This window comes from Lissotriton vulgaris, chromosome 7 (assembly GCF_964263255.1).
Source record: "Lissotriton vulgaris chromosome 7, aLisVul1.2, whole genome shotgun sequence".
Classification (NCBI taxonomy): domain Eukaryota; kingdom Metazoa; phylum Chordata; class Amphibia; order Caudata; family Salamandridae; genus Lissotriton; species Lissotriton vulgaris.
This window is the reverse complement of record NC_141695.1, coordinates 973,871,689-973,943,777: the sequence shown is the minus strand read 5'-3', so window position 1 is coordinate 973,943,777 and position 72,089 is coordinate 973,871,689.

Genomic DNA, 72,089 nt, shown 5'->3' with positions numbered 1-72,089 from the left:
GACTGAAAGCAGTCGCTAACGTCGCTATCGCCTATTAGCAAGGCGGGCGTAGCGATGGAAATATTCCCGCTATCGCCAAAAACTAACGCCTGCTCAGACCAGTTCTTAGCTATGTTATCCAATGGGAGGTGGATAATATGGCTAAGAGCATTTTGTCACTAATGCATGAATATCGCTGTATTCTCAGCGATATTCCCGCTATCGCCGGAAAAATTATCGCTTTGGAGATAAACGTTGCTAATAGCACGTTATCTCAGCGATCATTTCCGGTGATGCTTAGCGATAAAAAAATCGTTGCTAAGCCTAGATAGCGATAAATATCGCTACTCGATGGTAATATGCCCCATAGTGTGCGTGTGAGTGGGCCTTTCTGTGTGTGTGAGAGAAAGAGAGTTGCTAAGTCAGAGAGAGTGAGAGGCAATGAGTAGGACTGAACCTCAGTAAGTGAGTCAGAGTTAGTGAGAATGAGTGAGTACGAGTGACTGAAAGTGAGTGAGAGTGGATGAATGAGACAGAATGAGTAAGGGTGAGTGTGAGGGAGTGTTACAGAGTGAGCAACAATGAGTGTGTGCAACTGTGAGTGGGAATGAGTGAGAGAAACAATGATTGCAAGTTATTGCAAGTAAGTGAGTGAACAGAAGAGTGAATGTGAGTGAGTTTGAACAAATGATGGAGAATATATTTATGAAAGTGAGAGTGAGAATGAAGTAGTTAGAGTATGAGCAAGTGTGAGTGAGTGAGTGAGTGAGTGAGAAAGTATGAGTTGGATATAGGTACCACACATAGTGCATAGATATCATTAATGGCAAAATTCTGGCATGAGCTTTCAGTATGTTATTTTTAGTATATTGGGCACCCATGGCATATGAGAGGCACCCTTTGCAAAAAGCTGGCTCTGACATATTTGAGGATATTTTTGACACATAAGAGCACCAAGAGCACATTTTGTAAAAAACTGGGATCAACTCCTGAGGAGCACCGGGTTTTATTGGCTTGCCACACCATGAACAAGCTTGAATATTTAATGAGATTCCTTTCAAAGCCTGTGTTTTTTTAAAGCAAATTTATGTGAAGATTTTGCTTTTCTAAATTTCCATATAAGAACCTTATTGACCCCTCCTGGAAGAGGTCTGAGCTCACTCACCTCTCTCATTCACTACAAATCAGGGTAAGTATTACTCTCCACCACTTTCAAAGATCATGCAAGTATATTTGACTGTGTTGGGATTTTAAATTAATCATGCAGATATTATGGAACTTCAACAATATCAACTATCATGGTGTCATCGGGGATAATATAATGTGACATCACGTTTTGCGAAGAGTCTGGGTCATAGGTCTCTTGATATCACTTCCTGTGATGTCAATAGGTCAAAGGGTGTCATATGCCACTTCTACTGCGGCTGGCATTTTGATGAATCGACGTTTATCATCAGAGCCTTCATATTTTCAAGGTGGTACTCAATTTTGTTGCCCTTATGGTGTCATTGGTCGCCAATGCCATAATGTGAGCTCTGCTCCCAGCGACACACCGTAAATGATAAGTTGCTGCACATTTTGTTTGAGGATTGAAACATTAAATTTTTTCTGTCAAATACAAAACTGAGTGTGAACGATTGTTTTCAGCTAGAGCAATACATCTAAAACCAAGAATGTGGATTTTCTGACACTATCAATGACATCAGCTACTCTTGTTGATTTGATAGTGGTTTTGCCTTACACAGCATATATAGGAATAGGATATTCCAAGGTCATTTGGCGGCCATCAAGTGAAGGACTTTATGGCTTTAAGATTGTTCAATTACTGCCTATTGGTAATGGTATGTCCTGCACACTTATGCTTCTGGGAAGTCTTTCTTCATCAATTACAAATGAATGTATCTGAACAGGGCTAAAGAAGCATAGTGTTTCCAAATGGGTGAATGGACAATTTATTACAAATCATTTTCCCCTGCTCGCGGAACTATCGTAGACCATCACCATCAGCGTCTACTATAAGAGATGGTTGTGAGCATCTGCCATTCTGCTCATCATGGCATTCCTATCTTCATTTAAAAGCTCTTCAGCTATCAAATCTATATAGTGTCTTTTCAGTGCTCTTTAAAAAGGACTCTTGTGTCATGGAGAATGGGCCAGAGCAACACTATCTCATGTTCCTGTTGTGCGAGGACTTGGGCGCAACACTTGTGTTAAGAATATTGTGTTCATTATAGGTACTACAGTTCATAATATGCAGTCACTGCTCATACTCTATCCAAAGGATCCGTTAGGTTACCACAGGGGAGTGTTTTTTCGTAGTTCTTCTGATGGTTCGTTATGCCAGCCTTGGATTAACACTGAGTACCATTAAAAAAAACATCTTCTCTCGACCTCTTCGTCCTCTAAACAGAAGGCCTGGGTTCAATAGCAGTGAAATAAACTTCCTAAACTATGGTGAGAAAACAAAAAGAGATTGCAATAAAAGTACATGGGTAAATCTACTGGTTGTGAATGAAGTGATACGAAGGTTTTTTCGAGGGCGGTGTCTGGGTCGGAACTAGCAAGAAAACATGGCCGGATATTGATCTAGGTCAATATGAAGGACAAGCTTTAATTGCTGACTAATATGAGGGTGCACCCTCTCTGGAAGGTATTAATGTTTTCTCTATACTCTGTATGGATTGGCGGCCTGTCACGAATACCGCAATCCATTCCTGATCAGTGATATAGATAATTCCAAAGATTCAGGGCCGCTTGATTTATCAGTGTGAGAAGTTAGCCTGGCATATGCTGTCCACTATTCCAGTGGGCACCTTGCACCAGTCCAAAAACCCCTTTTGATGTTAGATTAAAGACAACCTTTATAGAAAGCTATCCTAGTGGTAGCTGTGGAGAGCAGCCTTCAGGTTAAGTCTTGGAGGAATGTAAAGCAGCTTGTTTTACCAGTCTATAATCTCGTGAATGACCAAATGAAAGGAGAACCACACCAGGTATATATATAAGATATATGTATTTATTCTAAACACATCCCCTAGTCTCTTTATGAGGCTAGAGGCAAAAGTACATTCAGTAAACTTAATAACACACAGTAAATTAGCACAATATACTTTGAGCCCTAGGGGCGTACCAAACCATATATTAAGAATAAGAACCACGACTTGCATAGATTCAAGGCCTAGGGCCTTTAGAACTGCTGTGGCCACCAGCAACCACCCAAGGTAGTAACATAGGGGACCCAGGGGGGACACGTGCAGTGTTTAAACATAGTCACGAATCACCATTAACTTCTATGGGGAAAGTTGCGGTTGGAATTGTAAAGATAAACAACACTTAGAAGAGGACTTAGAGCAAACCCCTTTTGGAATTAGGAGGTTCTAAAGTCAACACCCACAGGAGCACCTGAGTACTCGAGTTACCTCACCCAGGGATGCCGGGTGCATAGGTGTCTTTTGGTGTCGGGCTTCGTCGTCGTTTTCAATGGCAATCTGCTGCAAAGTGCGGCTGGTGTCCAAGTGGAAAGGGTTTGGTGTGATCCAAGCCTGGATCGAAGATGAGAAGAACCTGAAAGCAGAGGGGACAGAGTCTGGGTCACTTGCCAGTGACCAGGGGAATGATAGTCGAATGCCCAAGATGTTGGGTGATTTCAGGTGAAGAAGTGAAGCTTGACTCTTCAGCCACGAGAACCAGGAGGCGTCGACCACAACCAGGTTCTGAATTCAAGCTATCACACAAAGGATGTCCAGTGCTGCAGTGTCGGTTTCTGGATTGGACCCAACAAGCCTTGGCAACAGCAACCCATGTAGAAAGCCGAGATAGGCTTTGGTGCAGACCAGCAAGTTTGAGGGACTCACCACTTAGTAGGAAGTCAGGGCACATCTGGAGCAACCAGGGAAGCCCAAGATAAAGGGAGAGTTACCTTCCAGGGCACCCACCAGTCAACGTACCAGGGATCACGAAGGAGTCTCAAGCAGAAATGCAAGAAGCTGGCTCACGGAACACTCGTGGAGTGTAGGCCCGCAATCTTTGGTGCAGATGGTGCTCGGGGATTGGGCTACAAGTTACCTAAAGCACAACTTCAAGAAAGCTCAGGAAGTTAATGCACTTAGTGAATGTTTACATTGTCCAGGGGTTCCGGTTTCATGTCACTCGTGAAGGCTGCGGGTCTCAGCTTTGCTGGGGACTCGGGTTGGACTTGGAGAAGTCTGGAAATCCTCTTCCTGGGCTGCAAATACTTTGGTGTCCGGTGGAAGCTTCGGAGATGCAGACCGGCAAATGCTTCATTGGTGCCTGCTTGAGCAGGGGAGTCCCTCCTTGACCCCAAGGGAGATTCTTCCGTCCTCTAGTCTTTAGTAGAGCATCAAAGTTCCAGGATTCAGTTTCAGAGTTTCATCCAGGTGTAATCTAAAGTCCTGTTGCCAGGGTTCCCTTACTTATACTAAGAAAAGGGGTTGGACATACTAAGGGGACCCACCAATGTGACGGTTTGGAAAGAGGGGTGGCTACACACATTTCCATTGTCCAGTTTTGCGCCAGAGCAGGGGCTGGCAGCAACCAGTTTGGACTGGACTATGCACAGGGACACCAAATGTGCCCCCAGTGCAGACTTCAAAGCACTCTCAGAGTGCGCCCACCCAGCCCCAATACACTAAAGCCTTCTGGGAAGTGGTTACACCTCCCTGTGACAGGAAACCTATTGTCCAGGCCTTCCCTGCTGGACTCTCAGTCAGCGGCAGGAGGCCAGACTCGTGTCTGTGGCTGCAGCATCAATTTTATGATGCCCGGGCTCTTTCAAACTATTAACAGTAAGACCAGGGTGTGCATGTCTTTCCCTCTAGAAGGGTGGAATTCTACCCCTGCTGGTGGGGGGGGGGTAGGATTCCAAAGTGTTTGACACCAAACACAACATGTTTCCATGCAGCCATTCAAAAGTTAGCATTTACCGCAAGGTTATAATGCACTTTAGAGTATGTGGTCTGGCTGCATCCCAGAACAGCCTCAGAGAATAGGCTCCAAAAGCTGTAGAGGGGCTCTGCTCATGCATGGGCATCCTCTCACACAAAACCAAGCACTCTGCCTTCAGGATTGACAAGGCCTGTTATTGCATTGACAGATAGGTTTATATGTGTTAGTGATTAAAAGTAGGTATAGGTAACCTATATCTTAGTAGGTGGAAGCCATTTTGAAAGGCTTCCTAGGGGTGGCATAATACATGCTTCAGCCCCTGGTAGGCCTCTGGTGTACCTATGCCCTTAGTACCTAGTGTACCATATACTAGGGACTCACAAGGGTGCCTCAGTAACCAAACTTTAGTGTACCTAAAGTACAGGCAATCATTTTAGAGAGGCAGCAGGTAGGCTGGAGTCCTGGATAGCAGGGCCCCAGCCAGACTAAAGTAAAAAAAACTGTGAAACACCAGCAAAAAGTGGGGGTACCATATTAAGCTGATCCTACTCTCCTAAAATCAGCCTCTGTCCTTAAGTGAAATATTTCTTTCTGTTATACTCTGTTAAAAGTTCTGTTATGCTACCTGCTATCAAGAGGAGCTTCTCTTACTTCTTAGTCAATTAGTTGCATTCATCTAAGTACACAATAATGAGTCACAAAATAAGGCTAAAACCAACAGGCTTATTGCCATGTTGGGTATCAAGGGTAAAGTTTATTCCAAATTCCTATTAAACCCCTCTCGAAACTCGCTTTAGAAAGAACAAATCCTTCATCAGGGATAGGTAGAATTTCGAGTATATCATAGTATTTTTGACTGTCTTGTGACTTTCAATATGATTGTCGTTTTAGAGGTGAATGAATGATAAGACACTGTTGTTGCAAAGTCATCCGGTGCCCTGGGCACCTCCCAACTTTTTGCTGACTGCTACCGGTGGTAACTGATCTTGACTGACCCTGGGCTCTGCCTAACCAGGCCCATGGCCTTTGCTTAGCTGAAAGAGACACATTTGGATACAGTTAAAACACCTAACATACAATAGGGTACACTATGGTATGGTCGGGTACCCCTGTAATTGGCATGACCTACCCCATATGCCCCTAGTATATAATAGGGCAGGGGATTAAAACTCCCTAGAAGTCCCCAGTACCCTGGGGCATGGCAGTTTAGAGGCCAGCAGCTTTTTCTGTACTTGCATGTGTGCACTGCTGAAGCCTGAGGTCAGTTTAAAAGCAGCACTGGGTGTCAGGACTGCTTTTAAAAAGTACATTGTGCCCAGACTCGACTTTGGTGGTAGGGGCACTTAAAAATTGGTAGCCTACAATGTTTTGGCATATTATGGACCACCACGGTCTCCCCTAGATATCCGGGGGGTCAGGTATTTATAAGGGACACCCCTATAAAATTAGTTTTTACATGCCTGGGTTAAGTGAAATTTCACAGTTCCTTCCCCACATTGTGTTACGTGCTACTCAAATTCGACTATGATGCTAGAATCACTGTGAAAGGAGGATCTGCAAGAATTCTTTAGATTCAGAATCCCTAAAGTCACCCCTAGTTGCACAGGGGTTGGGGTCTTGTAGAAATTAGGGAAAGACTTATAAAGTATGTTTTTATAAGCCCTGGTGCTATAAAACTGTCCGAAGTCATTTTCCCCATTGCCAATCCCATGCCCTATAGGTTAAATTTGCAGAAAGTTATTAAATACTAACTTCTGAAAGGAAGGAGATGGAGCTACCGTTCAAAGACTTCTCAGAATAGTATTACTAAATCCAACAGTATCCTCTTGATGAACTTCTCCTAAAGTATACATACAAGAAGTTATAAGACTCTTATGTGTAAGTCCAAATTCAGCCTTCCAATCATCTGACCTGATTGGTCAGAGTTAAGCGGATTAGCCAGGCTGCTTTGAAAAGGTGATAAAGAGCCCCTGGGGTTATTAGCTCTGCTGGGAGGGCCGTGTGCCGTTCCATAGGAATGACAGGCCAGGGGGTGGAGTCATAAACCATGCTCTTCAAAGGCAGAGGGGAGGCCTGGGTGTCAGTTACACTTTTACACTTTTGACCAAGAGTCAGGGCTAGGCTAAAGGAAGGTATGTGCAGATGATAGTGGAAGAGTTGAGGTAAATAAGCCATTCCTGGGGGTGTGTTTAGCCAGGTCTCGACTCTCTGCCCGAAAATCACTCTGGGACAAAATAATGCCACACTCTAGAGGATGTGGTCATCACCTTGATGAGTTACCCTGCTCACATTGGTCAGGAGTGACCTGCTGCTTGACCCAGAGAATTTTGAGTAAGTATCTGAGAGGGGCAGCGCCCTCCAGATCTGATGCTTGAAACTTACTGAAGAAAGCAGTACCCTGCTGAGAAGTTTTGCTGTGCAAACATTACTAAGGCCTGACCTACAGGTTAACAGAGCTCACCTGGACATCCCACAAGAATTCCCAGCGTGGAGTGCCAGTGGATTTTAAGAGTTGTATTTAAATGGATTGCGGAATTGAAGTTTCACACCTTCAAGGACCCTCTTGGAGATTCCAGAACCTTGGATTGTGTGTTGGATACTTTGGGACCCGCAAATAGAACTTCAGGAAGGAGTGCTAACTGGATCCCGCCTGCTGGAAAAGGCTGCACAACACATTTGGTGAGATTCTCCAGAAGAATTTTTAAAGGTGTCCCTGTCAGAGAAAATGAAATGACTAAAAGGGGCACTGTTGGTTTCTAAGCACTAGAAAGCAACTAATCTTTAAAAATTCATATCTCTGATTCCATACATTGTCTTTTTTCATTTTGGCGTCATTTAAAATATAAAAAAATTATCTATTTTTATAAATTGGTTTTGAGATTTTGTGTTGTGTCTTAATTATTCACTGAAATGGTGTTTTTAAATGCTTTACATACCTGTCTTTAAAGTTAAGCCTGTCTGCTCGTGCCACGTTACCAAGGGTTGAGCATAGGAATAATTTTCTAAGACCTATCCTGGGTTCTATCATGTGTTAGTGGCCTAATTGCCAGTGGCAGACCTACATTTGCCCCTACCAATAACCCACATGCCAACAACTGATTACTGTTGTTTTATTGATTTCAGCAATGCATTAGGAAGAGTTACCAGAAAGAGATCGATGGTCAAGATGCAAGTCCTACTGATTGATCCAATGTTATTGTACTTTATTCGAACATTTCATGAACATTTCTGGTAATGGATTGCGGCTCACCTGCCAGCTTCACACTGAGTTAGAATTTAAACAGGGTTTCATCTTGGAGCCGTCTAGATTAAATATCTACCTGTTAGATCGATTTTCTCAACTTGATAAGATCCATTGATGTCCCCCCAAACTGGGATTTGAAAATCCTTATAATGGCATACACTGATTACTTATTTGTGCTAGATAAGATTCCTATAGGGCCACAACGTTCATTGACTTCTGTGTCTTTGTATTGCAGGGAAATGGGAGGTGTTTAATAAATAGACTCAGTTTCTGAGCCTATCAGCACTCTGAAGATAGTGATGAATAATGGAGGTTTAGGATTATGTTTTTGGGAGTTAATGTTTTTTGACTTTCAATCGAGCCATACTCCTCTAGTCGTAGTTCTATTTATATCATCATAACTATAAGTGATGGTTAAGTAAGGGGAGGGAGTAACTTGCTCAATTCTGTGCAGTGTAATCCCATGGAATTATCCAATAATCACAAGATTATGCAGAATTGCACAAGAAGACTAATTCTGCATGTAGGACACGAGGACGCAGTAAGAATTAGAACTAAATGAAACAGAAATACGAATAGTGATTGTGAGCAGCGACTCAAACTCATAAATGTGCTCTTGTGGTAGGATTCCACCCCCCTTCCCCTCAAATGAATGCAGATGTAATCTCATTATTATTGGTAATTCCAATGTTAGTTAATAAACTATGTCTTATTAAGGCACCAGACTCTTTGGCAGCGGCAGCCAGCACTGATCGGAGGGAGGGGGTGGGAAGGGTGGAGGATGCAGGAGGAAAGGAGGAGGGGGCGGGAGGGGGTAAGATGCATGGGAAGCAGGAATTTAAAAAAAGAAGAAAAACTCACCTTCTCACTGCTACCTCATCTCTGTAGTCCTCCCTCGCTCTGCCCTACCAGAAGCCCAACCAGGTGACCAGTCAGCCAATCAAAACACTGCCTTAGCAGCACTGTGATTGGTCTGAGCGCCGTGTGACTGAGAGCCTTGGCATGTTCTTCATGTAGCCTGTAATGCAGCCTGCATGAAGAACATGCAAAGTGAGCAAGACTGTTTTGGGCGACCCAAGAGGGCTGGCCAAGCAGTCATTGCGCACTTTAGGAGAGTGCTACCACTCCTCCCCTGCCCCACCCCCGAATGCAAAGCGGGCGGCAGTAGTAGAAAATACAATGATAATAAAACAAGTTATTATCATTTTATGTTCCCTTTGTATCACTGCAAAATAGCAGTGGGGCAACACTCCTCACCCTAGCAGAGGAGACGACATTGCTCTTTGGAGCAAAAAGTTCAACAAACTTAGAATGAGCAGTGGGACAATGCATTCACTTCTTTCACGATTCAGTAGAAGGTCTGTGTTGCAGTTGTGTCATGTTGTTACAACATGAAAGATTCCAGAGGAATCAGTGCAGTAGCTATAGTCTGTTACAAGTATGTGTGGCAGATGTCTTTGCTTAACCCCTTCCATGCTGATGACGGCCCCCAGTCGTCATGCACTACGGTACTTGTGTGCTGAAGACGGCTGGGTGGCGTCATAAACCCGCCCACTCGTGATTCTGCCGCACAGGCGCAGAATCGCGTCTGCATGGAAGGGGTTAAGAATCCACTGTGGTTGAAGAATAAGTGGGATGCATGGAGTGATAAGTAGGAAGTGAACGGAATTGGTGGAGCTTCATTCTGTGGAATTCCACTGAATTTGGTGGCGTGCTGCAATGTGCAGTGCATACCCCTCACTGTCCTTACAAGTATATCAGGGCACCGAGGTGTATCCACTCAATAGCATACCCCATAGTGCCCTTATATGCTTATGTAGGGGCACTGAGGGTATGCAGTGCACTCCATCTTCTCTTGTATTGCTTCACCTGAAGCCATGTTGTACATGATAGAATTGGGGGGTTCTTGTTGCCAGCAGCTTGCACCCTGTCCAGATAGGGACCCTTCCTTATATTCAGGATAAGGGAATTGTACACTCTAGATAACCCCAGGCTTATCCCAAAGACAATTTGTAAAGTATTTGCCCCCAAAAACATAGTATCACAGTGAAAACACCACAAATGAACACTGCACCAGTTTAGAAAAATAAAGTATTGTTACCTAAATTAAAACATGATCAAAACGATAAAAGTCCAACATGCATATATCAAAATATCACTTTAAAAAGGTTTCAAGCAATTCTTTCAGTGAAATCTATGGATGTGTGATTTTACACAATGCACCTTCAGATGCAGTAATTCTTTCACATGGCCAAACAGTCGCAGAGAAGTGAAGCACCAAAAAACACAGCGATGCATCGGTTCCTGGGTCCCCTGGGAAGTGATGCTTCAGTTCTACTTTACGCAAGAGAAGTGTTGGTTGGAACCCGGATAGTAAGGGAAAGCGATGAGTTGATTTCAAGATGAGTCATGGTCTATGGGTCGTCAAACGTGCTGCAGAGGTGCGATTCATTGAAATATGGATGTGCTGGAGGTCAATGCGCACTGTGTCATTTTGTTAAGGCCGCAGTCCCATGATGCGTCAATTCTTTTAGCCTCACATCAGGGTCTGCTGAGGAGTCGGTGTGGTAATCTTGGGCTTCAGAGGTCGGTGCACTGGACTCGGCATGACAGGTGCTGCGTCGGTTCTTTGGCTGCACGGCGGAGGTGCGTGAAAATACTTCCCGCATGGTGGATCTGCGTTGGAAAAACAGGCACAGGAAGGGCAATGCATCGATTTTCAGATTTCTTTAGTTCTTTGCAGTTCTTTGTAATAGGAATACCCTCCAAGGGCCCTGGCCTTGAGTTGGCACCACAAGGCAGGTCATAACTCCCAGCAATGGGGTTCAAGAATGCTGCAGGTGAAGTATTTGTGTCCCAGAGACTTCAGAACAGGGGGCAAGCTCTACATCAAATAATTGTTTATCTTCTTGAAGCAGGATACCACAGGAGAGCAAAAGTTTCAGTCCTTTCTTCTTCCCGCAAACAGAAGCATCAACTGCAAGCCAACACAACAAAGCAACACACAGTAAAGGGGCTGTACTCCTCCTGGCAGCTCTTCAGCTCTTCCTCTTGGCAAGGTCCTCTTAGTTCCAGAAGTGATCTAAAGTTCTGGGTTTTTAGGTCCAATACTTATACCCCATTTTCTATTTGTAGTCTTTGTTTCCAGAGTCTCTGAGCTTAGTAAAAAACAGTTCTGTCCTCCCTTGTCCAGCTTCACAACAGGAGGTGGAGACAGCAGTGTGCAGATCAGATATAGCCATGTGCTAGTGAAAACTCCTGCAACCACTCTGAATGCAGAAAGGTCTATTCAGCCTGGCTATGAGTCACACAGGAAAGGCAGGACACATCTTAACCCTCTTATGACTGTCTATAATAAATGCACATCCCCAGCTCCTGTCACTCCAAAACCAGACTGTAAATACACAAACAGGCAGAGGTACAGAGGATGGTTAACCAAGAAAATGTCCACTTACTAAAAGCGGCGTTTTCAAGCAAACAGTTTAAACACCACAGGGGCTTATTATCAAGACAGGCGATAAAGTCATCGCCGCTTTAGCAACAGAACGGCGATAATGGGCTTGATAATATTCTCTATGGAATTCCAATTGAAGCCCATGTTAGATGTCCTTCACATCTAACATGGACTTCAATTGGAATGCCATAGAGCATATTATCAAGCCCATTATTGCCGTTTTAGTGGCAGTTTTTCGCCTGTCTTGATAATATGCCTCACCATTTCTAAAAGGTGGGTTATTAAATTCTGAGTTCAAAGAGCCTGAACTCCAAATCTCTAGTTGTTCCCAAATGAAAGGTACACATGTAAAATGTTACATGACAGCTCTGATAATAGAGCTAGTCCACGCAATAGAGAAAAAAGAAATGCACAGTATTTTACTATCCAGACATGTAACAGACACCAGTACATGTCCTACCTTTCACATACAATGCACAATGTCTATGGGGGTACCATGAGCCTACCTTAAAGGTGACTAACATGTTGTAAAAGGGAAAGGTTAGGCCTGGCAAGTGGATGCACTTGCCAGGTCGACATGGCAGTTAAAACTGAAGTGGCATGTCTGAGTCACATTTGAAAAAGGCTACTTGTGTGATAGGCACAACCAGTGCTGCAGACCCACTAGTAGCATTTGAGGTACGGGCCCTGGCACCCTCGGTGCACTTTATTAGGGACTTAACAGTAAATCAAATGTGCCAATCATGGATAACCAATCATAATTACAATTTACACCGGGAGCACTTGCACTTTGAAACTGATCAGCAGTGGCAAAGTGCCCAAAGCCTCTAAGCCAGCATAAATGAAATCCAAAACACACAATTAAAAATTCAGGAGGTAGAGGCAAAACATCAGGGGAAACCACGCAAAGGATGCCAAGTCTAACAGTAACCAACACATTTTTTTCAAAAAAGCAATAAATGGTTCACGGAACACTAGAAGCTCTCCTTACACCTAAGGGATCCCGAGAAATGATGTGAAAAGGGTGGGCACTTTCTAAATGGAAGATGACAATGACTTCAACCAATCAGTCGTCTTTCGTGTCTTAGCAAAAGGTCCTGCATTAGTCCTGTAGTACTCCTATTCTACTCTTGTGGGACAGTAGAAAGAAAACAATTTTAAAAAATGATCCTCATAAACTAACCAAATTAGAAAACGTCTATGCTCAAACTTAAATAAAAAGAACTATTTTATACTAAACACAACCCTACAAATGCAATGGAAAAAGACAAAGGTAAAATTGATGTTATATTTAGGCGATAATGTCAATCATAGCGTCAGTTCTAATCCCGAAAAAACACTGAAATTCCCCAGTTAAGTTTCCTGCTATAAGTTGTGCCCCCACCACGCACTGTTGTGACCTCACATGCTACATCACTCATGATAGGTTCAATGACAATATTGAGGACATTATTATCAAAGGCCAGACCAAACCAGTTCTGTGTGTCCCTTTTCCCTCCTTGCTTCATCAAAACAAATCCCAAAATAATGTCTGTCCTAAGTTCTCCCTGCCAGTACTGATGCACCTGACACACACGTACGGTTTTCATCTCAGTTTCCGATCAAGTGGGCAGCCAAGGGCTGGTCGCATTCAGCTGTTGCCACAATACTTGGCCATCCACAGAGAAATGTTCACATTCTGTACATGAAAGGACAAAACAAACTATCACACTAACAGCTAGTTGCAAGCCAAAGGGAACTCATATCTTTTCAGTGAACTTTTCCGACGGGTTTATTTTTTTAAATTTACGGCAACTTTTTAGAAACAGGAAATTGCCATCTCTCCAAGGGATCAATCTGCTCTTTGCTCCAGTACTTGACAAGCAGGCACTGCAGCAATAATTGAGATCAACATGATAGGGGAAGAATTTCATTTCTTTCTGAACAGCAAAACAACACAAAGGGTCACTGGCTTGGTATAGTTCAAAGACCCATAATTTATATCTCGCCCTGACATACTCTATGCAAGCTTAAGAGGCAGGAAGATGTGTTTCTAGCCTCCAGTGAACGCGTGTCACTCAGACAGCCAGAAATATAATGATTTCAGTGTGAGCAAATATGACAAGCCTGCTGCCTGTCCTGGGTGTTGTTAGTTTCCAAGTAGACTATAACATATCTGTTAAGCCCGGTGCGTGTGATGTAGCCCGTCCTTGGAGGGGAATAGTTTGTTTTGGTCACAAAAGATGAAGTTAATGATAATTTAGTCCCATAATATCCTTAACCGAAATGTTTTACAATAGAGCAATAGTCGCATATAGCATTCTAGGCCTTCGTCACGAGGCATCCATCATTTCCCAGGTATTACTGATATCGGGGGCATGTGAGTTTGGTTGTGGTATTGTGTGCGAATTACACGTAAATCCCCTTTAAGACCCTACGCGATGGGGCATAACATCCGGGAACCAATTTGTATAAGCGGACGCGTAATACTGGGCTTAACCGAGAGGATTTTTGTCCCCTGAAAATTAATGCAGAATTACTGGATGCGGTCACACAGCAGGCCGTTATATTCGATTGTTATGAGGAAACCGGTTTCCATACAAAACAGCATTAAGAGAGCATCATAATGAGGGCCTTCGTCTGACAGATAAGGGATTAGCAGAACCCCCATTTCAGGGTAGGTGGTGAGAGAAATGTATTTATGCTTTTTGTAAGAGGAACAAATACAGACAAATGTACACAGGGATGCAAAATAATTTAAATGTATGCATGCCTCGCAAACACAGGCAAAGGCACATGTAATGTTGACAGACCTGGGAGACACTATGAGCCCGATGTAGGTAGCCAAATACCGGTCAGTAACGGCCGAAATTCAGTAATTTCGGCCCTTACCGACCGGAATAAGATTTTCGAGATGTATGTGGAAAAAAAGTGTCCGAATCGGTAAAAACCAGTTGGTAAAATACCGATTCGGTATTTCATGAATCAGAATATACCGAATTCATATTTACTGAGTCGGTAAATAAGAAATGGGTATTTTCCGAATCGGAATATACTGAATCCTTATTTACCGAATCGGTAAATCAGAAATGGTAAAAATGGCATATCGAGATGTAGGAAACCCATAAAATACCGAATACCATGAAAATCGGTATTTAAGAGTCTATAATTGCCACGGAATGAAAGCAGGTGGAAACCAGGTGCAGGATATAAAAGAAGCCCCCAAAATGCAACAGTGCAACCACGATGGCCCTTGTGTGTGTTGCGTGGTAGCCTGTTAGCAGGAGGAATTGTGTCCGTGGTGAGTGCTTGGAGGGTGCTGGATTCATCGTGCAGTCTGATGAAGCGGCCATTTTGGGTTGCAGGCGTTTGGGCGCAGTTTGCGGTCCAGGTGCAGTCTGTCCAGCCTTTGCCATGGAGGTGGTGCAACGGAGGCATGAACAAGCTGCGTCCCGCCGTAACAAAGGATGGATGGACGGAGGAGGATTTTGGACGCGTGTGTGTGGCACAATCTGGGCATTAGGGGTTGCAGGGTCACTGGGAATGCAGCATCAGAAATGGGTGAACACTTGATGGCAGAAGGTGTGACACATCCTGGAAAAGTGGCACACATACAGAAGGATAGTTGCACAGCAACATGTGTGATGTAAAGAGAAAGGCTGGAGTGTCTGGTCACTCATGGTGCAATTCTAGTAAATGGGTGATGCATCGCCAAATATGGCAGTCACAGGCTCATGCACCAATAAGCCAAACGGGGCACAGGATAGACAGCGTCAGCATGTGTTGCATTACTGTTGTGGGTAGCAAACCAATATAAGTACATACACAACCATGTATGCCACATTCATAATGGACCTTGAGCCATCACAACCACCATGGATGTTGACACTGGACAAAAATGTATCCTATTAACATTATTTCTGATGAGGTGTTATTTTTGAGTGATTATATGGGATGCTCGACTTGCTCCAAGAATGATCTGGAGTTTATTCACTCTATACTAACTTTAGAAGTATAGTTGGTGAATAGCAATAGTCTTATGTTTTTGTGGACTGGTGTTTGTAGCATTTACTTCTAAATTCCTGCATTTTCAGCAGCCATTTGAAGACACTCTAGCTACTTGTTAGTAAAAGCACATAAGTAAGCTTCGCTTAGATACAGAAATGTCGTGTGGTGCAATTATTAATAATCACAAAACATGTTGGTTAACTGTTATTTCGAGAGGATTGAGTCCAAGCAAGTTTCTTTACGTACGAAACCTTGCTCCATCACCATCACAGCTACTGACATTCATTTTGGAAAGACAGGGCCCGGTATGTTTGAAAAAATGAAGGCTTTAGTCCTAGATGCATGCAATGACCCCTGGAGAGTCTGTAATCTGAAGCAACTGCTTTGGGCTCCATCTTCTCAGAATCCACCATTCAGAATTCAGAAGTGGAAGCATCACAGTTGCCAAGTAACAGTGTCAAAGCACCAAGGCCATAAAACATAGAATATCACACCTTCTCTTTCTTTACTGTAGTATGAGATTTCCAGTAGTGAAGGCACGTCCAGCAGTAAAAAGGAGAAAGGCAATCCTGGGTTTTAAAAGTATTGAAGTATTTATTTTTAAGTACAAATAGATGGAGCCCACAGCAGCAGGTCTTGCAGCAAGAAGATCCACAGTCAACTGACTCAGCTGTGAGTCTGAACAGTATCAATAAAGCTCAGTGAGATTTGAAAGACAACATGCATCCACATGCATAAAAAATCTGTCTGCATGCTGATGCCAGTTTTGAAGATAAACAGAATGTCATAGTCATGGAATGCTTAAAATGTCTCAATAATGATTAAGAACCACAGTACAACACATTCCCCTTATAAAACAAACAAAAGAAAGAGAAGTAACAATTGGGTATCTTACGTATCATACAGCTAGCCAAAACAACTTTTTATTAATTTGGCAGGCATACCTACATTGCATGCACACCTTTGAGAAAAAGTCGAGGAGGATGCCTCTCCTCAAATGTCATTCTGAGAAGAGACTGAAGTGGACACACCAGAAACCGACATTGGCCTCCATAGTGGATGAATCAGAATTGTCTGAAGAAGGTTCACCAAAGGCAGATGATGTAAAGTCTAAAAAATAAGAATCGTCCTTCTTACTTATGGGGGATATTTTGTATGCCTGCTCTTTATTAACATGTACTAAATCTCGGTAAACAACCTTTACAACGCAACTTTTACATCGCACTACCATTACAACGCAACCATTACATCGCATGACACTACAACGCATAATATTACAACGCATGTCATTACAACGCAGTCATTACAATGCATACCATTACAACGCATACCATTACAATGCATAGTACCCTTACACTATCCAACACTACTGTTGCACCCCCTGGAGTTAGAATAGTAATTTTTACCCCTACACTATCCAACACTTACCCTACTGTTGCACCCCCTGGAGTTAGAATAGTAATTTTTACCCCTAGACTATCCAATACTTACCATGAATGCAATGTAATGGTATGCATTGTAATGGTATGCGTTGTAAAGGTAGTATGCAATGCAATGGAATGAGTTGTAAAGGTAGATTCTTAAAATGCATGTCGTGTCATGCAATGTGGTTGGAATGCGTTGTAAAGGATGTTGTGATGTGAAAAATGCATTGTAAAGGCATAGGTTGTAAAAGTATGCCTTGTAACATCATACAACCCTAAATCTCTCTTACTCCACCAACCTTTTCTATTCAATAAAGCCAATCATTTTGAATTTTTTTCAATTTCCACAGGGAGAGACCATTTCGACTCTCCCTTTCTTACCTTCTTAGGAACTTTAACTTAACCCCTCCCACGCTTTTGACGGAACCGTTCTGTCACGCCCCTAGGGTGGGCTGTGCTGGTGATGGAGCGGTTCCGTCATGGCCCGCTCGCTGCCCCTGCACGGCATTGATTTCATGCCTGCGCGGCATGTTCTATTGAGCAGGCGGGGCCGTGACGGAACCGTTCCGTCACAAGCACAGCTCACCCGAGGGGCGTGACGGAGGGGTTCCGTCACCAGCTCGGGAGCGCTGCGCGCCCCCGCCCCTTAGCACTGCGGCGGAATAGCCGCCGCAGTGAAAGGGTTAAACAACATCTCCCACTTTCAATTTGCTTTCACGAACTCTATGCTTGTGATCAAAAGCTGATTTACTTTGCTGTTGCTTCCTTTCAACTCTTTCAGCTACAGCTTCCAACCAATGACTTTAACCTTCTTTATTCATGTTTCTTACCCAATCTGATCAAAATGAACACCATGGCAACCTTTTCCTTAATAAAAGAAACGGTGACACACCAGTTGTGCTGTGAGGTGTGAGTAAATATGACCAGACCATTTTTACTAAAACGTCTTTCACATTCCACCCAATTGTCAAAGCTGTCTGAGCTCCTTCTTTCAGAAAGCGATTCATTCTTCCCATGAGTCCATTTACAGAAGGTGCATAGAAAGCAGAGGTTAGATATCTAATGGAATGCTCATCTAAAAATGCACACATTTTCCTAGACACAAAGTGTGTGCCATTATAAGAAACGAATTCCTTTGGAACACCTTCAATAAAAAATATACTCTTCAAAAAGTTTATGACTGAATCAGTATTGGGTTGTGATGTGAATTTGAAGTAAACCCAATAACTAAAATAATCTACAACTACCATAAGATAGCGTTGACCTAAAGGCAATAATTCAAATGGCCCTGCCAAAATCAAATGCAATTTTAAACCATGCTTATTCGGGCAAAGGAATAGGCATGAGGGTTCTTTCATGCCTTTTCCAATATTTGTCTGACACCAAACAATAAGACAACCCTCAACAGATACTCGTGACTCCTGAGGCGGAAGCTGGGAGCCCAGGGCTATATTTTAAAATTTGCTAGAACTGTAATTTCTTGTGCCTTTTTTAACTCTGTTTATTTACCACGAACGCTGTGTGAGTTGGACACACTTTATTAAAATTACCTAGTTCTTACGGCCAACTTCCTCGTGACTCCTCCGAGGTCTCATGCTCCACTGGTGGCCGATTTAGGGTCTCCAGGACCGCGGGACTAGGCAGGCAAAACAGCGCTTTCGCGGGCGCCATTTTGGGAAGGTTCGGTCGGCGCTCTAGTGTTGTGGGCGATTTAGGCCCTCGTACTAAATGCTCCCTCCCTGTCGGAGGCGCAGCGGACGAGCGCAGCGGGCACGCCGTTGGTGCGCCGGAGGTGCGGCAGAGGTAAGCCCGTCTGCGGCCGTCTGTGCCAGGACGGGCCGATGGCCAGGCACCATGGAGTCCTCCCCCCAGATAAGGCTATCCTACTCCAGAGAATCTCTGTTCCAAATAAACCAGCCCCTACAGCCTTTATGCACCCATTCCATTAGAGGTGAGAGCTCTCGCACTCATTGTCTTCCCTGCCCATTCAAACTTATCCCCATCAAGGCTAGTCACGCCTCCCAGACGATCATTAACAGGGCCTTGATAAATTGTAGATCCCTGCCTCAACACGCCCAAGAAATCCAAATGCTACTAGAAGAGTATCAACTAGAGATTCTGTTTCTCACGGAAACATGGCTCGCTCCAGATTCCGACTCAGACATTGTACAAGCGCTGCCTCATGACTTCCTTGTGCAACATTTGGACTGAGTCAAGGAAAGGGGAGGAGGGATAGCTATCATTTATAAAGACCATCTTGCGTGCAGATTTCACGACAGCCCCCTTTTGGACTGTGAAAATGTGCACTTTACCATTCAAATGTCCCCATGTAACTCCCTTTCAGGAGACCTTATCTATCGCCCACCAGGGGCCCTGGGACAGTTTGGCAGCTCCCTCCTGGAATTCTCCACGGCCATGACCAGCTCCTTGCCCAATTTGCTAATCTTAGGGGATCTCAATATCCACTTTGACAATAGTAATGATACCATCACCTCTGAACTGCTTCTAGACCTGGCAACTCATCCCCTCCACCTACAGAACGACCAACCTACGTATACTCTCAGGCATTTACTTGATCCCATTCTATGCAACATCTCTGATCTTAAAGTAAGAGCACCGATTCCACTGCCCTGGTCCGACCACCTGCTCATCCCCTTTAGCTGGGGGATCCCGACCACTTCCCATCCCAACCAAGCTCCTGGCAGACTGGCTCGCCCCTGGGCCAAACTGGATATCGGCAACTGGAAGCAGGTCCTGGAGCTCTCCAGGCTAAACTATGAAACTGATCCCGCAACAGCGGATGCCGAGTTTTCTTCTTGGGTCGAAAACTCTCTCAACACTGTCCTCCCCAAAAAACCGTACCTGAAACCCCGGAAAAAACCTACCTCCCCATGGTTCACCCACGAGGTCCGCCTTCTGAAAAAGCTCTGTAAGAGGCCAGAAAGAGTGTGGCGGAAAGATTTTGACCCTAACAGCAAGAGGGATTATAGACTGGCTATCCTTAACTTTCAAAAAGCCCTGAAAACTGCGCAAACAGCCTTTTCCATGAAAAAATCAGTGCTGCATCCTGCTCGTCTAGAGAGACCTTTCAAACTGTAAAAAACTCCTAAAAATCCCGGAGCCTATATGCATGAATGACCTCTCGGACAATCACTGCAATGAGTTGGCCACTTACTTCGACCAAAAGATTAAAAATATCCTCCAGCAACTTCCCCCGCTCACCTTCACGGAGCTCTTATCTCTGTCCCCAATTCAGGCCCAGAACCTCAATACGGGACTTGACATGTACACCCCTATCAGTGAGGACACTCTGTCCCCTATCCTCCAATCACTCAAGAGTTGCTCCCCGTGTGACCCTGCCCCAGTTAAAATCTTAAAACAGGTAGCACCTAGCATCCTTGCTCCGATGGTAAATCTGATCAATGCCTCTCTCGCAGACGGAACGGTACCCCCTAGCTGGAAGAAGGCGATGGTCAGGCCCCTACTTAAAAAACCCAACCTGGACCCCCTAAATCTAACTAATTTCAGGCCTATCTCTCTCCTTCCTTGCATCAGCAAGATGACTGAAAAATGTATTAACGGCCAGCTGTCCAACTACCTGGAATCCAATGTACTACTTAAACATTCTCAGACAGGCTTTCGCCCGGGCCAGGGTACCGAAACAGCGATGGTGACGGTTGTCGAAGAGGTCAGGAAGATCATCGATGCAAGAGGATCAGTGGCAATGATCCTCCTGGATCTAAGTGCGGCCTTCGGCACGGTCAACCACCAGATCCTGGCTCAACGGCTCAGAGATCTTGGTATCACAGGTACCGCCTTGTCTTGGTTAAAATCTTTTCTTCGTTGTCGTTCCTTCCAGGTGATGGAGGGTAGCTACATCTCCAAAGAGACCCCCATATGCTGCGGAGTGCCACAGGGCTCATCATTGAGCCCCACGCTCTTCAACGTATTCATGTCCCCTCTCGAAAAGATTGTCACCCCATATGGAATCAAACTTCTGACATATGCGGATGACACCCAGCTGGTTGTCTCTCTCAGTCAGCAGGAAAATCCTACCATCGATCTGTACTCCTGTCTGAGAGATATAGTCAGCTTGATGGATAGGTCCCATTTGAAACTTAACAGTGACAAAACTGAGATACTGGTGATGGGTAATCAGTCTCACTTCCGTCCAGACTCTCTATGGCCCCCGTGTATGGGCCTGCCTCCAACCCCCAAATCCGCGATTAAAAGCCTCGGGTTGTGGCTAGACCAAAACCTCAACATGTACACCCAAGCAAGGAAAACGGCTGGAGTCTGCTATGGTCTCCTGCGCACTGTCCGTAAGATCCTCCCGCTGCTCCCTTTTCAGTCGAGAAAACTCCTTGGCCAGGGCCTTATCTTGTCCAGGCTGGACTACGGGAACACCTTGTATCTCGGCGCACCGAGGAAAGTGACAACTAAACTCCAGGTAGTGCAAAATGCCGCCGCCCGGATTCTTACCAACACCAAGAATCGCTGCTCGGCCAAACCGGCCATCAGAGCATTGCATTGGTTGCCCGTCTTGGAAAGAGTGCAGATTAAGGCGCTCTGCCTAACTCACAAAATTCTCAATGGGAAAACTCCCCCTATCCTCAAAGGCCTTATCGTTCCTTACACCACCTCCTGAGCCCTCCGATCCTCTAATGCCCACCTAACCCTGCCACCCACGATCAAGAAGGCACGATCAGGAGGCCGGCGTTTTTCCTATAACGCTTCCAAACTATGGAACTCAAACCCCTCTGATCTCCGTGCCCAACCCAATCTTTTGTCATTCCAAAAATCTCTAAAGACCTGGCTGTTCCCGTAATCTCTTTTCTCATGTTCTCGCCAGTACTTCTGTCAGCGCCGGGACGCTTACGGGCAGCCATGCGCTTTAGAAATCTTTTAACTTTTAACTTTAACTTTAACTAACAAACTTCTCTACTTGCAATTCTAAAGATGGCCACCCAAAAAAGCTTCAATGCCTTACATGTGCTTGAAATACCTAAGTGACCAGCATGAGCTTCTTTGATAAGAGACATTCTTAGAGAAACAGGTCGGACACAACGATCTCCCCTCACTAATACTCGTTACACCATTGCTAGTTCCTGAGCGACCAGAAAAAAGGGTGCAAAGAGGGTTCCACACTTTCTCTATAAAATCCGCCACCATAACTAAAGCAGGGTCCAAAGCAAAAGCCTTTAACCAATCCTCCTGTGAAAGAGAGGAAGAATTATAAATGACTTAATCAACCACTGCACAACACGTTCATCTGCCTTAACATCCTCCAAAATGGGTTACCTGGAAAGGCAGTCAGCTCTTACGTTTTTTCCACCTGGTATATATTTGAATGTAAAGTTATGTTCTTGTAACTTCAACAAAATCCTTACTAAACGAGAAGAAGCATTACCTGACCCATTCCCATTCAATAAGTGTAACAATGCACTGTGATCATAGTAAAGTGCTCTCCCCACAAAAACATTTTAAACCTCTATACAGCCCATGAACACGCTAGTGCCTCTCGCTCTATAGTGCTATACCATGATTCTGCTAAAGACAAAGAGCGAGATGTAAATGCGACTGTGTGTTCTTTACCTTGACTAGTCTGTGAAAGGACTGCTCCCAACCCAACCAGACTTGTGTCAACTGTAAGGATGCATTCCTTATCTGGTTAAAAAGGGGAATGTTCTGGCGCTGAAATAATTAAATGTTTCACATTCTCAAATATATTCTGTGTCTCATCATTCCAAATAAATGTCTGCCCTTTTTAGGCAGCTCTCTGAAAGGCTGTATTACAATTGAATATCCCTCCACAAATCTTGAATAGTAATCACTCAAAACCAAAAATGAGCGTAATGAATCCTTATCTCTTGGAACAGGTGCATCCTTAATAGCTTTAACCAAACAAAGTTTAGAAGAAAAACCTTTGGCACTAATGGAATGCCCCAATAAATCAAATTCCTTAACATTAAATTGACATCTGTCCAACCTGAGGGTGAATCCATATTCAGTGAATTTGCAAAGAAACTTGTCCAAAATGTTTTCATGTTCAGTAATGGTTCCAGCAAATATCAGAACACCATCTTGATAAGCCTGCACACCAGATATTCCATCTAACATGGTGTACATTAGTCTATGGAATACACTGGTGGCAGACGCTGGGCTGAAAGGCAGTCTAGTGAATTTGTAAGCACCAAGGGGTGTGACAAATGTGGGGAAACTCTGAGAATTAGGATGAAGGGGAATTTGATGGTATGCATATTTGAGATCCAATAATGAAAAGTGTTGTGCATCACCTATTTTAGCTCCTGAAATCTGGGTAGAGGATGGCTTTCAATGACTACACATTTGTTAATACTGTTCAAGTCTGCCCACAATCTGATGCTTTTATCCCTTTTGCGCACAATAACTATGGGACTGACCCACTCAGAAGCCTCTGCCTTGACGATTACCCCTTCAACTAACATTTTATCTAAAAGGGTTTTAAGTTCATCCCTGACATTTAAAGGAATGGGGCGTGCTTTATGAGTGATGTTTTTTTAACACAATGTTGAGTATTTTTTAACACAACCTAGCGAGTCGCTATAGACAAGTGGAAATGTCTTTTTCCACACAACGAGATAAGAGTTCTCAAGTGTGCACAAGGATGTATTAGCAAGATCACAAATACTGACAGGGGGATCACCACCAGGAACTAGGTAGATACCTAATTTAGCGAGATCCTTCTACCCCACAATCGCTTTGCTTTATTTAGCAACGTATATTTTAGTATATGCGGTCCTACCCAAGCAAGTGATATTGAAGAAACCTAACATATCAATATCTTGGTCTCCATATGCCTTTTGACGTACATCAGAGCAATGTAATTTTACATCCTTACCCCATTTAGAGAAAAATAGAACATCAGAAAAAAATGTGATAGGTGTACATGAGTCACACATCATGTCCAAAGTTAAGAATCCAGCTATGGTAACCTGAAATATAGGATCCTTAATATCATTGTCAGCAACTTGAAGTACACTAAGATTAAGTACAATATCTGAACTATCAGTATTTTAATTTTTTATGAATGAAATCACATCGCTGACATTTGGCTGATTTCTGCTCATTCTGCATACTGTATAAAAATGTCTAATCCTTTTACATTTAATACACCGCTTACCAATTGCCAGACAATGAGGCAAATTACTTATGTGAGATTTTGAACCGCACCTGTAACAAAAAGTTTCTGTTTTGTTAAAATGCTTATTCACCTATGGTTTTTGTTTAACAGCCTTTACATTAACTTTGTTATCAATAACATGTACAGGAGTTGAAATAACTGAATCCTGACCCATGACGTTAGATGATTCAACAGAACGTTCAATAACTTTTGCCAGTTATAATTTCCACCGAGTGAAGGATCTCTGAAGCATAGTTGTTTTTTTGTACCTTCTTTGAAGTGCATCCATAGACAAATTTATCCCGTAAATATACATTCAATGCCACACCAAAATTGTAATTAGTGGCTAATAGACACAAAGCAGATAAGTAATCCTCCACAGATTCATTAGAGTTTTGTTTTCTTTTAAGAAAGTTAAAACGTTCCAAAATAATACTTGTATCTTTACTGAAATGTTTTTGTAAGCAAGATTTAGCTTTCAGAAATGCATCTCATTCATCCTGCTCAACTATAGGAGCTAGTATTCTGGACAAATTGTCAAAAACTTGTTGTCCCTCACGACCCAAATGACTGAAGAGAATGTCAGTTTTGTGTTTTGCCACATATTCATCAGCCCCAACAGCAATCAAATAATTCTCCAATGCTCTACTCTACAGGACCCATTTCACTGGTGATTTACCTGTACGTTCCAGAAAGGAAGGCAAGTGGGCCAATGCATTAAGTGCAGTATTAGCATCAGCCATGGGTTCCCCAAAGTTAAAGGAAGTAATGTAAAGAAAGTACTTACAGGGTTTGTCTTACCCCTCTGGATCCGTTTTCTCTTTCTTTTGCCAATGGAGACCCGGGAGCAGTGTGCGCAATCAGGAGTTACCTGGTCAGACTACTGGGAAAATAAAGAGGGTCTGAAATAAGGAAAAAATGGGCAAACATCTGAAACACTCTAGCACAGTCGCTAAAGTAGATTCTGCAGCTGGACTAAAAGCAAAAACACGTCTAGCTTAGGCAAAGGCAACTGCAACTTCAGAGTAATTAGGAAGGAACATACCATCAGCCCCTACGGCTCTGATGCCAGGTTTGAAAGCTCAGAAGAGGAGGCTCCCCCCTCAATGTCCTTGGAATCAATAGAAGATGAGATTAGCTGGGCACCAAATCTGATTGGAGGTTCCAGCATCGTCGGCTAAACAACAACAAGACATTTCAATAGGCGATGGCCAGAAAAGGTCGGGGAAAGGCAAAAAGGAATTTCCCCTTTTCATGAAAAAAGCGACCTTACTGTCTCCCTTCACCAGACGAAGTACTCAAAAATCAAAGGGCCACTAGAAACATCAGGTGATTTATCAAATGGCTGTGTACAGGACCTGGCAGCATCCCAAGACCCTCAGTCATTCAGACAGGCTCCATCTTCTCCTACTGAGAAAATTCTGGCAGCCCAGAATCAATACCATGACCAGGGGATCCCTTCAAAATCTTCAACTGTGGTAGAAAAGAGCATTCCCAGTCCGACCCAGCTACCTCTACTTCTTTCTGAGGGCAATAAGAATCCAGTAAGAGAGGCTTCAAATTCTCTGCTATCACAAGACTTTGTCCAACCCAGTCGCAGCTCTGTCCTCAGTTTCAGTCCCAGTGTCAATCTCAACTGTTGATAGGGGATACACCGCCAAGTGATGTTTCCCTCGAAACAGAGAACACATTCGCAGAAAATTCAAACTAGGCTGGGACGACTTCACAAGTTAATTGCAGCAACTGGACAGAAGCACCCACTACACATCAGATGGGTATTAGAGACATGCTGAACCTTATTATGGAAGAGGTCGGGAAATGAAAAAATAACGAAAGCTCGAGATTGCCTCTCTGCATCAACGGCTAGGGTAAATCGAAGAGGCAATGACATGCCTCTCATTCAAACTACAGAAAGCAGAGTATAGAATCTCACTGCTGGAGGACCAAATTATTGAAATGCTTGGGAAGGTGAAAGAGGCAGCAAAAAACAAAAGCCTCCTGGAGAACAAGCTCGAAGAACCGAAGGTCAAACCTTCGAATAGTGTGGGTCCCCAAAGGAATCGAATGGGACTCAAACACTGCAATGGGTCAACATGTTTATCAAGTAGAAAGTTCTTCCCGAATTTGAAGGAGATTTGACAATTACAAGGACGCATCTAGTTCCCGCTGATCACTTCTCAAACTCAAAGATACCACAAACAATCCTGTTGGACTTTGCAGACATTTATGTTAAGGAACAAAGACAATCAGCAGACACGTTTTGCTGTCAATGAAGCCTCTAAATGTCAAATATTCTCTGATATGACAGTGCTGGCTGCGCATAGACAAAAATAATTTGTTAAGATGCTTTATTTATTCAAAGCTCAGGGGGCTCAAGCATCTATTGCACAACAGTCAAAGCTACGGATTTTGGTTAAGGGGACGTTCTGTCTTTTTTTTTTCATTTTTGGAAGAGGCCCAGGGGCTATTGAAAGAAATTTCGACAGGATCGGCAGGATCTTGAACTTGATCTGAATATAAACGAAAGTTTTAAACTTTTATATGCTGGGGGCAGGAGGGTCTCCTCGGGTGTGGTACCATGATACCCAAGAGGTCAGTAGGGTGGGTCGAATGTGGTTAGCATGGTTAGTGGTGTCATTTCCACATTTCTGTGGCTGGGTGGTTCTATTGTTTCAGGGTGGGAGGATGGGTTGGTGGGGGGATCAGTTGCAGGAAAAAAAGAGCAGTAGCAAAAAGAGCAGACAGTGGTGTATACAAGTTCTTCCTTTTAGGAACCATGAAGTTTATTCAAGAAACAGTAATGGCTAGTGAATGTAAGATTCTGTCAGTTAATGCTAATGGAATGCTTAAAAAGCAAAAATATGGCAGGCTCATTAGATCGCTTACCTCATTTGATCCCCATGTTTTGTTCTTCCAAGAGACACATCTAAAAACTTATTCACCTAAATGATATGTACCTCGGGCATTTTGAGACACTTTCTTTGCATCATCTGGCCTGGCCATAAGATTAGTTGCTTTTTATTTTTCTAAGAATCTGCTGTGGGAATTTGAACAAATTCAATGCGATCCACAGGAGAGATGGCTTTGGGTAGTAGCAAAGTTGAAGAGGAGGATCCTAAATTTTATAAGTTACTATGGCCCAGTCATGGATGATGCCTCAGGCCTGGTTAAGATGAATGAACTTCTGAGGGAGGCCCCGAGCAAATCATTATTGGTGAGGTTTTTAACTACATTTAGGATTTAAAGAAAGACACCTCAAATAAAAATAAAAAACAACTGACACCAAATACGAAAAAAAAATGTGAGACTATTAGACATGAGTACCAATTAATAGAACCTTGGTGGAATATTAATGTGGATAAAAATACTTCTACCTGCCTCTCACGTCGCTATCAGACCGCTTCCCGAATAGATTTTTTTATTACATCAAGATCCCTCCTTGTCTCCAGGGCAGTGTTAGATTTGGGGGTCTCTAGTTGGCACAGGTGGGTACGTGTGACAAATTGGGACCCTCTCCTCTAGTCAGGATAAGGGGATTACACTCCTAAAATAACCCCTGTTCACCCCCTTGGTAGCTTGGCACGAGCAGAAGGGCTTTACTTCAGAGGAGTTGTAAGTTAACTAGTTGTGACCACATACAGTAACCCAGTGACAACACTACAAATGAACACCACACCACCAAGTAGACTTTATATAGAGTTACCACAAGACCATAAATGACAAGAATACACAATAAGATTACTTTACAATAGTTCAAAAAGTCCTGCAAAATCAAATGCAATTTTACACCATGCTTGATCGGGCTAAGGAATAGGTATGAGGGGTGTTTCTTGTCTTTTCCAATGTTTGTCTGACACCAAACAAATGGGACAACCCTCAACAACCTTCTCTACTTGTGATTCTAAAGATGGCCTCCCCTAAAAAAGCTTCAATGCCTTAAATGTGCTTGTAATACCTAAGTGACCAGCATGAGCTTCTTTGATAAGAGACATTCTTGGAGAAACTGTTGGGACACAACGATCTCCCCTCACTAATACTCCTTACACCATTGCTAGTTCCTCAGTGACCAGTAAAAAAGGTTGCAAAGAGGGTTCCACGCTTCTGATTGCTGGCCATCCTTTCTCTATGAAATCCGCCACCATAACTAAAGCAGGGTCCAGAGCAAAAGCCTTTAACCAATCCTCCTGTGAAAGAGAGGCAGAATTATAAATTATTTAATCAACCACTGCAACAACACATTCATCTGCCTTAACATACTCCAAAATGGGTAATCTGGAAAGGCAGTCAGCTCTTACGTTTTTTCCACCTGGTACATATTTGAATGTAAAGTTATGTTCTTGTAACTTCAACAAAATCCTTACTAAACGAGAAGAAGCTTTACCTGACCCATTCCCATTCAATAAGTGTAACAATGCACTGTGATCATAGTAAAGTGCTTTCCCCACAAAAACATTTTAAACTTTTCCACAGCCCATGAACACGCTAGTGCCTCTCGCTCTATAGTACTATACCGTGATTCTGCTAAAGACAAAGAGCGAGATGCAAATGCGACTGTGCGTTCTTTACCTTGACTGGTCTGTGAAAGGACTGCTCCCAACCCAACCTGACTTGCATCGACTGTGTGGATGCATTCCTTACCTGGTTGAAAAGGGGAAAGTGCTGGCGCTGAAATAATTAAATGTTTCACATTCTCAAATAAAGTCTGTGCCTCATCATTCCAAATAAATGTATGCCCCTTTTTAAGCTGCTCTCTCAAAGGCTGTATTACAATTGAATATCCCTCCACAAATCTTTAATATTACTCACTCAAACCCAAAAATGAGCGTAATGAATCCTTATCTCTTGGAACAGGTGCATCCATAATACCTTTAACCAAACAAAGTTTAGGAGAAATACCTTTGGCACTAAAGGAATGCTCCAATAAAACAAATTCCTTAACATTAAATTGACATTTGTCCAACCTGAGGGTGATTCCATGTTCAGTGAATTTGCAAAGAACCTTGTCCAAAATGTTATCATTTTCAGTAATGGTTCCAGCAAATATCAGAACATCATCTTGATAACCCTGCACACCAGATATTCCCTCTAACATGGTGTCCAATAGTCTCTGGAATACACTGGTGGCAGACGCTAGGCCTGAAAAGCAGTCTAGTGAATTTTTGAGCACCAAGGGGTGTGACAAACATGGTGAAACTCTGAGAATTAGGATGAAGGGGAAATTGATGGTATGCAGATTTGAGATCCAATAATGAAAAGTGTTGTGCATCACCTATTTTAGCACCTGAATTCTGGGTAGAGGAGGGCTTTCAATGACCACACTTTTGTTAATACTGTTGAAGTCTGCACACAATCTGATGCTTTTATCCTATTTGCGCACAATAACTATGGGACTGACCCACTCAGAAGCCTCTGCTTTGACGATTACCCCTTCAACTAAAATTTTATCTAAAAGGGTTTTAAGTTCATCCCTTACACTTAAAGGAATGGGGCGAGCTTTATGAGTGACAGGGACTGATGTTTTTTAACACATAGTTGAGTAAGCATTTTTTAACACAACCAAGCGAGTCGCTAAAGACAAGGGGAAATGTCTTTTTCCACACCACTAGGTAAAATGTCTCAATGGTGCACAAGGATGTATTAGCAATATGACGAATCCTGACAGGGGGATCACCACTAGGAACTAGGTAGATACCTAATTTAGCGAGATCCTTCTACCCCACAATCGCTTTGCTTTATTTAGTAACATATATTTTAGTATATTCGGTCCTACCCAAGCAAGTGATACTGACATTGAAGAAACCTAACATATCAATATCTTGGTCTCCATACGCATTTGGAAGTACATCAGAGCAATGTAATTTTACATCCTTACCCCATTTAGAGAAAAATAGAACTACAGAAATAATTGTGATAGGTGTACCTGAGTCACACATCATATCCAAAGTTAAGAATCCAGCTATGGTAACCTGACATACAGGATCCTTAATATCATTGTCAGCAATTTGAAGAACACTAAGATTAAGTACAATATCTGAACTATCAGTATTTTCACTTTTTATGGATGAAATCACATCGCTGACACCTGGCTGATTTCTGCTCATTCCGCATACTGTATGAAAATGTCTATTCTTTTTACATTTAATACACCGCTTACCAATTACCGGACAATGAGGCAAATTACTTACATGAGATTTTGAACCACACCTGTAACAAAAAGTTTCTGTTTTGTTAAAATGCTTATTCACCTTTGGTTTTTGTTTAACAGCCTTTACATCAACTTTGTTATCAATAACGTACAAGAGTTGAACTAACTGAATCCTGACCCATGATGATTCAACAGAACGTTCAATAACTTTTAACAGTTATAATTTCACTGAGTGAAGGATCTCTGAAGCATAGTCGTTTTTTTGTATCTTCTTTGAAGTGCATCCATAGACAAATTGGTCACGTAAATATACGTTCAATGCCACACCAAAATTGTAATTAGTGGCTAAGAGACACAAAGCAGATAAGGAATCCTCCACAGATTCATTAGAGTTTTGTTTTCTTTTAAGAAAGTTAAAATGTTCCAAAAGAATACTTGGATCTTTACTGAAATTCTTTTGTAAGTGAGATTTAGTTTTCAGAAATGCATCCCATTCATCCTGCTCATCTATAGGAGCTAGAATTCTGGACAAATTGTCAAAAACTTGTTGCCCCTCACGACCCAACCGACTGAAGAGAATTGCAGTTTTGTGTTTTGCCACATATTCATCAGCCCCAACAGCAATCAAATATTTCTTAAATGCTCTAATCCACAATACCCATTTCACTGGTGGTTTACGTGGTTTACCTGTATGTTCCAGAAAGGAAGGCAATGGAGCCAAAGAATTAAGTGCAGTATTAGCATCAGCCATGGGTTCCCCAAAGTTAAAGGAAGTAATGTAATGAAAGTACTTAAAGGGTGTGCCTTACCCCTCTGGATCCGTTTTCTCTTTCTTTTGCCGATGGAGACCCGGGAGCAGTGTGCGCAATCAGGAGTTACCTGGTCAGACTATTGGGAAAATAAAAAGGGTCTGAAATAAGGAAAAATGGGCAAACTTCTGAAACACTCTAGCACAGTCACTAAAGTAGATTTTGCAGCTGGACTTAAAGCAAAAACATGTCTAGCTTAGGCAAAGGCAACTGCAACTTCAGAGTAATTAGGAAGGAACATACCATCAGCCCCTACGGCTCTGACGCCAGGTTTGAAAGCTCTGAAGAGGTTGCGCCCCCCTCAATTTCCTTGGAATCAATAATAGATGAGATTAGCTTGGCACCAAATCTGATTGGAGGTTCCAGCATCGTCGGCTAAACAACAAGAAGACATTTCAATAGGCGGCGGCCAGAAAAAGGAGGGCAAATGCAAAAAGGAATTTCCTCCTTTCTTGAAAAATCGACCTTACTGTCTCCTTCCTCCAGACGAACTACTCAAAAATCAAAGGGCCACTAGAAACATCAGCTGATTTATCGAATGGCTGTGTACAGGACTTGGCAGCATCCCAAGGCCCTCAATCATTCAGACAGTCTCCATGCTCTCCTACTGAGAAAATCCTGGCAGCCCAGAACCAAGACCATGACCAGGGGACCCCTTCAGAATCTTCAACTGTGGTAGAAAAGAGCATTCCCTGCCCAACCCAGCAACCTCTACTTCTTTCTGAGGGCAATAAGATGCCAGTAAGAGAGGCTTCAAATTCTCTGCTATCACAAGACTTTGCCCAATCCCAGTCACAGCTCTGTCCTCAGTCTCAGTCCCAGTGTCAATCTCAACTCTTAATAGGGGATTCACGGGCAAGCGATGTTTTCCTGGAAACAGAGAACAAATTTCCGGAAAATTCAAGCCAGGCTAGGGCGGCTTCACAAGTTAATTGCTGCAACTGGGCAGAAGCACCCTCTACTCATCAGATGGGTATTAGAGACATGCTAAACCTTATTCTGGAAGAGGTCGGGAAATGAAAAAATCACAAAAGCTCGAGATTGCCCCTCTGCATCAACGGCTAGGGTAAATAGAAGAGGTAATGACATGCCTCTCATTCAAACGACCGGAAGCGGAGTATAGAATCTCACTGCTGGAGGACCAAATGAATGAAATGCTGCAAAAGAACAAAGCCTCCTGGTGAATAAGCTCGAAGAACCGGAGGTCAAACCTTCCAATAGTGGGGGTCCCCAAAGGAATCGAAGGGACTCAAACACTGCAATGGGTCAACATGTTTATCAAGTAGAAAGTTCTTCCCGATTTTGAAGGAGATTTGACCATTACCAGGACGCATTGAGTTTCCGCTCTTCCCTTCTCAACCTCAAAGATACCACAAACAATCCTATTGGACTTTGCAGACATTTGTGTTAAGGAACATATCTTAACACAGACAATCAGCAGACACATTTTGCTGTAAATGAAATCTCTAAATGTCATATATTCTCTGATATGACAGTGGTGGCTGCGTATAGACGAAAACAATTTGTTAAGATGCTTTATTTATTCAAAGCTCAGGGGGCTCAAGCATCTGTTGCACAACAGTCAAAGCTACGGGTTTTGGTTAAGGGGACGTTCCGTATGTTTTCATATTTGGAAGAGGCCCAGGGGCTATTGAAAGAAATCTCTGCAGGATCAGTAGGATCTTGAACTTGATCTAAATGACACACATCATTGATGATGCCCTACAAATACTACCCTACAAAACGGCTCATGCCTTCTTATCCTTCTAGACCTCTCTTCAGCCTTCGATACAGTTAAACACAAGAACTTGATAGATTTGTTGAAAGATAGAATGGGCCTGTCTGGATCAGTGCTTAACTGGTTTACATCCTTTCTACAAAACCGGACCCAAAAATTCAAGATCAATAACACCCTCTCTAAACCCGTTCCAGTCACGCTAGGAGTACTACAAGGATCCTCTCTATCACCAACACTTTTTAACTTATTCATGGAACCACTCACCGATCTGCTGCAAGCGTCCAACATTCAATTCCACATGTACGCTGATGAATCCCAACTTTACCTTAAGATCAACACTCTTGAAGACATCAACATGCTTACCTCTACCCTTAAGTCCACCCAAAAGTGGCTGGCGGAGAATCACCTCAAACTGAATGCCTCAAAAACAGAATTCCTCCTCATAGCCCAACCTGACAAAGTTGCTATAATGCATGATTCGATTAAACACCATACCGCATTTAACGACCAACCAACTATTGTAGACTTGGCGAAATCATTGGGTATAACACTTGACTGCAACCTCGATATGCAGAAGCACATTAGTAACGTAACGAAGAGAGCTAACTTTCAGATCAATACACTAAGGAAATTAAAACCCTTCTTACCGGCTAATGACCTCAAGATGGTGGTTCAAGCTTTAGTTCTGTCTCGACTGGACTACGGAAGTGTCTTGCTTTGCGGTCTCCCCACAGCTACCACAGCTCCCCTAAGAGCATCTACTAATACTTTAGCAAGACTCATCACTGGCTCAAAAAGAAGGGCCCACATCTCCCCGGACCTCAAATCTCTAAACCGATTACCATTTGAAGCCAGATTTCACCTGAAAATAGCATGCGTGACTCATAAAGCCATACACTACAAGGCACCCAGCTATCTCACACAGAAACTTACAATATCCGGCGGGATAAGATCCACAACGATTCAACAAGAAAAAAACATACCATCGCTCCTTCTATGGGATGGCGCCCAGGATTTGGAATGCCCTTCCTCCGGAAACAAGGTTGAACCCCCTCCACTGCAGCTTTCAAGCGGGAAGTTAAAGGCATTCTTATGGCAAAACTCTCTTAAACACAGACCTTTGACTCTGCATGAACACTTGTACATGGTATCATTCTAGGCTATCTAATCAACCTGGTTTTCTTTACCCTGTCGTTAAGTGCGCTCCTAACAGGTTCCTTATTGTTCTATTTTATTTTTCGTTCTCAATGATGTCAGTGGTATTTGACCTCCTTACCTGTCAAGGCACTACCTGCACACTGCAGATCATCTCCTATTGTCTTGTGTTATGTTTTCGTTATGTTCTTATGTACACCTCATCGACCTTTCCGTGAGGGATGTTATTTTTTATCCCCATGTACTGTAAAGCGCTCTGATACCCGTAAGGGTCTTGTCTGTGCTCTATAAAACTCTCAAAATAAAATAAATAAAAATAAATTAAATAAAAGAAAGTTTGAAACTTTTATTTGCTAGGGGCAGGAGGGTCACCTCGGGTGTGGTACCATGACACCCAAGAGGTCAGTAGGGTGGGTCGAAATATGGTTAGCATGGTTAGTGGGATCTTTTCACCATTTCTGTGGGTGGGTGGTTCTATTTTTTTAGGGTGGGAGGATGGGTTGGTGGGGGGATCAGTTGCAGGAAAAAAAGAGCAGTAGCAAAAAGAGCAGACAGTGGTGTATACAAGTTCTTCCTTTTAGCAACCAAGAAGTTTATTTAAGAAACAGTAAAGGCTAGTGAATGTAAGATTCTGTCAGTTAATGCTAAAGGAATGCTTAAAAAGCAAAAATATGGCGGGCTCATTAGATCGCTTACCTCATTTGATCCCCATGTTTTGTTTTTCCAAGAAACACATCTAAAAACTAATTCACCTAAATGATATCTACCTCGGACATTTTGAGACACTTTCTTTGCATCATCAGGCCTGGCCATGAGAGTAGTTGCTTTTTATTTTTCTAAGAATCTGCCATGGGAATTTGAACAAATTCAATGCGATCCATAGGGGAGATGGCTTTGGGTAGTAGCAAAATTGAAGGGGAGGATCCTAAATTTGATAAGATACTATGGCCCAGTCATGGATGATGCCTCAGCCCTGGTTAAGATTAATGAACTTCTAAGGGAGGCCCCGGGCAAATCATTATCGGTGGGGATTTTAACTACATTTAGGATTTAATGAAATACACCTCAAATAAAAATAAAAAACAACTGACACCAAATACGAAAAAAAAATGTGAGACTATTAGACATGAGTACCAATTAATAGAACCTTGGTGGAATATTAATGTGGATAAAAATACTTCTACCTGCCACTCATGTCGCTATAAGACCGCTTCCCGAATAGATTTTTTTATTACATCAAGATCCCTCCTTGTCTCCAGGGCAGTGTTAGATTTGGGGGTCTCTAGTTGGCACAGGTGGGTACGTGTGACAAATTGGGACCCTCTCCTCTAGTCAGGATAAGGGGATTACACTCCTAAAATAACCCCTGTTCACCCCCTTGGTAGCTTGGTACGAGCAGAAGGGCTTTACTTCAGAGGAGTTGTAAGTTAACTAGTTGTGACCACATACAGTAACCCAGTGACAACACAACAAATGAACACCACACCACCAAGTAGACTTTATATAGAGTTACCACAAGACCATAAATGACACAACTGACACCAAATACGAAAAAAAATTGAGGCTATTAGACATGAGTACCAATTAATAGATCCTTGGTAGAATATTAATGTGGATAAAAATACTTCTACCTGCCACTCACGTTGCTATCAGACAGCTTCCCGAATAGATTTTTTCTTAACATCAAGAACCCTCCTTCTCTAAAGGGCAGTGTTAGATTTGGTGGTCTCTAGTTGGCACAGGTGGGTACCTGTGACAAATAGGGACCCTCTCCTCTAGTCAGGATAAGGGGATTACACTCCTAAAATAACCCCTGCTCACCCCTTGGTAGTTTGGCACAAACAGAAGGGCTTTACTTCAGAGGCGTTGTAAGGCATCTAGTTGTGACCACATACAGTAACCCAGTGACAACACTACAAACGAACACCACACGGGTTTTATATAAAAAATAAGTAGACTTTATATAGAGTTACCACAAGACCATAAACAACAAGAATACACAATAAGATTACTTTAAGATGGTAGATTTAAGCTTAGTTCAGTTCAGTTCTTAAATGCAACACTTTGCGTCAATGCAATGTCGCAGCGATGGGAAATGCGGCGAAGTTCAGATATAAAAAAATAAAGATGTAAAGATCTTCTAGATGCAGCACGCTTCTCAGGGATGCAAGAAGGTCTTGGTTTGATGCGTAGACTGCAGCGGCGACACCCCTATGATGCAATGACAACAGCTCCAGTGGCAATGCTCTTTTCCCACGATGTGTGAAGCTTCCGCTCGATGCGACAACTACAGTGGCTACATCCAAGATGCGACTGCAGCAGCTTCGACGGTGGCGTGCTTCTCTGGGATGCGAGGGGCTCTTGGTCGATGCAGTGCAGTGCGACGGTTCCAGCTGAGACACCCTCCTTTGGAGTTTTGACCGCAGGCACAGCGACGGAGACACGCTCCGACCTCGTTGCGAGATTCTTCTCCTGATGCGGTGCAGTGCGACAACTACAGCAGTGACACCCTCATTCGGAGTTGCGATGGCAGCAGCAGCGACATCGACACGCTTCCTCTTCGTTGCGGCACGCTTCTCTCCTATGCAGTGCAGTGCGACAGTTCCAGCGTCGACACCCTCCTTAGGAGTTGCGACGGCAGGCACAGCGACGGCAGGCACAGCGACGGCGACACGCTTCTTCTCGTTGAGTCGCGCTTCCAGCTCCTTGAGACACGCAGTTCCTCATAAGGTCCAAAACAGCAGCAGGCATTTCCAAAGAACTCTGGCAAGCTGGAGGTGAAGTCTGTTGTTCCTGAGACTTCAGCAGGAGGCAAGCTCTTTTACAAGCCCTTGGTGATCCTTCACAAGTTGAAAGAAAAGTACACAAAGTTCCTTTCTCCTTCCTTTGGCATTAAGGCAACCACTGCAGGCCAATCCCCCAAGCAGCACTTAAGCTTGGGAATAGTCTCTCCTCAGTTTCTTCAGGTTCCTCTCCTCAGTAAAGGTTTCTTGTTGTAGTCCAAAAGTGATCTAATTTCATGGGATCAGGGTCCCAATATTTATATCCCAAAATCCTTTGTTCTCTGAGGGGAGAGGGGCCTTTGCCCAGTACAAACTAGTTCTGATTCACTCTGTTTACCAGACTTCTCCTTTCCTTTCACAGTGCAGGGCAGGCACATCAGACGCCCCACAGGAGGTGGAGCCAGCATTGTGGAAGGCAGGTACAGCCCTATAGAAGGTTCGGGTGCTACTCCTCCCTCCCATCTAGATACAGATCTCTCTATTCACCACCGGGTGACTCAGCCTGCATCTTGGAATCCCCCAGCTCTGTCACTCACAAAACCAGATAAAGGAATACACAACCTAGCAGAGGCAGGTTTGAATGGTTAGACAAGAAAATACCTACTAAAAGTGGTATTTGCAAACACAGAATAGTAACACACACCAGGGCTTGTTCTACCTTATACTTACAATGTACCCTGCCCTTGAGCCTAACACAGGGGTGACTGATATGAAGAAAAGGGAAGGTTTAGGGACCGGCAAGTGGGTGCACTTGCCCAGTCAGCATGACAGTACCAGACTGCACGCAGGCTCTGCAATGGCAGACCTTAGACACATTTTACAAGGCTGCTTATGTGTGTGGCACAACCAGTGCTGCAGGCCCACCAGCAGCATTTGGATTTACACACCCAGGGCACACTCAGTGCACTAGACCAGGGTCTGACAAGTAAACCAAATAGACAAGCATTGAACCACTGATTAATACATCAATTTACAATAGGGAGCACTTGCACTGTGGCACTGAATAGCAGAGGCACAGTGCCCACAGCATCTAACACCAGCAAGAATAGATGAGGCAACAACAAAAATGGAAGGGAGACCCACTCCAATGGTGCCAGGTCTAACAGGCAGATATTGGGACCAACCCCTTCTCGGATCATACTTATGTAGGACTTGAGCTTGAACTTGATGTGGGGAGAGGAGAGCGACCCAGGTGGCAGATGAATTGCCTCCTTCTCCAGGATCAAGAATGGGTGGAGAATTTTAGAGCATGGATCTCTGAATAATTTAGGATTAATGTGGAAACGGCCGAACCCTTTGCGTTCTAGGGGGGGTATCAAGGCTGCAGCCCATGGGCAAATAATCTCCTTTTCAGCTGCCCAATCTATTGCCCGGCAGATGAAAATAGCTGAATTACAGGGTGCACTTGAAAGGGCCTTTGCCCAGAGGACCCGGTCATGTTCACAGCAATTGGAGAAGGCTAGAAATGCCTTGAGAGACTTCTTTGTCTTAGAAGAGATCAGTAGTTCCCAAACCTTTCAACAAAAGGTTTATGAGGACAGTCAGCTGGTCAGTTTCACCAAAACGAAACAGGAGGCATCCCTGGTTTTGAAGGCTACCGATCATAAGACCGGAATGGAAGTAACAAATAGGGAAGAGATTCCGCTGATTTTTGAGAGCACTTCCAGTAACTTTACACTACTGAGTATTTGGTGGGTGAGGGGACGATACACGAGTATTTTGATAATGTGGATATTCCCAGATTATCCGATTCTCAGATTGACCAAATAAAATCTGAGTTAAAAACTGCTGAGATTGGGGCAGCTATTAAAGCAACGGCTGGGGCTAAGGCATGTGGGGAAGACGGGTTCCCAATAGAATTTTACAAGACGTTTTTAAAAGAATTGATTCCACATATGGAAAAACTCTTTCATCATATTAAAAACGGTGGCCAGGTTCCTCCGGCCTATAAAGAGGCAATTGTTATTTGCTTTGTAAAAAAAGGACAAGAACACAAATTATGTCAATTCCTATAGGAGTATTAGCCTCCTCAACTCAGACTATAAGATGTTAATGAAGGTGTGGGCTGAGTGTTTTTTAATGGCTGCACAGGACATAATTCATAAAGATCAGGCAGGTTTTATAGCAGGAAGATCCATGGCAGCCAATACGGAATTTTTAATACAGGCTCTGTATTATTGTAACACCAACTCTATCCCTGCCTCTATAATGATGGTCGATATGGAGAAAGCAATTAATTTGGTGAATTGGAATGCTCTGTTTTTTCCACTCTGCCAATTTGGTTTCTCCACCCAGGTTATTGCAATGTTACGTAAATATTTATCGGGGAGCTCAAGCCCAGGTGGTGATTAATATGAAACGGGCAGGTGCAGTAGAGATTAAGCAGGGGACAAGACAAGAATGCCCGCTCCCATCCCTACTTTTTACCTTCTTTATATAACCTCTGGCTATTGGAATGCGTGACAATGTTGCAATTAAGGCCCCAATTCAGGGCATGGCTAAACTAAAACTCTTTGTGGACAATATTATTTTATACCTGAAGCCTAATATTTATAATTTGGAAGTGGTATTGAGGGAATTTAGTAAATTTGCAATAATTGGGGGCTATAAAATAAATTCAAACAAAACTGAAGTCTTTGTTTTAAATTCAAATATAAACTTTCTTTCAACCGGTCTCAGGGCGCAAACTGCAAAGTCAGATCCTATTAGATATTTGGGGATGCTTCTTTCCCTCCAGTGGACTCATAATTACTCAAGTTCCTGGTAGATATGTAACTTTTTCTCAGTACATCCTGTTATTTCTCACTATACGCATTCTTTGTAGTTGCAGTAGCTATTATAATCCAAGGCCCTGAAGAAAGCCAGGGTAATTCCCTAATTGGCTTAAACATGTCGACCGTCCTGCACAGCGCCAGTGGGTAGTCTTTCCACTTTGGCGTGCTTTTAATCTTTGACACATAGACTTCCATTCGAACTTACGTCTAAGTCTGAGTAGTCATTTTTAATTCTCACTATAACTGAAGCACTGCACTGTATTTATACCACTCAGAGATGAGCTTCATAGCTATATCACTGACATTCATGCCTACACCAGCACAACTAAGTCGGATGTGGCGTTGATTGTTCAGCAAAACCCACACATGACGTTAACTCCAGCAAATGGCTGGGCTGATGGGTTTGGTTTATAGCCTATGTATCTCAACAGCATTTGCTCACACATACGTTCGCCTGCCTCACGGTAACTCCTATGGGTAGACACCATCCCTAGACCTGGTCTGCTCTGTTGTGTGTTTTGTATTTTGATATTTGTGTCCCCCCAATGTCAACAGCTATACAATCTGAATTATGAAAGAACACAAGAAAGAATAAGGAGATTATTAGAACAGTGGCTTTTACTTCCCCTAACTTTGGTGGGATGGGTTTCACGTATTGAGATGTCCGTACTGCCGCTCCTCACATTTCTATTTATTAATGTACCTATTAAAATCAATATGAGTTTTTTTGAAGAAATGGAAACTCTGATCAGACATTTTGTTTGGGGGGAAAAACAAGGGTGAAACTTGCAGCACTTCAATTAATGATCGAACAAGGAGGTCTGGCTTACCCCATTTAAGAACTTACTACGATGCTGCTTTCTTGGACCTATTTGCGGGTTTAGTGGGCTCAAATGGTGTTAGAGATAATTTTTTTGTCGACAAGACGGTAATGGAAACCCGCTTTCAGATCTTAATATTTAAAAAAAAACTCCAAATTGCCCAAAAGAACAAGATATAAGACACTTAAGGACTATTCTTTTAGACTCCAGGCTTTTTGTTAAAGTGACGGGTTCCTCTGGGTTTACAGTATTTAAAATTACAGGAATGCAAGAGCCTCGGCCTCCAAATTCAATCAGGCCACTTGAAACACTGGGAAGGTTGCAGGCTTGGGGTGCTAAGAGATTTTTCAATACAGAATAGGGTGATCTCTTGGCAGGAGGTGTTACTGAGGGATGGGAGCCAGAGGAAGCTCACCTTTTTCGAATACTTACAAATTGTTCATTTAATTAAGAGTATGAAGGGATTTTTAAACAAACCAAATAAACTGGTGATAGTGCTTTTTGGGGCCAAATTAAGTGGGGTAGGGAACTCGTATCGTCTACTACGAAATCAGGGCCAACTTCTATTGATTGAGAACCATCTGGAAAAGGTGGCATGTGAAACACAATGTATTTTTTCCATCCCTGAATGGGAAGCCCTATGTCTTCTCAGAAGTAAGTCTTTGAGAGCAACCTATTAAGAAAAGATGACTCGGTGGTTGGCCTACCTTACTCCAAATGCACTTAAGAAAAGATATCCTGATGTCAAAGATAGGTGTTTTTGATGTCAGGAGGAAGGAGAAGGGGGCTGGCTCCATATTTTCTTTGTGTGTCCAAGGTTGGGGTTTTTTTGGGAGGGAAACTTTCGGCCTTGAATCGGGCATTTGGGAAGAGACTATTGCCGGAGGACAAAGTTGCCCTGTTTGGAGTGTGCAAAAATAGAACATTTTTAACGGAAGCCGAAGCAACGTTTCTTTCTATTACTTACTTAGTGGCCTGCTCCTTAATCCTTAAAGTTAATGACGTTTGTGCCAATGAAGGTTAAATATGTGCCTATATTTATTTATTGCTCTTGATGCTCTGCTCAATAAAAAATAAAAGAACCAAAAACAGTGAAGGCAAGCAGAAAAGGTGCTACACAATCAGAGCAAGGCAGCAACTTGTATACTACAGGAGCTCTTATCTAGATTTGTAATCCAACAGTTTGAAGATGTAGCTCTTTTTGGAAAATCCATTTAATTCACGAAGTTGAAATATCCAAATTAATTCCAGGGTTAACCAGACAGTAAACTGAAGAAAGGTTAATATCTTCAGCAAGGAGGGGCTGAGAAATAGCTCTGTGGGCTCCAAACACGTGTTTTCAGTCCAAATCGCCACCAAAATGTAGTTTGAGATTTCCAGGAGAAAAGGCGCATCCAGCAGGTAAAAGGAGAAAGGCAAATCTGGGTTTTAAAAGTATTTTAAGTATTTATTTTTAAGTGTAAATACAAGGAGCCCACAACAGCAGGTCTGGCAGCAAGAAGATGTATGGTCAACTGACTCCACTGTGAGTCTGAACAGTATCAATAAAGCACAGTGAGAATTGAAAGACAACATGCATCCACATGCAGAACAAAGCTGTCTGCATGCTGATGCCAGTTTTGAAGATAAATAGAATGTCATAGTCATGGACATTCTGGCAAGAGAGGAATGCTCTGCGCGTGAGTGAGTCAGGGAAAGGAACACTCACGCGTGTGCACAAGCTTCCTGCGAGAATGCTTACAATGTTTCAATAATAATTAGGAATCACAGTACATCACTTACCCAAAGTTCCTCTCAAAACTAAAATATACAAGAACAATATAATGACTTGACCACAACTACTAAACAAATTAACACTTTACATATTCCTACAATTTTCTAGATCCCACTATAACATGTGTGCTCAGTTCACTCACTCCAGATGAGCCATCAATGTTCACCTTGCTTATAACATACGAACCTGAACTGTTTAGTACTTTTGCCCTCTAGCCATTACCATTGTTTCTCAACTTCATCCACTCTAGCCATTCCAAATCATTGCAGTCACTCCCCTTACATTCCACCACTTGCCATGATAATCTCAGCATGTTGCCTTTTACTTCCACTACTTCTTTTGATTCAGATAACTTGGAGCTACTCTTTCTCACCACATTCCTGGAACACACTCTCACCAACGTCCCTTCCACAATTTTCATAAAGTTTTTATTGATTTTGTTATTCTGTCTACTCTCGCATTGATGCAGGTCTGTCGGTGGCAGAGACAGACGCATCCATTTGCGTAAGCTAGCTGCTGCTAAAGAGCAATTTTAGTGTGCGCTAACTGCTGCTAACTACTTATGCTGCTATACAGAATCTGTTGGAACTATTTGGATGAATTTTAAATTTAATCGCTTGATTTTTAAAATACCGTTTTATTGGGCTATTTAGTTGATTTAAAAACTGTTGACAATTACTGTGTGAGATTCTCAATGCTTCTTACCTCTGTGGACCGCCCCGTTCCTCTGCATCCTTGTGGGCGTTGGCACGCGGAGGGTGACCAGCCCAACACTTCCGGGCTCGGCAGGAAGCAGGTCAGTGCTCTAGTCGCGCTATCCTGCCCCTGATTAAAAAGGGTGGTTGCTGGGTCCGCGCTGTGGATGCAGGTCTGTCAGTGGCAGACAGACGCATCCATTTGCGTAAGCTAGCTGCTGCTAAAGAGCAATTTTAGTGTGCGCTAACTGCTGCTAACTACTTATGCTGCTATACAGAATCTGTTGACAATTACTGTGTGAGATTCTCACTGCTTCTTACCTCTGTGGCCCGCCCCGTTCCGCCGCGTCCTTGTGGGCATTAGCACGCAGAGTGTGAGGCAGCCCAACACTTCCGGGCTCGGCAGGAAGCAGGTCAGCGCTCTAGTCACGCTGTCCTGCTACTGCGCCCCTCTCTGCACTATAAGGATAGGGGATGCAGTGGACGGGCGCAGCAGGCACGCCGATGGCGCGCCGAAGGCAAGCCAAAGGCGAGCCCGTCATTGCAGTCGCTCCCCTTACATTCCACCACTTGCCATGATAATCTCAGCATGTTGCCTTTTACTTCCACTACTTCTTTTGATTCAGATAACTTGGAGCTACTCTTTCTCACCACATTCCTGGAACACACTCTCACCAACGTCCCTTCCACAATTTTCAAAAAGTTTTTATTGATTTTGTTATTCTGTCTTCTCTCGCATTGATGCAGGTCTGTCGGTGGCAGAGACAGACGCATCCATTTGCGTAAGCTAGCTGCTGCTAAAGAGCAATTTTAGTGAGCGCTAACTGCTGCTCGGCCTGACACGGCCCAGGGCCAGAACCCCTACAAGTGGCGATCAAAACATCTCAGGTAGAGTTGCATACTCGAGAGAACAACTTTTGTATTTATGCCCCAAAATCCCTAATTGTTGTGAGCATTTATTACGGGTTGAGATACCACCTCTTCAATGCCCTGAGTGCTCCTTCAAACCCCGCTCTCTTAATACAACGCGGAAAGAGGCAAGCGTCAAAATGATGCTGCTAAATTGCCGCTCGTTGAGAAAACACACAATTGAAATCCACGACTTAATTGTAGTATGTCTGCCCGATGTGTTTTTTCTCACGGAAACGTGGTTAGACGACGCCTCATCCCCGGATACCCTTGATGCCACTCCAGAGGGATATTGTCTGCTCAGACTGGATCGAGTAGAACAGAGAGGGGGCGGAATTGCGATCATTCATAGGAAAGAGCTAACATGCACTCTAGAATCTGTTAAAAATCATGAATTGTGAAGCCGATGTTTTCACCCTAGTTATCTCCCCGAAACACACCATAAATGGTTACCTGATCTATCGCCCTTCGGGCCCGGCGACCACCTTTAGTGAAAGCCTGATAGACGTGGTCACCCAACCGGCAGTACGATACAAACATCTTCTCCTTTTAGCTCATTTAAACCTACACTTTGAGAATGCCGAATGTACAGAGGCGCAAGCTCTGATGGGTGTATTGAATTCCTTGATGCTGGAACTGCAATCTAGAAAACCCACACATCATCAGGGTCACCTGCTCGATCCTATATACGCCAATTAGGAGGCTCTAACAGTAACCCCCCATAAGAATCCCATGGTCTGACCAAAAACTTATCTCCTTTGAAATAGCTCGCGACCCTAACACAGCGAAAATGACCAAATCCCTCTCCTATAAACGCAGGAACTGGAAGACATTTTCACAAGAAGCATACAGACTGGCCCTAATGGACAAACCGCCCCTTCTGAGCGATAATCTGATAGAAGACTGGGCTGCTTATGAGGAGTGGATGGCTAAGGCACTTGATAAGGTGGCACCTTGGACCACTAAAGCCCCAGTGAGACGTATCAAAACAGCTCCCTGGTTTACTGAGGAACTTAAAATAGCCAAAGCTACTTGTAAAAAGTTGGAGCGCTCCTGGCGTAAAAATTATGACACAAGGAGTAAACAACTCTATAAAGTGGAGTTAAGCAAATTTTCTAAAATGATTAGAGTAGCGAAGGGAAAGTTCTTTAAGGACAGAATCGCAAATGCGGAAAATCCAGCTAAAGAATTATTTGCTATTTATAAAGAAATCACTGTCCCGAATAGACTAACTGCCCAAGACACTTTCTCTGATGAACTGTTTAATTCCATCGCTGACCACTTTGTAAATAAAGTGGAATTAATACACGCCTCATTTACAAAAAAGACAGATGGGCCCTTGAGTCAGAATGAGAGAGATAGGAGCCTGGCTACATCTCTTTGCCTGAATTGTTTTAAAATCCTGGATAGGCATTTATGGGTAGATGCATCAACGTTTTTATTTGCGATTCCTTATTTGCGAAAAATAAGGAATCGCAAATAAGGAATCACAAATGTCAATGCATCATTTTTTTTGCAATTTTATTGCGATTCGGTAAAAATCGCAATTTTTACCGAATCACAAATATTATGCGAATTCCTAATTGCGATTTTGCAAATCCTATTGATTCCTATGGGCCAAAAAGCCCATAGGAATGAATGGGGAGGCATTCACATTTTGCGAATTTCAAATTGCGATTCGCAAAATGTGAATTTAATTTCAAGGGTGCAGGGGGGGTTCAAAGAACCCCTCCCTGCACCCCTGAAATTGAACTGTAAGTGCAATTTACACACACACATGACCCAAGGACATGTGTGTGTGTGTAAATGAACACTTTCAAACATGCAACTAGTGCATGTTTGAAAGTTTTCGGTAAATTAGCATGAAGTTCAACTTCATGCTAATTTACCCCTTCCAAATTGCGAATTCGCAATTCCAAACTAATCATGCATTGCATTTAAGAAATCGCAAAATTGCGATTTCTTAAATGCAATCGCAATTTAAGAAATCGGAATGAAATTGCGATTTCTTAAATTGCGAAAATAACTAAATGCTTCATGCATCCCAAAAACGGGATATGCATTCGCAAACGGCCGAAATGTGCGATTCGCATCGTTTGCGAATGCAAAAACCCTTGATGCATCTAGCCCCTAATGCTTAGTATTGTTAAAAGCGTTCAGTCAGGTTCTCCTAACAATTCCGCCCCCCCCAAAAAATGCTTTAGTGACATTCTTGACGAGGTGATAGATCACATCAGTCACCTGATTACTAGAATGTCTGGTACCAGAACCATGGAAAAGAGCGCAGATCATCCCCCAGAAAAAGAAACTAAACTTGCATGTGTCTCAACTCCAGAATCTCCGCCCCCTTTCTCTGCTGCCTTTTTCCATTAAGGTTGCAGAAAAAATTGTTAACCTGCAGCTTATGGACTACCTTGAGCAAGGTCAGTTCCTACACTCGACTCAATCGGACTTCAGAGCTCAATATTCAAAAGAAACGGCTATCCTCTATTCCACTGACTATTGAGACAAATAGCAGACAAAGGTCAGACAGCAGCGTTGGTATTGTTAGATCTAAGTGCGGCGTTTGACACCGTGTCGCACTCCACGCTGCTGTCACGGCTATCAGAGATAGGAGTGGAAGGAGCAGCTTATAAGTGGCTAAAGTCATTTCTGGAGAATAGAAGCTTCCAAATCCACTGTCCACCATTTAAATCATCATCCAGACAGCTGAAGCATGGGGTTCCATAGGGCTCCAGCTTGAGCCCTACCTTATTCAACCTCTATATGGAACCCCTTGCCCGTATAGTGGAATCATTCGGTGTTGAAATCATCACTTACGCCGATGATACGCAACTGATGATCACACTTACCCAGGGACAGAGTGAGACAGCTACCAACTTTTCCACCTGTCTTTCAGCAGTAGCAAGCTGGATGAATAAGAACTGTCTGCATCTTAATGGGGACAAGACTGAGGTGTTACTGATTGGAAGAACTCCCTCGTCGTGGTCATCAGCTTGGTGGCCGGTAGAACTAGGTCAGACTCCTGTCCCCACAGAATCAGCTAAGAACTTGGGAATTCTGCTAGATGCAGAACTCTCGTTTGGAAAGCACATTGCAAAAGTAACCGGAAAATGTTACGCAATTCTTAAAACCTTTTTTTTTTTTTTTTTTTTTTTTTTTTGGTTCAAGACATTTATTGAGCATTGTCAAGAATACACAGCGTCTCGCCAACAACCCGGAGGCCGGCCGCTATCAGTGCATATAGAAATGTACATCACTTTTGACATGCATGTGCGTTAAAAACAGTATTGCCAACAGTTCTATCTAAGTGACAAGTGCCGCGTCTTACAGTCAAATAACTAGGTCTCGATTTTGTGAATTTTTATATAACCATTGACATGTGCAGTGTCCATACAAACTCGGAAATGATGCGGGTGGGGGGGGGGGGGGGGCGGGGAAGAGGAGGGGGGCGCTCACAGGCATCCTGGCGGGCATATCCACTCTCGGTGAGCACGGTGTTATCAGAGTGGCAGAGTCATGAAAACCACAGAAGAAGAGGGGCGGCTGAGCCGCAGTATCGGAAGTGGTGGGCATAAAGGCATCCCGGGATGTCGCTTAGGATGAGGCTCTTCACACAGGGTCTCGAAAAAGGGGGGGGGGGGGCAGGGAGGGGGGGGCAGAGAAGGGGAGGGGGGGGGAATGAGGGGGGGGGGGAATGGCGAGGGGGAAGAAGGGGGGGGGGGGGAGGGAAACGGGGAGAGGCAGCAAACATACCAAGCCATGTCTAGCAGTCAGCTGTTATATCGCGAGATCAGGACACATCATTCAAGAAACTCCACCGCCCACCCTCAATCGCTGTCATCTTCGGGCGAATCAGTTATCAGATAGCATTGTAGCGGGGCCCATATGTCAGTAGGCCTGGAAGTAGGCGGCAGTAGTTCAGCATAAGTATGCAACTGTTCCTGGCAGTACACCATATCACTCAACCAATCCTTGAATTTGGGTGCCCTTCCCCTCCCCCATCTACAGGCCACCCTGCGTTTAGCCAGAAGCATAGCCAGTGCCACATATTTGCGGTGAGCCGCCTGAAGAGATGCAACATACCCCAGAAGGGCCATCAATGGTGATGGATTTATCGTCCTGTGTATCATCTTGGAGAGGGCCTGAAATACCTGCACCCAATATTCATTTACTGCGGGACATCCCCATGCAAGGTGAAGGAAGTCAGCTCCTGGGGCCCAACACCTGTCACAGGCATCCGTCGGCCTAAGCTTGAATCTGAGCAGACGCGCTGGAGTGTGGTATAGCCTGTGCAGAAATTTATAGTGGATTATTCTATAACGGCTGTTAGATGAAATGCGCTCAGTTTGCTGCAGGCAAAATTCCCATTGAGTGTCCGTGAGAGTCGGGGTTAGATCACGGTCCCACTTCTGTCTGGCGGGCAGAGCAGTGTACGTCGTGTTGGCCCGTATGGATTTATAGAGTGTAGATACTAGTTTAAGAGGCTGATCGTGAAGTAGCATGTTTTGCAAGGGGGGTAGCACCGGGGGTTCGCAGGGGAAATCAGGCGTGATAGCTTGTAGGCCGTGTCTGAGTCTGACATAGTAAAATAAGTCCAGAGGGGTCGGGTGGATGCCCTCATATAAATGTTCCCTGGTTCGGAAGACGCCATCCAGGTATAAGTCCCCCCACGTAGTGACACCAATCTTTTTCAATAGTCTCTGAAAGCCAATCTCCTGCAGGAGCGGCAGCTGTGGGTGGTAGGCCAGCGGCAGTTTTGGTGCGTATAAGAAGTGCAAGTCCAGCTTGGACACAATAGAGTGCCATGCCGTCACAGTGCTCGACACAGTGGAAGGGGTCCTATCCCTACCCTCCACCTGGGAGTAGAGCGCTCCTTCAATGGGGATCGGGTGTGCCAACCAGTGCTCAGCCGCCAGTTGAGGCATGTATCTTTGTTGGCGGACCCAAAAGTACGCATAATGAGCCTGAGCAGCCCGATAATAAAGTTCGAAGTCAGGGATGCCAAATCCTCCTTGCGCAAATGGCCGGACAAGGACCTCCCACTTGAGTCTGGGCGTTTTACCACCCCACACTAGTCGGAGCAGTTCTGAACGTAGTAGACGAAAAAAATAGGACCCTGGGTGGTACGGTATGTTCAAGAATAGATATAGAAGTTGAGGGAGGATGACCATCTTGACCAATGAGGCACGTCCCGCCATAGAAAGAGGGAGCGTGATCCACCGAGACACATTGTCGCTCAATTTATTCATCACTGTGCCATAATTTGCACGCATCAGTTCTTCCCTACTCTTTTCTACATGTATTCCCAGGTATTTAAAATCTCCCGTGCTCCAGGCAAGCGGGAATTCCAGTGGGATAGGAACTGTCGAGGCAGTAAGGGGGAATATACACGATTTCTTCCAGTTGATTTGAACCCCCGAGAGGGCACCAAACCGAATGAATTCACGGAGGATAGGATGTAAGTTATCACTCGGGTGGCGAACATAGAGGGTGATATCGTCAGCATACATAGAGACGAGTAATTGTCTCTGAAAGCAACGCATTGCCCTGTCCTGATGATGCTGTCGCAATTTAGCCGCCAGGGGTTCAGTGGCTATGGCAAATAGAAGGGGGGACAGGGGGCACCCCTGTCTCGTCCCCCTGGTGATCGGGAACTCCGACGACAATTTCCCATTGATGAGCACTCTGGCAGTTGGATGTGTATACAATAGTTTAATCCAGGAAATGAAGAGAGGCGGGAAACCCATTCGCTCCAGAATTTTAAACACATAGTCCCATTCGAGCGAATCAAACGCCTTAGTGGCGTCTAAAAAAATGGCTGCCATAGGAAGGTCCTCATGGACGGAGTCGTATACCGAAAAAAAGGTACGGAGATTATGCGACGTCGCCCGTCCAGGGACAAATCCAGACTGGTCCGGAAGGATAAGAGCAGGCAGGAGGAGGCTTATGCGCGTCGCAATCAGTTTCGCAAGTATTTTAACGTCGCAGTTTAACAGGGACAGAGGTCTGTAAGAGTCGCAGCTGGAGGCGGGTTTCCCAGGCTTAAGCAGCGACGTAATGAGGGCGACTCTCATGGAGGGAGGGAGATGGCCCACCTCCAATGCGTCCTCAAAGACCTCCCGCAACACCGGAGCCATGAAGTCAATGAAGGTCTTGTAGAATTCTACAGGTACGCCATCTAAACCAGTGGCCTTGCCCGATTTCATGCCCATTATGGCCTCCCTGACCTCATCCAGCTCAAAAGGGGCATTCAAGAAGTTTCTCTGCGCATCACTCAGCCACCCCAAGGAGACATCGGCCAGATAGTCATCCAACGTAAGGTCATGGCGTCTGCTAGTGGAGTATAATGTACTGTAATGTCGCACAAATTCGTTAAGGATTTGGGTGGTGTCTCTAAGTACCAGCCCCTCTGCCGTCTCAAGTTCTAATATTATCGTCGGTGACCGCATCAGTTTGACCGTTGCCGCTAGAGCTTTCCCAGGCCTCTCCCCCTCTCCATACCTTCTGGCCACCCAGTACTTATTCCGAAACTTAACCTCTCGGGCAGCCTCTTCCGAGAATTCTGTCAATTTATCGCGGATGTTAGCGAGGGTTTCCTGGTCAGGGTGTGCTCTAAGACGGCTTTCAGCACTGCGTAATTCAGCTTCTATGCTGCGTAATCGAGTGAGTATGCTCTTAAGCACTCCCGAGCCCTTCGATATACATAAGCCTCGGAGCGTGGCCTTAAAGGCGTCCCATATGGTCTCAACGTCCTGGACGGAGTCCTTGTTGCGTTTGAAGAAGTCTAGGCATTCTTCACGGAGCTCCTCCTGGAATATCGTGTCTAATAACATAGCGGGCTGCATGCGCCACGCCGTCACTGGGGGGCCTAGTTCAGAACCAGCCAATGTGATCAAAACGGGTGAGTGATCAGAGTAAGTCCTTGGGAGATGCGATGCATGTATTAGTGCTGTATACAGTTGTGAGGTCAGAAGGAAATAATCAAGTCTTGCCCATGACTTAGCTTGCGCAGTAAAGTGAGTACCCTCCTCCCTAGTCCCGCAGTGTGATCGCCAGGCGTCAATGAGATGGTTGCCATCAATGGTCGCTCTAAGGACTTCGCGCCCGTTGGTATAGTGGTGTGGGGCTGGGTGTGATCTATCCAGGGGGGGGTGTAGGGTAATGTTGAAATCTCCACCCCATATGAGGTGTTGTGGCCCCGTCTCCACTATCGCCGCCCACAGTGAGGTAAAGAATTGCGGGTCATCCGTGTTGGGCCCGTAGCAACAGACAAGTGTCACTGACATGTGTCCCAGCCTACCCCACACCACACAGTACCTCCCCTGTGGATCTACCCTGGAGCCTGCCAAACGAAAGGGCGTGGATCTCTTAATCAGTATGGCCGTACCCCGGGCATAGGAGGAGTAGTTAGCAAAGAACGAGTGAGAAGCCCACCTGCTCCCAAAGGCTCGCGATCTGTGGGGCGCAAAATGCGTCTCCTGTAGGAAAGCAATGTGAACATTATGGCGATCCAGGTAGCTCAATACCTGTCTCCTCTTCCTATGATCTCCCAGCCCTCTCACATTCCAAGTAATCACATTCAGGCGTGTGTTATCCATGTGTATACGTAATACCATAACTGCGGGATCAGAGCACGGCAGGCTGCCATTCCCATCCCCCCAACAAGCAAAACACTATACTTTCGGACCAGTTCTACATCCTCAAACGAAAGCAGATACCGAAGTAGAATCGAATCACCCCCCAGTCCTCCGTCCCGCCCCCACCGCACATAGTGCGCAGCCCACCCATCCCGCCCCCCCACCCCCCGACCACAATTACGGAGCCTTTCAAAGGGCAAATGTACGAGTTCAGACCACCACATGCACATGTCAAAACTTGAAACCCAACAGTAACCCCAGCAGTCCCCTCCCCCCAAATCCCCCCGGATACCTCCAGGCATCAGGCCTAGTTGAAAAAGGGACAAACGGTCCACAGTATGCAACCAAAAATAGCGAGGCAGATCAGCAACTCCAGTGTAAGTTCCACATCGCCCAGTGTAAGGCCGTTTTACCTGACATTCTCCCCGCCACCCCCCACCCACTGAAGCCACCCCAACTTGCCAGTGCCCTTGTCCCACCCCCCACCCGTTACCCAAAACAGTGCTAGATAGCAACCAACAAACAAGCAACAAAGTCAATGTCATTGGGGAACACCCATTAGGGGTCATCAGAGGTGCACGGTCCACCACCCCCAGCCATCCCACTCCGTGCATGTCCATTCCTAGGGTCACTCGTGGAGCAGAGAGGGACGAGGGGGGGGTGGGGCCTGGCATACATTACCACCTACGATGCAGCACCCGTCCATGGTGCCCCAGGGGCAGCGGCAGCCATCTCCTAGTCGAATGGATTTCCCCCAGCAGCTAGGGGAGTGAGGTCAAGCCCACCACTTGCAGAAAGGATGTATCCGAAGAGTGCCAGACGCCCCCTACTCAGGGCCAGATTCATTTAAGTCCTCAGCGTCCGCAGGTCGCCTGGGTCTTTTGGGCAAGGATTTAATGTAGTCATCGACCTGTTGTGGGTTGAGAAAGAAATGCTGCGTACCTTGGTGCGTGACCCGAAGCTTGGCCGGGTATAAGAGAGCATAGTCAATGTTCAAATCCCTGAGTTTCCGCTTCACAACGAGAAATTTCCGTCTCTGTTCCTGGACCATCGGGGTAAAGTCAGGGTATATCGAGAAGGGCACGCCGTTATATGTCAGATTTTGATTTGCTCTGGCTGCCCTAAGTGCCGCATCGCGATCTCGGTAATTTAGGAGGCGAGCAATTATGGGTCGCGGTGGGGCCCCCGGCTTGGGTTGTGGCCCGAGAGAGCGATGTGCACGCTCTACAATAAAGTGAGCGGAAAGAGCATCTGCTCCGACAGTTGCTGACAGCAGTGCCTCGACATATAATTCCATCCTCCCCGTGTTGGTCGATTCCGGAATGCCCGTGACTCGAATGTTGTTCCGTCGGCTCCTCGCTTCCAATTCCTCGTTCTTGGCAGCGATTACCCTCAGGACGTTGTCCATCCTGGCCAGGCGAGTGTCCTGAGCTGCGGTAGTGTCATCATGTGCCGATATTCTGCGTTCCGCCTCAGATATGCGTTCTTCATGGACGTCTATCTTCTGGGCTATGCCGTCCATCCTGGACGTGAGTCTATCTACTTTGTCGACCACCGTCGCAAATCCCTGCCGCATTTCTTGCAGGATCGTGGTCATATCGGGGGTCAGCTGGGTCGACGTCGAGGCCTCAGGTGCCGGGCTCCGGGGTGGCGCTACGTCTCCAGTGTTTCTTGTCGCCTTCTTCTGCGCCGCGGTTTCAAACTGCAATTTGGGTTGGCGACTGTCCGGCTTTCCCATGATGGCAAGATGAGTATGGATCAACTGCGCCTAAGTGCCGTCTGCACCACTGTTGGCGGGAGGCTGGTAGAGGATGAGGCGATCTCACCCTGTGTAGCGCTGTGCAGCAAAGCCGATCACGCAGCCGATGCGTCGACCCCTGGGCAAAGTTAGCCGTCGTTCGCGGGTGTCACCCGGGAGAGGGAGTGCAGTGCTGTAGCAGACAGGCCTCACAGCGCAGGAAGGGCAGCCCACTGAAGTAGCGCCTACAAGTTGGCGGCAAACGCGCCTGGTGTTACAAGCCGTCCGCTTGCGGTGGCACCGGCATCAGGCAGGCCTCGAGGTCGTGTGGTGAGCCTGCAAGGCAGGCCGCTGGGCTTCTCAGGCTTCCTACTTGTGTCCCTCTGCCATTCCGTCGTAGCGCCACGAAGACCTGCCCAAACCAGTAGTGGCAGATTTCGGCCGATCAGCGGGAGCGTCCTGCCTTCCCAGCCCCCACAGTCTGATGAAGTTGTGGCGCCCGTACCTTCAGCCTCCGACCACCATTCGCTGCAGTGTCAGTCCCAAGCGCGGCGTTTACGATGTTCCGGAGGCCTAGCCGCCTCGTGGTGATCCCCGGGCTTGCCTAGATCAGGGGGCCGACAGCGGGCACCGTCGCCGCAGGTCCAGGTCAGCCAGGGGGACTCCGCATGCCACAACTCCGAAGTCCCTGGGAGTAGAACCTCCAAATTTTCACCGAGTGTGAAAAGTGGCCATCCGCCCCTCCGTGGGGATTTTCAGGCGGGTGCGTGCAGGAAGGAAGGATAAATCACGGATATTGGTGCCAGGCTGCTGGAGCCTCACGCAAGTGCGGCCATGCAGCAGTGCGCCCTCTAGCGCCCCCCGCAATTCTTAAAACCTTGCGTAAGGTACTGGACCTTTTACCTATTAGCTCTAGAAAATCCCTTATTCACGCCTTAGTTACTCCTCACCTAGACTACGGCAATGTTCTTTTCATTGGCCTCAGTCAGAAAGCCCTAAAGCAACTTCAAAGAGTTCAAAGCGCGGCTGCCCGCTTAGTCCTAAATCTTCCTCGGAGAGCATCTGGGAAGCACGCTCTTGCAAAGTTACACTGGCTGCCCATCAAAGAGTGCATTCTTTTTAAAGCTATGTGCTTCGCCCATCGAATTGCCCAAGGGAAAGGACCACCCTACCTAAAAAAGTTTCTTGCTATCCATCGCCCCAAACGCAATCTGAGGACCTTGGGGAGCATGATGTTCTCAGTGCCCCGCATCTTTAGAGCAAGAATGGGAGGCCGTTCATTTTGCTATCTAGCGGCCTCTCACTGGAACAAACTCCCCTTAGAATTGCGTTTGGAACCCCTCCGAAAGGAGGTTTTGCCTAAGGCTAAAAACACATCTCTTCCCCAGAAGTTAGGAGACGGTGCTTGGCTGTCCAGTTTAATTGTTCTTGTGGTGGGCTTGTTTCTAGAACGGAATGCATCCACAGCGCGGGGACACACTGTCTTGAGTGTAACCGTGCGCTCTATAAATGGTTTTATTATTATTATTATTATTATTATTATTATTATTATTATTATTATTATTATTATTATTATTATTATTATTATTGAGGTGGAAATCACACCACCTTCTCACCCATCCTCTAATAAAAAATCCTCCATTGACCCAACCTTTCCATCCACGCTGGGACAACTACAGTACAAGGTACTTTGCCTTTCATCAAACAAAATGGTGTTTCCCCCATCACAGAATGTGGAGTGGTTCTATAACTGCACAATATTTCCCTGACTGGACTACTCCAACACAAATAGCTTGACATGGCCAATTTTATGTTTCCGCCAACACACGTTTAAAGCATCCAATCATGCTGTTTCCCCTTGGATGATACACTGGTGTCCTATAGTGTTTTATCTCCCATTTCGTCAGGAAATTGCAGAATTAATCAGAAATTTAATGAGGACCATTAAAGCTAACCATCTCTGCTGAACACTCCTCCCTAAGGAAAATGTCCTCACAAAAAGCGCTTACATTGTTCGTTTTCACCTTGCTCTTATATGCCACTTCAGACTACTTTGAGAAGTAATCCATCATACTATAGCAAACCCTTCAATCACCCCAAGCACTCAAATATACCACATATGTTGATAGCAACTTTCTACCAAGCATGTTTCACTACTGGACAAATGAATGATTCTTGCAACTAATGTGACTTGTCGCTACAGGTGCACGGAATGAATCCCTTAATATCATTTTATCAACTGGGTTAAACATACTTGGATGAATTAAACAAATGTGTATGGCAAATGGGTGGAAAATGATGTTACCTTATGTGAAGGTAAGTAGGCAGAAACTGTAGTAAATAGCCAGGTTATGTGTTTAGAAAAAGCATCTAAAGCCATTAAATAGTCAGTATCTTCACGGGATTAGCAGCCATAAGGGCCATGCACATCACACACTTTCCCCATAGGAGTTTATGCATCAAGGTAGTAAATAGCAGAATAATACAGAACGCAATATCCACCTAAGGGAAATGAAGCACTCTCACACACTCAAAAAACGTAATGAGTGGGTGATGACAAAGCTACATGTCCAAGCCCTAACCCGCTGCCTGCGGTTACATATCTGAGTCCGCTGTACACAGCACAATGTAATGTCATTGTCCCAAGGCCCTCATGCATACAACATAACCACAGGAACACATGCAGATAGTATTTGGAACTGGCTAAGGCACATGCACCGGGCCCCTTTATTGGCAGGGCCACATGTACAGTGACGCCTGTGCTGGATGTGTGTGGGGTGAGAGTTAGCAGCCCGTACGGAGGGGTTGGTGCTGGCAACAATGTGAACAGTGAACACCATTAAAACGGAAACAGAAAACACCAGCATAACAGGGTCTACTGCTGAGCTGAGCGCCCTGATGTGAAGAAAATGTCTTGTATTGTGTCCCTTCGGGATATACCTGATGCAGCTGCAGTGGGGTGTGAACTCAATAATGAAAGACGGGCCCTCAGGCAATCAGAACGTGCTTGGAGGAGTCATCCCACCTCTAATAACCTGGCTCTCCTCAGAATTACCAGAGCCCATTACAAAAAACATATCTTTAACGAAAAGGCCTCCTTTCTCCGGTCACAACTTGACCAGCCTATAAACCGCCCCAGAGAACTCTTTAACATCATTAAAAAACAAACTTCCTCTGGCCCTCCTAAATTAGTAGCCTCTGTGGAAAGATGCGAAGAAATTGCCAGATTCTTTACGAATAAAGTCAACAAGATCGAAATATCCTTCTCTTCCCCCCTCTCTCTACAACCTCCCCTCAACCAACACACCCTCCCTAACATTCCTAATTCACTTTTGTCCTCTTTTCCCCAACATCACAATCCCTCTCAACCCCTCCCTGCTCTCCCCCAACCTGACTCCTCCTTTACGGGTCACCTTGCTAAAAACAATGCTTCATGGAGCGAATTTAGTCCAGTATCAGAAACTACTATCATCAACATCATTTCTAAACTCAAACCATCCTCACACTCCAAAGATCCTCTTCCCGCCCATTTGGTTCAAGACCTCAAATACATCATTGCCCCAATATGGACTGATATCATCAACTCCTCTCTTAACACTGGCTGTGTTCCTGCCTTCCTTCAGCTAGGTCAAATCACACCCATTCTTAAAAACACCTCTGCTGACCCTAATGACCTTAACAATCTACGCCCTATCTCTAACCTTCCCTTCCTCTCTAAAGGTCTTGAAAAATGCGTCCTGTCTCAATTAGATAACAATATCATCTCCTTCAATCTCCTTGGCGTTTTCCAATCCGGTTTTAGAAAGGGATGCAGTACCAACTGCTATGCTCAATGTTACAGATGACATTCATCGCTCTTTAGACAAAGGTGAATCCTCACTACTAATCCTACTTGACCTCTCGGCTGCATTTGATACTGTCCACCAACCAACCCTTCTTAACACTCTCAAAGATCACTTTGGTTTTGAAGGCACTGTACTCAAATGGTTCTCCTCGTTCCTCCAAAATAGATCACAACAAATTAAGCTCAGTCATTGCCTCTCTAAACCCCACCCTGTCTCTCTCTTCGTCCCTCAAGGATCTATCCTCTCCCCAATCCTATTCAATCTTTTCATGGAACCACTCACCCTCATTCTCAAACAAGCTAAAAGTAGTTACCACTTCTATGCCGATGATGCTCAACTATACTACAAGATCAAATTGCACAATGACATCCTTCACCTCAATGATACCCTGATTAAAGTCCAAGCCTGGTTCCATCTTAATCATCTCAAACTGAATCCTAAATAAACTAAAATCATCCCCTCACTCCCAAAATGAATTCCCTTCTCATTCAAATCTGGATCAATGATATCAAAGCACTTAATTGCTCTCTCTCCACCTCTAATTCTGTCAAATCCCTAGGCATCAGCATCGATCAGAATCTTAATCTCATCCCCCACATTAAAAATGCAGCCAAAAGTGCGCTTTTCACCCTTCACCACCTCAAAAAAATTAATCCTTTTATTCCAGCTGATGATTTCAAAATCGTTGTCCAATCTCTTGTCCTTTCCAGGATTGACTATGGTAACGCCACACTTGCTGGCACACCTAAAGTCCATCTTGCACCTATTAAATCTGTTCTCAACCTAGCTGCCAGACTTATTTCTGACTGTAAAAGATTTGACCACATCTCTCCTGTCCTCAAAAATCTCAACTGGCTCCAAATTGAAGGACGATCCAACTACAAGATTGCTTGTATCACGCACAAAGCTCTTCACCAAAACTCCCCCTCTTACCTTTCAAGGAAACTACAAAAAATAGGGTGCTCCAGGTCCCTGAGGAGCACTAACTCCCTTGTCCTGATCTCTCCTATACTAAAATGTAAAAATATCCAATCACGTGCTTTCTCTGGTAATGCTCCTACGATTTGGAACTCTCTCCCCAAAGATCTTCTCTGCAACCCCTCTTACCCTCTCTTCAAAAAAAGACTCAAAGTACTTCTCCTCAACAAATATTGGGGTTCCTAATGTAACTGATTCTGACCCTGCTCACTCTTTCTCTTCTCTTGTTCACACCTCTACCCAACCCCTCTCCCTCTTTTCATATTCTCACTCCCCTTCTCGACACCCCCTCTCTCTCTTTAACTTCAATATTCATTGTCTTCTTAACTATCTCTCTGTCTCTTTGCCCCCTTCGCTCATTTAATGCAATGTTTTATCTCATGTGAATTGTCTGCACATTGGCAATTGTATATTGTATACTAATATGTTCACCTACCTTGTAAAGCGCTCTGATACTCTTTGGTCTAGCAGCGCTATATAAAACCTTTTAAATAAATACATTAATAAATAAATAAATGTTGACATCAGTAATGCAACTCTGCAATACACTGTTTCTATCAGAAACCCCACCTTTACCAGGATATGTATGGCTGTTAACACTATAAAATCTGTTTTGAAAAAGAAAATGTGATTCTTAGAAGGTAAAAACAGTTCTGTTCATATCAAACTATAGATGCGACACTTTCAGCACAAAGTACCAGGGATACGTCAACATCATAAACAAAAACAGCCACAGGGAAGGTGTTGTGTCGATTTCTTATGCTGAGGGAAGGTGATGCATTGGTTCCTTATGCTGAGGGCAGGTGATGCATTGGTTCCTTACTTCAGGGGAAGTATACATTGGTTCCTTAATGCCATGCAGGGGAGGTGATGTGTCGGTTGCTTACTGAGAGGGAGGTGATGCGTGGGTTTCTTACTGCGGCCCTGGTATCCTTGTGCCCAGGTGTGATGTGTGGAGATCAGGGATGTGTTGGTTCTTGATGTGGCAGCATCAGCGCTGCGTTACTCTCAAGCAGCGGTCCCAAGATGCGTTGGTTCTTGCAGCCCCACAATAGGCCTGTGTCAGAATCGGTGCGGTGAGCTCAGACTTCAGTTTCCTCAACGACACAGCGACGATGCATCGGAAATGGGTGCGGATGCGTCGCGCTTCTCTTAGTTGCGTCTCTTTTCCAGCTCCAAACAGCAGGAATAACCTCCAAAGGTTCAAATCAGCAACAAGCACCTCTTGGCAGGTCTTAACTCACAGCAAGGAAGTTCAGGGGAGCTGGTGGTGAAGTCTTTGTGTCCCTGAGACTTCAGAACAAGAGGCAAGCTCTACTTCAAGCAGGATATACATAACACAGCAAGGTATTTGGCCTCTCCTTGGCAAAAACAGCCACTGCAGTCAACTCCAGACAGCACACAGCAAATGGGTAGTACTTCTATTTCAGCTTTCCCAGCTCTTCTACTTGGCAGACGTTCCTCTTGAGTCCAGAAGTATTCTAACGTTCTGGGGTCTGGGCCCCAATATTTATATTCAATTACTCTTTGTTCTCTTGTGGCGTAGAGGCTCTGTGCTCAGTTAAAATCAGTTCTGTCCTTTCTGGTCCTGGTTCCCGGCAGATGGTGGAGACAGCATTGTGTTAGACAGACCAGGCCCATTCAGGTTAAAGTAAATCTGTGCCCCTACTCTAAATGCAGCCCAGGTCTATTCAGCCCAGCCCTGACTCATCTAGGAAATGCCTCAACCCCCCCAGTGGCTGTTTACAGTGAATGCACATCCCCAGCCCGTGTTACTCAAAAGCCAGACAGTCAATACACAACCGAACAGAGGCACACATGATGGCTAAGCAAGAAAATACCCACTTTCTAGAAGTGGTATTTTCAAACACAGAATGAAAAAATCATCCTTACTAAAAGATGCATCTTTATATTCTGAGTTCAGGCACACTAAACTTTATCTTCCCATCTTATCCCAACGGGAAGTTATATTTATAAGATGTTATAAATAAACTCCCACTCTATTCCATTGGACTGATAGCCTTTCAATAGTGCGAAACAAAATTCACAGTAGTTCACTATCATGTCATGTTACACACATCAGGACATGCCCTGCTTTTCACATACACTGCACCCTGCCCAAAAGGGGGACCTCTGGCCTTTCTTAGGGGTGACTCACATGGAAGAAAAGGGAAGGTTAGGGCCTGGCAAGTGGGTGCACTTGCCAGGTCAACATGGCAGTAGAGACTGCACGCACACACTACAGTGGCAGGTCTGGGAACCCTTTGCAAGGCTGCTTGTGTGGCTGGCACAACTAGTGCTGCAGGCCTACAAGCAGCATTTGACTTACAGGCCCTGGGCACACGCAGTGAACTGTACTAGGGACTTAGAAGTAAGTCAAACAAGCAAATTATGGAAACCAATCCGTATACACAATTGATAGAGAGAGCACTTGAACTTTGGCATTGATCAGCAATGACAAAGTTCCCAAAGCATGTAGATCAGCAAAAACAAACTTCGGCACACAGCAAAAATACAGGAGGCAGACGCAAAAATACAGGAGAAAACAACACCAATGATGCCAGGTCTAACAGTGATTATTCAGAGTCATAGTAAATTGTAACTGTAATGAGTGATCTGCTAACCATTTCTCTCCCCCAATGCATTCATGCTGAGAAAAAGAATCATCGACTCGAGGTTCCAGAGTGGATCTAAAACATGGAATCTGGGGGCATATTAGCAAGAACCTCGTTCAAATGATTGCTGTTTTAGCGGCAGAAAACTGCAGCTAAAATGGCCATAATGGGCTTGCTAATATGCGTTATTGAATTCTAATAGAAGCCCAAGTTAGGTGTCCTGCATATGGTGATAATTTTAACGAGGTTCTTGCTAATATGCCCTCTGGCTCCTTCCACCTACTGTTCTCTGATAAAATGCCAAGGAGTGGGAAACCTGAAACATAGGTGAACCTTCACTGAGTGGCATCCAATGGCATCCCACTTACGTCAATGTGTCGTAGAAGGACGTTGCAACCTCACAGTACCTTCTCACAACAAGAACTAATATACTTAATAAGGTACTCGAACAAGTAAGCTCATTTTCTAAAAGCATGTTTCTCTTAGCAAAGTGCTACAGCTCATTATAGTTGCTTATGGCCACCAGTAAAACACTAGGCAAAACTAAAGCTGTAAAAGTCACAGAAGCATTTGCTCTTTAAGGAAATAATGACTTCTAAGAGATCAGAACGCGGCGATCACATTGAAAGCAGCTAATGACCGGCTGTCCATATGTTTCCATGGTGAAATAGAATCATCACAGTTTAGTGCTTAGTGATAAAGCAAAAGATTGCATGACCTCGTTTCTACTGCCAGCGGGTTCTGCAGAGAAGTCATCTCTACTATTTATACTATTAGCATGAAGAAAGTGCTGTACTGCCTTGTTTGCAATTTGTGAGTTGTTATTTCTCATCAAGACAACAGCCATGTTGCATTTGTATGGCATACCTGTTCACATTTTTTTTATTATTTCTTAATATGCCAACATGTAAGAAAGGTGTCTGTTCTTCTCTTGGTCTGGAAGTTGGTTCAGTAGTTTTAGAGTTGTATTCAATTAAAGAAAGCTTCTGGGATCAAACACAACAAGCATTGGCATAGCCAATACCTCTCGCCTTTGGGACCTTATAAGAATTTAGTTATGCAGCAGGTCCCAAATGCAAGACCTATTGGTTATGCCAATGCTTGTTTTTATTCTTAGTGGTATGGGTCTGTATTCCATAATAGCAATTCAGGTGTACGCTACTGAAAATGGGTCAATTGTTGATAACGACGCCGGTACTGGCATTTGAGTATGCCTGCTCCCCAGCATGAGTTAGCATGTCCAGGATGGATGTGTGCTGCAGGCATGGTGGTAGCATTCAGGAAGGAGCATTGTTCTGTTATGACTTTCTTCATGTCCAACTCTTTTCTTTACAGGTACCATTATTATGGTTGGAACTATGGACATTCCTGTGAGGTAGATGGTTGGATGGAGATTCCGTGCGTAGTGTTGAACAGGCAATCTTGCTGTAAACTCACAGTTGTACTATGTTTTATTTAGAATATACAGCTCTTTAGTGAGAGTTCTAGGAATCTATCATTTTAATATACTCTGGAAAAAGTCCATAATTGTTCACCTTGAAGGCTGAATCACACAGTAATCACGTGCAGTGCTTTCAGTCCAAGGCGCCTTCCATCTTACAGATACTACCTCAGGGGTATACAGGTCATTTTTTGTCTATGATACTAATAAGAAGCTGACTTCTTATTGAAGTGCGCTTCTATTTTTTTTAACAAAATAAAAGGTATTTCATGAGTTGGCAAAACTGTGTTGTGAACTCACATCTAAAAAGGGGGGCCCTTGGCCCCCCCGCCCGCATGGCGGTGCGGCGATCCCCTCTCCCCTTGCCTCCCACTGGTGTGGGGGCGTGATCTCCCGGCATCCAATTATTACGCGGGAGGTGTGCCCCACACCACCGGGACGGCCGGCACCCAATCCCTGACCCGGAAGGCGTGGTACAGTCTTCCGGGTCAGAGGGGCGGCGGTGAGGGGCGGGGGGCGCCCCGCCCTCTCCCCGCGTCCCCGGGAATAAAGGAGGGGGGAGCGCTCAGTTGGCCCTTCTTGTCGCCTGACGCTCCCCCACACTGGTCGTGCCCCGCGCTCGGGCCTCTTAATTTTCTGTTCTTATCTTTCAGGTCAAAGATTTCTGCTGGAGTGTATGGTAGCGCGACATTAGAAGCAGACAGACGGAGCGTGGATCGTACGTGCCGGAGCGGTGAACAGTGGATGTGTGGAGTACGAGACGTAGAACACGCAGGACATCCACGGTAAGAGGAGAGCGGGGGCTCGTATTTCACTGCTTCGTGTGGCCGCCGGGTGGGTCTACGTTAGAGTTTGGCCACCCCTAACAATCGGAATAGCCAGTGTGTTGCGGTCACAGTTGCGTGGTGCTTATAGCCCCCTGCGTATCCTCCCTCTGGTGAAGGTACAGGGTGCACGGGTTTGCAAATCCGAGCAGTAATCGTGTCGGTCAGACAAAATGCCGGGACCTAAGGGTGCTAAGGGGACAAAAATGGAGATGATTTTGCAGGCCATGATGCGTAAGATGAATGCCATGGATAAGAGATTCGATAAGGTTGATAGCCTAGAGGCTCGCGTGATGGGGAGGATTGATGATATCACAGGCCCATGCGGGAGACCCAAACGGCAGATTGCTGCGCCTTTGCCAGATGGGGATTCCGACTCCTCGCCTAAAAGGAACAAGACCAAGAGATCGAGGCGCTGCGCACCCGCTCCTGCACCTGTGGCTGTTCCCACTACCCCCGAGCCGGTAGTCCCGGCTCCCATGGCACCGGCTCCTGCCTTGCCATCAGGGGCCCCTCCTGTCGGGCCGGCCCTGCCTGCCCCTGTTTGTCCACTTACGTTGCTTCCCGCGCCGGCACCCATAGGGCCTCCTCTGCCTGTGGTGCCGGCAGCAGTGCCGGATTCTGAAGCTCCGATCCCACCCGAGCTAACTGCGCAGATAGCGGCTATACTTCCTTGGCTGCAGATGGGGGGTATGATGCCCTCAACACTAGACCATACCGCTGAGGCGGCCAAGATGGTGGATAAGATTAGGGCGGCAACAGTTGCGAGGGGGGCTGCAGGCTCCATTTCTCCTTCTTCTGTAGGTATGGATGCCGCTCAACCGAATGGAAGTAACGCGGGAACGGCCCCAGTGTCCGGTAATGGTAAGGAGGTGGCTCTGCCTCTCTTAGGGGTCTGCACGATCCCGTCTAGGAGCGAAGATTTAGCGCAACATGTTTCTCGGGCGGTAAAAGAAATGATTTGGGCGGGAAAGTATATTTATATTTTCTCCCTCTTATTGGACAATAGGGAAATGGAGAATGCCAAAATCCTTAAAGAATGGATGCACCCTAGTGAATGGAGAGTACAGTGTGCGAAGTTTAGGGTGGTGGAAACTCTGCTTAATTGGATCAGGGCCTTCTCCATCCTTACGGCTATCACTGTTGAACGCCCTCCTAATGTACTGGCGGCAATGGCTTGCTACCAGAGCAGGATTGTAGGGTGGAGCGAGCAGTACCCTGGGGAGGCATGGAAGGAATATGATGTAAATTTCAGGAAATCTAAGGAATTTGACTTGTCATTGACATGGGACAAGGTTGACTCACTGTCGTGGCATAAGCAGTTCTCAGGGAACATGGCCTCTGCCCAGGCTACTAGTGTAGCCAATGTGTTCCCCGCCAAGCCCCAGCAGCCCTTTCGTGCAGCACAGGGGAGTGAGTTCCCGGGGAAGAATAGGGGGGGGCGGCAGGGAAAGGAAGGGTGTGTGTTGGGACTTTAATATGCGCTCCTGTACGAGGCCGGCCGGCACATGTAGATTCAGACATGCCTGCACAATCTGCGGTCACACTTCCCATTCTGAGACAACATGCAGATCGAGAAGTGGTAATCAGAGTCAGAGAGGGGGGGGAGAAACAAGAATAGCGTAGCAAGCACAGTTGGCCTCTCCCCCATTAATGTCCTGGCAATGATGCCATTACGCTGCGGCTGCCCTACTACAGGAGGGTTTCTCCCAAGGTTTCCGGATCCCAGCGGGGGGATACACAGGCAGCGCTCATTGTAGGAATCAGTTATCAGTACAGCATAATCCTGCAGTAGTTATTGCTAAGATTCAAAAGTAGCTGTCCATTGGCAGGATAGCTGGGCCATTCTTGGAGGTGCCAGTGCCCGACTTTGGGTGTTCACCAGTGGGTGTAGTCCCCAAAAAGGAGAAGGGTGAGTTTAGACTGATTCACAACTTATCGGCACCAAGAGGGGCATCCTTGAATGATGCGATAGACGAGGGTATTTGTAGTGTGAAGTACGCTTCGTTTGACCAAGCAGTGGAGCTATTGCAGGGATTGGGGTGGGGCACTCTCATGGCTAAATCGGGACATTGAATCTGCCTTTCGTCTGTTGCCGGTGCACCCTTTGGGCCACCACCTCCTTGGTTTCGCCTTTGACGGCATATTTTACATGGACAAATGCATGCCTATGGGTTGTTCGATTTCATGTGCATACTTTGAGACTTTTAGCTCCTTTTTAGAGTGGTGTTAAAACCTAGACTGCAGTGTCAACATTATCGGCGCCATCTTGCCCCCTTTTCGAGCCCATTTGTGCGCGTAAGCAGCAGCCATTTTAAATACCATGGCCTCTCTGCCCATCACCGACAGCCAGCGCATCTTTCTCTCTCACTCCTGACCTCGCAGGCATCCCCCGCGCGCTGACAGCCCCCGCTCTCACATACCTTGGGCCATAAACCCCTCTTCAGCACAACTCTGCCTTGGAACCCCATCCTGTTCCCAGCGCGACACCTCCCTTCATTCCTTTCACGATCCCGGGTCCTTTGATAAAAAACCCCTTTCCTCTGTGCTCGTTTGTTTTACTCGTTCCCAGGCCGCCACCTGGCCCTGCGGATACTGTTTATTGCTCCCTATACAGTAGGAAGCTTCTCCCATCAAAGGATCCACGAGTTGATCAAAAGCCCCCACCCCATGAGATCCGATCAACCGCATACATTCCGTGAATCGGCGGAATGTCCAGCTGTGCAACAATCATCACCTGTTGTGACCGGGGTGGGGACTTCAACTGTAAATGTGTGTGGGAACGGGCCTGAATCGGGCATTCCGAGGATGTCCTTTCATACTTCAAAGCATTGCAAGAATGTGCGACATGCAATAAAGATCATACGCCTGTGTATAAGAGGCCAGGCCTCAGAGATGCGGTTAGAGCACCTCGAGAAGATACCCTGTTGTCTGATTTGATGTGTTCTGCTCCGTCGGAATAAAACTTCTGTTCCCTGCCTTCCAGTCTCCAGCGCCTGCCTCTTTGTTTGGTAACTTGAGTGGGTATAGAGGCGATTAACACCGGGCAACTCTGAAAAAGGTCATCGGCCCTACCTTTTTCCACAATTGGCGCCCAACGTAGGGCCCATCAGCGATTCGTGGATACAGTGGGAGAGGTCCTGACGAGAGAGTGAACGACTGCAACGATCGGGAGAGCTCCTGTCCGATAGACGCTCGTCTGACAGCCGATCATCCGAACTTCACTGGTTCCGAACAGACCTCTCTCGAATGATCTACGGTCCTGACTGGGAACCATCAGGAGTACCGCGAAGATCACGAAGAATAGAGGACGATCGGGCGCTGGATTCGGAAGACAAGAAACTGTCCATGCGGTCCGGGTAAGGTCGTGTAAACACGACAAATTGCGAAATGATTGTTTGATTGTTTGGAAAATACTAGTATTACTCTTTTGTTGGTTTGTTTGGAGATTCACTGTCTGCAAACGGAGAAACAACAGGCTCTCTCTTTGCAAGCAGTGAAGGATAGGTAACGCAGACTTTTGTCCCCATTGTAATCCGTCGTGCCTATCTTCCTCCCCCACTGATTGATTGTTTGGCCCGAACTGTTGTTCGCGGATTGTTTTCTGGAGATTCTCTGTCTGCAAACAGGGAAAAACAGGTTCTCTCTTTGCAGGTAGTGAAAGGGTAGGCAACGCAGACTTTTGTCCCCGTTGTAACCCGTCGTGCCTACTTATTCTCCCCATTGATTGTTTGATTGACCGAACATTGACTGTTCGATATTGGTTCTTTTGAGGTATTCACCGCCTACAAACAACGAAGAATAGAAATATTCTGTCTAGTCTTTGCACGCAGTGTCAAGATAGGTAGTGCAGACTTTTGTCCCCGTTGTAATCCGTCATGCCTATCTTCTCCCCACTGATTGGTAGCCTGTTTAGCCCGGACCGCTTATTAGAGATGAACCATCCGGCTCCACTGGAAGGCACCCCTAATAAGGACATGTTCATGAAGCATGGATTGATCGCTATAGCTTATAGCAAGCTGTGGCATAAATATACGAAAAAGGATCGAGAAAGTCAGTGGCCACTGATAGGATCCTTCGACGAGGATAAAATAAGCGTGCTAGAAACAGCCCTTGGGAAACACACGACAACGCCCACTATGCTTGATAGTCTCGGCATGTGGCGCAAAGAAACCGAACAGCGTAAAAAGAGAAATGAGAGTAGGTTGGGAAAAGAGCTGCGAAAGGCAGCCCACCTAGCTGCTAAGAAATTAGAAGAAGAGATTAAGGAAAGAGAGGAAGCCAAACAGAAACTAGAGGTAGAAACATCAAGCCAGTGTCCGGTTAGAACGCCCTCTACGCCCTATCCTGAATTGCCCTTGAAACAGCGAGCCAACGATGATCTTTTGTTAGGTCCTCCGATCATCTACATGCCCCCTCCATATGCCCCTTCCCAACCCTTAGCACAGCACCCACCACCCCCAAGCACAGACGAGAGTAGTACCAGAGCTTCGGCCCCCATGGCCTCTGTGCCGGCCGAACCCCTTGTATTAGATACAGCACAAGCGACAGCGTTAGATGGCCCTGAGACCCGAAAGGCTGATTCCGCAAGAACAAACAGATTAGGCAAGGATGAGCGAGCAGGGATTGACAAGATAGTGAGGACATTGGTAGAAAGAAAGGAAAGTGAAGAGCACATCACGGATATGTTCAACTCATATGCAGGGAGCCACAGACGACATTTTGCCGTACAACTGTGTTATCATGTCTTGAATGCATACGAGGACCGATATCGAGACAAAGGTCCCGAGAGCCTAACGACTCTGTATAGGAAGGTCGATATCGGGGATGAGAGCGAGTGTGATGTGACGGACCTCCTGACGCGTACGCTTGAGGTTTTCCGCCACCTCACTGAACAGGAATCGGAAACTAAACCCACGACACCCGCAGCAACCGAACCACAAACTGAGCGAGCTAGCACCATGATGCCAATAAGAGAGGCTGCCCCCTACTGGGTTCCTCCACGAGGTCTAGGAACACACGATGACGTCAACCACCAAGATGCAAGAGGGAGGGTAGTGTATAACTGGGTCTACCAGCCATGGGATCGGCAAGATATTCTGACGTTCCGGAAATCTCTGCCCGATTTACGTAAAAACCCCACTGCCTTCTATACTGAATTAGGTACAGCCCTAGGTTCAACGATCATGACCTTGGCTGACATCGACTTGTTTTTCGGGTTATGTCTGCCAGCTGATGTGTGGAAGCAAATCCGGAAAGTCGACCACCTTGAGCTGTTTGGACATACCTGGTCACAACTCGATGGCATAGATAGACAACGAGAACCTGGACAGAAGCCTTTGAAACCCATTTTAGACCTCCCAGATAAAATCGTACAGAAATTGAAAACCCTGATTCCAGAAAAGAAAGTGGACTGGTCGATCGTAACGGCTTGTCGTCAGAAACCCCAGGAAGATGTATCGGACTACTTCTCCCGGTTTGAAACGGTGTTCTCCGATTACAGCGGCCAACACATGACCACTGCAACCGGACACCATCTGTTTGTCCAGAATTATGTTAAGGGTTTGTCACCGGAGGTCTCCCAGAAACTGCAGGCCAGTGAGAGTAGTTGGGTGGCCTCCAAACCTGCGGCTATCCTTCAGATGGCCTAATATTACGAACACCAGAAAAATGAAAACGATAGAGCAACAGAGAAAAAGAAGAAAGACTTAAAAGAGAGGGTGATGATTGCACAATTGCAAGGGGTGACTATAGGACGAGAGCAATACAAAGGAAACTATCAGACAAATGCCCCTAGGAACGTACCTCCTAAAGACCACACCTCGACACCCCACATTGGACATACAGATATTAGCAAGGACCAGTGTGCCTTCTGTAAAGGATTCGGCCATTGGAAATCCCAGTGCCCGGTCCTGTTGGAGATGATCAGAAATAGGGACCCCAAGGATGTAGCGGGTGGACCGAGAAATAGAGGACAGCAACGAGGGCCCGCTAATGACACGACTAACGATAAATCAAACAGACTAAATACATTTGACCGACCCAGACAGAATCAGTACCAACAGTCTGACTGCGACGATGCCCACAACTTTGCATAGGACTGCCAAGGGCAAGGGAGGGATCCAGTCGAGCTCTATGTTGACCAGCAAGGTCCTTATGTCACTGCTAAGGTCCTGGGTACAAAGTCTCCATTTCTGGTAGACAACCCCATTCTGCTTAAACATTGCCCTTCCCGACGCATGTTTTCTATCAATGACGCTGACACGTCCCTGCTTGACACTCTGCCTCCGTATCTGTGGGCCAAGACAGATTCGGACGTAGGACGCATGATGATTGACCCAGTACACATCACTGTCCGACCGGACGCAATAGTCCCAAAACTTCCACAATATCGGATATCGCCCGAGGGCGAGAAGGCATTGGTAAAGATTATTCAGTCACTGATAGACGCAGGAGTGGTAGAGGAAGTGGTTAGCAACGTTTGCAACAGCCCTATCTTGCCCATCATCAAGAAACAAGGAGAGGGAGATGAGAAAGCATACCGCTTCATCATTGACCTTCGAGAGATCAACAAAGTGGTTGTACCCCAGTACCCCGTGGTCTCAGACATCACCACTATCCTGACTTTGATTCCTTCTACTGCCACCACCTTCACTGTCATTGACCTCAAAAATGCATTTTTCTCTATCCCCATCCACCCAGACAGCCGATATCTCTTCGGCTTCACCCTAAAAGCCCGCTCATATAGGTTCTGCCGAGCACCCCAAGGCTACACAGAAAGCCCCAGCATCTACAGCCAGGCCCTCAAGAGACAACTGGACCAGGTCCAGTTACCCGATGGAGTGGTGTTAATACAATACGTCGATGACATCCTTTTGGCGGCGGACACCACTCCACTAGCAGTCACCGCCACCATTCAACTCCTGCACTCCCTTGCGGAAAATGGCCACAAGGTCTCCAAGAAGAAGTTGCAGTTCTGCCAACCCCAGGTCACATACTTAGGCCACCTTTTGTCCAAAGACGGAAGGAAACTTACTCCCGACCGGATCCAAACCATTCTTGAAACCCCTGTCCCTAAGACTCAGAAACAGGTCCGCTCCCTACTAGGCCTCACCTCCTTCTGTCAGCAGTGGTTGCCAAACTTCAGCCTCATTGTGAAACCGCTGCTATCTCTGCTAGCTAAAGATGTCCCCTTCCCCCTCCCTTGGACCCCTGAATGCCAATCCTCCTTCATAGAACTACGAGATGCCCTTTGTTCGGCCCCTGTCCTAGGTACCCCCGATTACACAAAGCCCTTCTCCCTCTACACTCACGAGAGGGAGGGGTGTGCTTTATCTGTCCTGACCCAGTCCATTGGCCCAAAGCAACGACCGTGCGCTTACTTCTCTGCCACTCTTGACCCCGTAGCCAGAGCCTTGCCTGCCTGCCTTCGAGCTGTAGCTGCCGCTGCTATCTCTATCCGACAGAGTGAGCGAATTCCCTCACGGTGCTAGTACCCCATGCAGTTGACACCCTCCTGAACCAAACCAAGATGCAACACCTGACGAGTGCGCGACTGACTGGGTACGAACTGACTCTGCTCGCACCCCACATCACCCTGAAAAGATGCACCACACTGAACCCGGCAACTTTGTAACCCCTACCAGAGAACGATCCCAATGTGCCCCCTGTACACGACTGTGTGACCCTCACGGACGAACAGACTAGAAGTAGGGTTGACCTCAGAGACACAGCTTTTCCTGACCCTGACGGAGAGCTGTGGGTGGACGGCTCTTGCATCAAACTCCCCGATGGCACCACTTCAGCTGCCTATGCAGTCACCACGGCCCGAACTGTAATCGAGACGGCCCGCATCACGCAACGATCTGCACAGGCAGCAGAACTGATTGCCCTGACACAAGCGTGCATCCTAGCGGCAGGAACCACAGCAAACATTTACACCGACAGCCAGTATGCCTTCGGGGTGGTTCACCATTTTGGGCTCCTTTGGAAGGAAAGGGGATTCTTGACCTCGCACGGCACCCCTATCTTACATGGAGATTTAGTCTCCGCCCTGATCGAAGCTGTCCTTCTCCCCAAAAGACTTGCGGTTATCAAATGCCAGGCACACAAGAAAGTGACGGACATTATTGGACAGGGAAATGCACTAGCCGATGTCACTGCTCGAACCACTGCTGAAAATCGGACGACGATACGCATGTACGTGACCAGGTCACAAGCAGAGAAATGGACCAACGCTAGGGACACTATTAGGGACATTCAAATGGCTAGCACACAATACGAATTGACTGAATGGGCACGGGTGGGACTGAAAGATGATGAAGGCTGCTGGCGGACGAAGGACACGAACAAATGGTTGCTACCCGACACATACCTGATTCCCATACTGACTATGGCACACTCCCCTGCATGAGACAGTCCACGGGCCATGAACAGGTCATGCATTATTTTGACGACTGCCTTTTCCTGGGAGCATTGGGGAATCTGGAGTGTGCCTGGGAATTGCAGGAATTTTGCGTGCTCATGCGGTCTTTTGGGGTTCCGCTAGCGCCTGGGAAGACGGTTGGCCCGTTCACCTGTTTGGAATTTTTGGGTATCGAAATTGATTCATTGGAAGGATGCTTCAGGTTACCCAAAGACAAAGTGTTTAAGTTCAAGGCGGCCCTGCGCCAGTGCCTACTCAAGGACAAGGTTACCTTGCAGCAGCTACAGGAGATGGTGGGTCAGTTGAACTTTGCATTGCGAGTCATCCCAATGGCACGCCCCTTCTCTCGGTCGATTGCCCAAGCCATGAAGGGTTTGAGAGAGAAACATCACCGCACTAGGTTGTCATCCGAGGTTTGCCAGGATATGCGAATATGGACGGCATTCCTGGAGGACTTCAATGGCAGGATAGTGTGGCCTGGCCCCCTCATGGCATCAGCAGAGTTGTGTTTATGGACAGACGCTGCTGGTAGCATGGGCTTTGGCACCATCCTAGGGACCAAGTGGGTCGCCCAGAGATGGCCTGAAGAATGGGGGTCGTGGGGGGTTGACCACCAACATCGGATTCCTGGAATTATTCCCGATATGGGTAGCACTGATGGTCTGGCCGGGGCACCTTAGCAATCAGTCGGTGGTGTTCTGGTCGGATAACATGAGCGTGGTAGAATGCATTAACCAACAAGCGGCAAGGTGTCCATTCATCCTGCGCTTGGTAAAGGAGATTGTGCTACAATGTTTGAAATGGAATGTGATTTTCAGAGCCAAACAT